Below are 60,948 nucleotides of genomic sequence, written 5' to 3'. Positions count from 1 at the left end.
ATCGGACGGGCGAAATTTTTTTGGCCGACGTGGCTGCCTGAGAGGGCGCGGAGGGTCGGCGCTTTCATATATAGAAATACCGTCCACCCCCTTAGTCCCTGCAGTCCATTGGATCGAGCATGTACGGTCCAGATCAACCAAAGTTTGCACAGGGAAAGGACTCAGTCGTCATCCCCACTTGCCTGCCAGCGCGCGGGAGCTGCGGTGGCGCTACACCGGAGGCCCGACGGCACGGCGGCGAGTGTCCACCGACCGAACGACGCCGGAGGCCTCGCCACTTCATCGAGAAGCGCGTCCCATTAGCTCTGGGCAAAGCGTCCGTGGCCCTGGGCATCTGGGAAGGACATGGCCAGCCGGTGGCCGGCCTCGGCGGACCGGAGATGCGCGCGGTCGCTGGTGAACCACATCGCCGCCTCCGCCTCCGCCGGCACCCGGCTGCCTCCTGCTCCAAGCCGCCTGTAACGCATGGTCACGGTGGACGATGGATCAAGAGCGTGATAGGCTGAGTGTTTCGAGCGCTCGTAGTTCAGAGTTCAGATAAGCTATGCATTGCAACGTCTGACACTCCTATTTTCACTAGAAAGTTGAAACCAACTAAAATGCGGTGTTCAGCCTTACATTGGGGCCGATGATGGATCTTCCTGAGACTGTCAACTCAACACTTGCTGCTGCGATTACAGAAACTAACTGGATAGGAAGCACATAAGAATTCCTAAGCATCCATATAATTTAAGTGACTAGAAAACAGAAGGAACTGATCGTAATAACAGAGAAGACATATAATTTAAGTGACTAGAAAACAGAAGGAACTGATCGTAATAACAGAGAAGACATCCACATAATTACAAGCATCTTACAGTCTACAGATTTGAACGTTGATGTCAATCCAATGTAATATTTTGTTTCCAATCAAAGTGTTGCTTCCAAGCATCCTGTAGATTTGAACATTGATCCCAATTGAAGCTCTGGCATTTAGGCTGTAATTTCACAATGGTAATATCATCATAATATAACGCGGAAATAGCAAAACTACTGTCAGCCATAACCAAACTTCTACATCAATCAACCCCCACAACCAATGCCCCACCTGCATCTCTGAATGACACAAAAACACACCACAACCAAGATCAGCTTATACAATACTGAATAAATCCAGGTTCTCAAACCTCATCATTATCCCATTGGAGAGGCAAAGTATTATCCTACCATTCAGATCTGAAACCACTGAATAAAAGTAATGGAACCAATATAACCAAAATGACCGTGCACCAGACTCTGACCTGCCCCCAATTTCAAGTGCCAGTTCTTAGATAGTTAGATACAGGAAGTTCCCAAAGCCAAACTAATCCTGCAGCCACCACATGAAGAAGCGAGCACAAAAATATAGATACAGCTTATCAAACCACAGAAAGAAATCCCAAACCGAACATTTTAGGACCAAATCAGAAGGATGGACTAGCAACTAGTTGGGCTAAATGATCTGCAAGCATAGAGAAGCAACACTCGAATTAAAGCTATGTTCAAAGCATAACATGATGAAACAGAAACAAGTTTAGAAATGAGTGTAGGTCAGTATGTTGTTAGCATAAAATTCCCCCATGTCGCTTGAATCCCCCAAATATGCTCAGAACCTTCTATCACTGCATGTTGATCATAGTATCCGAATTTTAAACTGAGAAATTATCATAATTCCAAAAGGAAAGCATGTTGTCTTCAAAATTAGAATAGGTCAGAGGCACTCCCAACCCAACACATTCCAATCGGCACCAACAACTCTTGCAAAAATATCAGCTGGTGACCTGCAATGATGACCATGCTACGAACATTATCTACTTTTGAGGTAGAATCTACTCAATAAATAAGATGAGAATCAGAGAAGGTGGAAGTTTTGAAAAGCTGCAGAGGTTTAGTGGGCTTCCTATGGCTAACCATCAATTTGACCCTCAAACAACAAAGCTATCATCAAAATGCAGGGATAGGGATAAAATCTGATCGAGCGTTGACTAATCCAGCTCTCAGTTTTATTTGTGTGGTAATGCCTCCCCAAACTGCAGAATTACTGACGGAGCATGCCGAACCGTAAGGCTTAGGATCTTTCAAAAAAAAAATGCTGCGATTACATCTGGCCAGGGCACACAGAACCTTCAGCTTGAGGTTAGCATATCATGGACTGGCAACACCAATCATATATAGTAACTGAAAATAGGTGCTGAAATAATGTGCTTAAGCTAAGTTTTCGTTTTCCTTCACTCTCCACAGTTCGGTTAAAGGGCTCCTGCAACTGTACATGTGCAGGCAACTGCATATGCAGAGGTAATGCAGTGTTAGTTGTGAGTGTCATTCAAGAAAAAATTAAGTACATCTGAAGCAGATGATTGTTGGATAATTATTTATTGAGGCCTTGATATTGTCCTCTTGATGATCGATCATCATCTGATTATCATCAAGATGGCTGCCGTACAAACTTCATAGGCAGGCTGCTGCTACTCTGTTTTATTAAGCACTACTCCATCCTGTTACGCGCCATACGACGGAGCGGCTGCCGGCAGCCACAGCACGTAGTTGAGCGGCACGAAGTGGCGAAATGCAGAAGAACCCATCGTCCCAGCCCGTCGTGTCGGCCTGCCACATCGCGATCGCCCTGCCCTCTCCCTGAGCTGCCTGCTGCCGTCGTCAGCAGCTAGACGCGGAGCGCCTCCGCGCCGGCCGGCCGGTGGCAGAAGTGGTCAGTGGACCATGAACGGGTACGCCGCCATCGGGTAGCACGGCATCACGGTGGCTTCGCCTCCCGTCTGCTTGCTGCAGCCGCGCGCCGATGCGCGCGACCCCGTTCCGCGCCACGGCGTACCTGGCCCCGGCGGCCTCCTCCTCCCCACCTCCCAGTGGACGACGGTGGCGACGACGCGCAGCTCGCCGGTCCCCAGCGCTCGGGCGGCGCTCCGGCGAGGCACGGCACGCAGCGGAGGCAGCGTCGCGGCGACGGCCAAGGGCGGACGGTGAACCAAATGCCGACCGGGGGTGGACGGTATTTGAAATACCGTCCACCCCTGGGTCCCTGCGGATCAAGATCGTGCGGTCCACATCACGCGGGGTCTGCCCAGTCAGGGATGCGATCGTCCTCACCGTCACCGGTCGCCACGCCTGGCAGCGCGCGGGAGCTAGGGGTGGTGCCACACCGGAGGCCGGACCCGGACGGCGCGGCGCCAGCGCTCAGCCTTGGTAGCAAATGACTGCCAATCGAAGACGCCGGAGGCCTCGCCGGTTCATCATTCAAGAGAAGGGAGAACCTCAGTGCGTGGATGTGCAAGTGAAAAATATTATGACTTTCAGTGGTAATTATTGTTGCTTGTAGCGAAGCACGGATTTAGCTAGTTCAAGAAAACATCGAATAACGATGGATTTAAAATATCAGTTCGCAAACAGATTGATTTTTTAGATAATGGGGAAAAATTCTGGCTTTTATATGCATAAAGCCCCGCAATTCATTATCAAAAGGGACACATATACTTTCACACAAAAAAATTGATGTAGTAATACTTTCACAGATTGATCGATCAAGGACGAACTTCTCGCGTCTACATTACAATCTCACATTAAGATGTAGAATCTCATAGTCTTCCCTATTCGTAACTACCATGTGGCCCTTCATTTTTTTTTTGGATAAAGTCTAAATTACTCCCCTGAATTATAGTCAAAGTTCGGATAACTCTATAAACTATCATTTGGTCCATTTTACCCCATAAACTATGCCCTTTGGTTTAAATTACCCCCTCATACAATTTGTCTTTTTCATTTCTCTATGCATCGGTGGAGTTTTATGTTGATGATAGTACACATCACACATGTTAGAAAAAATACATTATAATTTTTTATCACTATTTTGATATGTTACGATATTAATAATAAATTAATCTTTGGAGTTCAAAATAATATGAAAAATAACGATGAAAAATAATAATAATTTTTTTAATATGCATTGTGATGTCCATTACTGCCTTGCAAATTTTGAAATTAAAATTCAACTTGTATATTGAGAAACAAAAATGACAAATTGTAGTATAGAATAAAATGAACTAAATTGCATAGTTTATGGGGTAAATTGAACTAAGTTATAGTTTAGGGGATTATTCAAAATTTGACTATATAGATTGAAATTTTTCCATTTTTTTACCCAAAAGCTCGATAACAATACACTTCTTTTTTCAGGTCCTGGATGAGCCTGTCTGTTCCTTCTGATTCAGAGTGTCACCTTCGATATGGCTGTTGCTTACTTGCTTCAGTTCTCTGAACTTTCGAACCTTCTGGTGCAATAATGCAACTTGTGCGATATTCACGTGGATGTAAATGAACTGGTTTGACGGAACAATATACCAATGTTCGTGCAAATGCAACACTCACCACACAAATACATTTGGTCTTGTTCATTTGTTTCTGTACAAAAATCTGCAATGCCTAGGCCAGGATGTCTTTGTCTTGCGTGGCTTTGGGACCAGTTCATTAGTCAAAGAAACATGAACACACATGTTCTCATGTGCCTACCAAATAGAATCCTGAAAATTAGATGTACTGAAAACGCTGCCCTCCTTGTCCTTGTAATGGTCCTTTTGCAATGCATACGGACAGGGGTGGTTGCCCTAATGCCCTGGAACTCATTTTCACACGCGCGCGCTCCGAATAGAATCCAGAAGTTGCATGTAGGGATGAAAATGGATCGAATACGGATGGATATCACTGATATCGTATTTGTTTTTATATTTGTGTTCGAATACAGAGTCGGATATGGATAGTGTTAGTTTTTGTCGGATAAGATTGTAATGGATATCGACATCATAAAAATGTAATTTTTGAGCATTCGGATACGAATCAGTTACGGATATTGGATACTCGGAATCGGATACGGACGGATAAAAACCCTTCCAGATCGGATCGAATTCGAATACGGTCGGAAAATCTCCGTACCATTTATATCCCTAGTTGCATGTACTGACTGTTGTTACTGGTGAATGGGGAATTTTGCATTCATCTCACTTTTGGAAGTATCAGCAACTTCAGCATGTGTCTTATTCAGTCCAAATATTTTCTACTTTTCTTGGCTATTTCAAGTAAGAGAATGCACACTGAAAATGTGCGTCCACGACGAATGTGCGCCTCAATAATAGCATAATATAGTTAACAAAAAAATTATTCCTTTATATATGCCACCATCAAACAGCACCCTCATCTCCAAGGCTTCCATTTCCAACGATGGAGCTCGCAGCAACGTTGTCCATGGCCATGGCATTGGTGGCTGTCTTGGTAGTCTTCGTCCTCAGCTCCGTCGTCCTGCCACGCGGCCGGCGGAAGGCACTGAACCTTCCGCCGGGGCCGCGGGGTTGGCCGGTGCTCGGCAGCCTCGGCGTTCTGGCGGGCGCGGCCCCGCCGCATCGCGTGCTGGCCGCGCTCGCGGCGCGCCACGGCCCGCTCATGCACCTCCGTCTCAGCTCCTACCACACCGTGGTAGCCTCGTCGGCGGAGACCGCCCGCCTCGTCCTCAAGACCCACGACCTCGCCTTCGCCGACCGCCCGCCCACGGCCGCCGGCGAGATCACCTCCTACGGCTACCGGGGCATCGTGCACACGCCGTACGGGCCCTACTGGCGCATGGCGCGCAAGCTCTGCGCCACCGAGCTCTTCTCGGCGCGCCGCGTCGACTCGTTCGAGCGCGTCCGCGCGCAGGAGATGCGCGCGCTGGCGATCGGCCTGTTCCGGTGCGCCGGCCGCGCCGTCGCCGTCCGGGAGCACGTCGCCGGCGCCACGCTGCGGAACATCCTCCGCATGGCCGTCGGGAAGAAGTGGTCGGGCTGCTACGGCAGCGCCGAGGGCGAGGCGTTCCGGCGCACGCTGGACGAGGCGTTCGCGGCGACCGGGGCGGTGAGCAACGTCGGCGAGTGGGTGCCGCTGCTGGGCTGGCTCGACGTGCAGGGCTGCGCGCGGCAGATGAGGCGGCTGCGCGAGCTCTACGACCGGTTCTACGAGAAGATCGTGGACGAGCACGAGGAGCGGCGGCGGCGGGCCGATGCCGCCGCCGGCGAGTTCGTGGCGAGCGACCTCGTCGACGTGCTGTTGCAGCTCGCTGAGGAGGACAGGCCGGAGTCGGAGGCCAGGCTCACGCGCGTCGGCGTGAAGGCCTTCATCCAGGACATCATCGCCGGCGGCACGGAGAGCTCGGCGGTGACTACAGAGTGGGCCATGTCGGAGCTTCTCCGCCACCCGGAGGCCATGGCGGGCGCCACCGGCGAGCTCGACCGCGTGGTCGGCCGCGGGCGCTGGGTAACCGAGCGCGACCTGCCGGACCTCCCTTACATCGACGCCGTCGTGAAGGAGACGCTGCGGCTGCACCCGGTGGGCCCGCTCCTGGTCCCGCACCACGCCCGCGAGGACACGGTGGTCGCCGGCTACGACGTGCCCGCCGGCGCGCGCGTGCTGGTGAACGCGTGGGCCATCGCGCGCGACCCGGCGTCGTGGCCCGACGCGCCCGACGCGTTCCGGCCGGAGCGGTTCCTGGGCGGCGGTGCCGGCGCCGGCGTGGACGTCCGCGGGGCGCACTTCGAGCTGCTGCCGTTCGGGGCCGGGCGGCGGATCTGCCCGGCGTACGACCTCGCGATGAAGCTGGTGGCCGCCGGCGTGGCGATCATGGTGCAGGGGTTCGCGTGGCGGCTGCCGGACGGGGTGGCGCCGGAGGACGTGAGCATGGAGGAGCACGTCGGGCTGTCCACGAAGCGGAAGGTGCCGCTCGTCGCCGTCGCCGAACCCCGGCTGCCGGCGCACCTCTACGACGACGCCACCGACTGATCATCGGGCTTACGTATACAAGAAGCTAAGACTGGCGCACGTTTTTATCAAGTGAAAACATTGGCTGATGCATTGTTCCAATGTTCAATAAAGGATCTACTATGTCTACAGCGCTTGAATTTTCTGCTAGTCTATATCTATATCTATTACTAAAGCATGTAAAGTTTCCATCCAAATTTTTGGTTTGATCCGTCTTATCCCGCATCTGTGTCGAGCCCGTCCAATAACTCGGAGTTCCCCGGGTGATGAACCTCCGGGGAGCCGGGAAGCCGTGGCCGGCGAGCCTAGTGCCTTCCGGCAGGATCGCCCCCGGAAACAAGCTCTTCCGCAGGAAGAGCATCCCGGGCTCGACATGGATGCCACGTGCCGGCTCCCCCGCACCCGCCGAGGCAGGAGGGTCCCACTTCGCCTCCGGCTTGACGGAGCTCCCGCGGGGAGAAGGTGGCCTCAGGTACCACTTCACCCGGTACGCCTCTGGCTCGAAGGAGCCCTTGTGCGCTGTAGACGGGGATGGCAATCTGATCTCCTCTTTCGCCGCCGCCGGCGCACCGACGAAAAGGGAGACAAGAAGCAGTAGAGCACCACGAGCCATGGCTTCCGGTTCTGGATGAGGAAAGCTGATGATGTGGTGGCCAGAGCAACTATTATGTTCTGCTCATGGTTAGTGAAAATGAGGGCAATACACCAATTCAGCGAGAAGTTCCTTTTTTGCAGTTTTTCTTCAAAACTGAAGAAAGTTAATCCTTTACCATAAATTCAGCACAAAGTACCTTTTTGTCCACAATTTTAGCACCAAATTAACTCGCCAACACAAATGTTCACCGGTTACCACAAATTCAGATCGAAAGTAGTACCTTTTTGTCCACAGCTTCCTGGTTTCTGTCCGATCTTCGATCCGCGACTGCGAGGCAGCAAATTTGAGTGCAGTAAAGGTCAGTACACCATAACGGCTCACAAGTCACAACCATGTTCTATCTGTATTGTGGAACTGATCAAAGTAGAGGCCGGCAGGTATTGCCAATGCCATGCAGATTCCTGAGCATCGGTCCCTCGCAGGCAAAGCGGCGAACACATGTGGTGCGCAACCGCCGGCGACATGCCATGCTATTGCCTGGCCCTGGCAACCGCAGGCCAGGGCGTGGCGAGGACGAAGGCAAACGCACGCACGTGTTCCCGGGGTGCGCACACCTGCGGCACGTCCGCACGTGGCGCCACGTCGCACGCAGGTGAGCTGCGCGCGGGCCAAGGCCGGCAACAGCTGGGTAGAGGTGGACTCTGTCATAGCGCGTCGTGGAGGTAGCGCATGCATGCCGCGCATCAGCGGCGTATCCAAGTGCGGGTCATCGAAGCTGGACGGGGACGACGCGTCATGTTCCCATGGCTGGTGGCGGCCCACACCTCGCGGGCCTCTCGCACGAGCTAATCCTCCACGTCGGATCCGCCGTTGGAGAGCGGAGACCCTCCCAGAAGAACCAGGTCGGCGAGCGTCGCCGACGACGTCGTGTCGCACCCGGCGAGCAGGGAGCTGGTGACCAGTGACCACGTTCCCCCGGAGGCTCTCGTCGCTCGAGGTCGCGGCGAGGCGAGGAAGGACACGGGGAATCGTCCCAGGCTGTCAGGACGGCGCGGCGGCGCTCCGGTGAGCCACGTCATGCAGCGGAGGCGGTGCCGCGGGGACGACCAGGGGCGGACGGTGGAAACAATTGCCGACCGGGGGGGACGGTATTTCAAATACCGTCCGCCCCCCTTGGGTCGTGGCACCCGTTGGATGGAGCACGTGTGGTCCAGATCATGTGAGGTTTCAACAGCCAGGGACTCCATCCGTCGTTCTCGTCGGTCGTCTGCAGCGTCGCGAGGCCGGATGGCGTGGCCCGCGGCGGCGGTAGCGCTCAGCCTTGGTGGCGAGTGCACGCCGATCGACGACGCCGGACGGCAGGAGGCCTCGCCGCTTCACTCAAGAGAAGCTCGCCCGATGAGCTCTGGGCAACGCGTCCGTCTCCCTGCCGGCCGCCCCCGGGCAAGGATGACCGGCTTCGGCAGACCAGAAGCCTCGACATGCAAATATCCTCTTGCAACTCCGTCAATCGCGACCTCCAAGGAGCCTTGCATCAGCTGGAGAGATCGTCTCCTAGGAACGTGAAACTTTATCTTCTTCCTGCGCTCCCTCGATGAATCTGAAGTCTCCCTTGCTTCCAGCCTCAGCAGGGCGACGAGCTTCGGGAGGACGGCGCTCATCGCCCCCGGAGAACACGGGAACTCGTCCCCGAGTGGCAGGCCGGCGCGGCGGCTCTCCGGCGAGCCACGACACGCGGCGGAGGCAGCGCCGCTGCGCTGAGTCACCGACCAGGGGCGGACGGCGTGCCAAATGCGAACCGCGGGTGGACGGTATTTCAAATACCCTTGGGTCCTTCTGTCCGTTGAATCGAGCACTTGTACGGTCCAGATCATGCATGCTTTGCCTAGGTAGGGACTTGGTCGTCCTCGCCAGTCGTCTGGCAGCGCGCGGATGGCGCTGCATTGGACGTCTGGACTGCTTGAGGCCGGTGGCGCGGCGGCGAATGTCCGCCGATCAACGGCGTTGATAGCCACGAGTCATTATTCTAGAGAATTAAAGAAGCTCGCCGGATTAGCTCTGGGAATTGGGCAAAGCATCCATGGGCCCGAGCAAGGAAGTGGCCGGCCGCCCGGCTTCGCGCCGGAGATGCGCGCAAGCCGTCACCGGGGATGAAGCCCCCACTTCCTCGGTTCCTCGGCGCACGCCGGGAACAGTAGGATGGACTCCGCTATGGCGTCGTGGAGGTGGCGGATACCGCGTGTCGGCGTGTCCAGTGCACGCAGCACGTGTCATAGAGGAACGGGGACGACGCGTCTGTGTTCCCATGGCTGGCGGCGGCGCACACCCCGCGGCTCTCGCGCACGAGCTAATCCTCCAACGCCAGGGCAGGTGGAGAGCGTAGGCCCCACCTGCACCTCTGAATGACACAAAACACACCACAACCAAGATCAGCTTATACAATACTGAATAAATCCAGGTTCTCAAACCTCATCATTATCCCATTGGAGAGGCAAAGTATTATCCAACCATTCAGATCTGAAACCACTGAATAAAAGTAATGGAACCAATATAACCAAAATGACCGTGCACCAGACTCTGACCTGCCCCCAATTTCAAGTGCCAGTTCTTAGTTAGATACAGGAAGTTCCCAAAGCCAAACTAATCCTGCAGCCACCACATGAAGAAGCGAGCACAAAAATATAGATACAGCTTATCAAACCACAGAAAGAAATCCCAAACCGAACATTTTAGGACCAAATCAGAAGGATGGACTAGCAACTAGTTGCGCTAAATGATCTGCAAGCATAGAGAAGCAACACTCGAATTAAAGCTATGTTCAAAGCATAACATGATGAAACAGAAACAAGTTTAGAAATGAGTGTAGGTCAGTATGTTGTAGCATAAAATTCCCCCATGTCGCTTGAATCCCCCAAATATGCTCAGAACATTCTATCACTGCATGTTGATCATAGTATCCGAATTTTAAACTGAGAAATTATCATAATTCCAAAAGGAAAGCATGTTGTCTTCAAAATTAGAATAGGTCAGAGGCACTCCCAACCCAACACATTCCAATCGGCACCAACAACTCTTGCAAAAATATCAGCTGGTGACCTGCAATGATGACCATGCTACGATCATTATCTACTTTTGAGGTAGAATCTACTCAATAAACAAGATGAGAATCAGAGAAGGTGGAAGTTTTGAAAAGCTGCAGAGGTTCAGTGGGCTTCCTATGGCTAACCATCAATTTGATCCTAAAACAACAAAGCTATCATCAAAATGCAGGGATAGGGATAAAATCTGATCGATCGTTGACTAATCCAGCTCACAGTTTTATTTGTGTGGTAATGCCTCCCCAAACTGCAGAATTACTGACGGAGCATGCCGAACAGTAAGGCTTAGGATCTTTCAAAAAAAAAATGCTGCGATTACATCTGGCCAGGGCACACAGAACCTTCAGCTTGAGGTTAGCATATCATGGACTGGCAACACCAATCATATATAGTAACTGAAAATAGGTGGTGAAATAATGTGCTTAAGCTAAGTTTTCGTTTTCCTTCACTCTCCACAGTCGGTTAAAGGGCTCCTGCAACTGTACATGTGCAGGCAGGCAACTGCATATGCAGAGGTAATGCAGTGTTAGTTGTGAGTGTCATTCAAGAAAAAATTAAGTACATCTGAAGCAGATGATTGTTGGATAATTATTTATTGAGGCCTTGATATTGTCCTCTTGATGATCGATCATCATCTGATTATCATCAAGATGGCTGCCGTACGAACTTCATAGGCAGGCTGCTGCTACTCTGTTTTATTAAGCACTACTCCATCCTGTTACGCGCCATACGACGGAGCGGCTGCCGGCAGCCACAGCTCGTAGTTGAGCTGCACGAAGTGGCGAAATGCAGAAGAAGCCATCGTCCCAGCCCGTCGTGTCGGCCTGCCACATCGCGATCGCCCTGCCCTCTCCCTGAGCTGCCTGCTGCCGTCGTCAGCAGCTACACGCGGAGCGCCTCCGCGCCGGCCGGCCGGTGGCAGAAGTGGTCAGTGGACCATGAACGGGTACGCCGCCATCGGGTAGCACGGCATCACGGTGGCTTCGCCTCCCGTCTGCTTGCTGCAGCCGCGCGCCGATGCGCGCGACCCCGTTCCGCGCCACGGCGTACCTGGCCCCGGCGGCCTCCTCCTCCCCACCTCCCCGTGGACGACGGTGGCGACGACGCGCAGCTCGCCGGTCCCCAGCGCTCGGGCGGCGCTCCGGCGAGGCACGGCATGCAGCGGAGGCAGCGTCGCGGCGACGGCCAAGGGCGGACGGTGAACCAAATGCCGACCGGGGGTGGACGGTATTTGAAATACCGTCCACCCCTGGGTCCCTGCCAGCCGTGGGATCGAGATCGTGCGGTCCACATCATGCGGGGTCTGCCCAGTCAGGGATGCGATCGTCCTCACCGTCACTGGTCGCCTCGCCTGGCAGCGCGCGGGAGCTAGGGGTGGTGCCACACCGGAGGCCGGACCCGGACGGTGCGGCGCCAGCGCTCAGCCTTGGTAGCAAATGACTGCCAATCGAAGACGCCGGAGGCCTCGCCGGTTCATCATTGAAGAGGAGGGAGAAGCTCAGTGCGTGGATGTGCAAGTGAAAAATATTATGACTTTCAGTGGTAATTATTGTTGCTTGTAGCGAAGCACGGATTTAGCTAGTTCAAGAAAACATCGAATAACGATGGATTTAAAATATCAGTTCGCAAACAGATTGATTTTTTAGATAATGGGGAAAAGTTCTGGCTTTTATATGCATAAAGCCCCGCAATTCATTATCAAAAGGGACACATATACTTTCACACAAAAAAATTGATGTAGTAATACTTTCACAGATTGATCGATCAAGGACGAACTTCTCGCGTCTACATTACAATCTCACATTAAGATGTAGAATCTCATAGTCTTCCCTATTCGTAACTACCGTGTGGCCCTTCATATTTTTTTTTGGAAAAAATCTAAATTACTCCCCTGAATTATAGTCAAAGTTCGGATAACTCTATAAACTATCATTTGGTCCATTTTACCCCATAAACTATGCCCTTTGGTTTAAATTACCCCCTCATACAATTTGTCTTTTTCATTTCTCTATGCATCGGTGGAGTTTTATGTTGATGATAGTACACATCACACATGTTAGAAAAAATACATTATAATTTTTTATCATTATTTTGATATGTTACGATATTAATAATAAATTAATCTTTGGAGTTCAAAATTATATGAAAAATAACAATGAAAAATAATAATAATTTTTTTAATATGCATTGTGATGTCCACTACTGCCTTGCAAATTTTGAAATTAAAATTCAACTTGTGTATTGAGAAACAAAAATGACAAATTGTAGTATAGAATAAAATGAACTAAATTGCATAGTTTATGGGGTAAATTGAACTAAGTTATAGTTTAGGGGATTATTCAAAATTTGACTATATAGATTGAAATTTTTCCATTTTTTTACCCAAAAGCTCGATAACAATACACTTCTTTTTTCAGGTCCTGGATGAGCCTGTCTGTTCCTTCTGATTCAGAGTGTCACCTTCGATATGGCTGTTGCTTACTTGCTTCAGTTCTCTGAACTTTCGAACCTTCTGGTGCAATAATGCAACTTGTGCGATATTCACGTGGATGTAAATGAACTGGTTTGACGGAACAATATACCAATGTTCGTGCAAATGCAACACTCACCACACAAATACATTCGGTCTTGTTCATTTGTTTCTGTACAAAAATCTGCAATGCCTAGACCAGGATGTCTTTGTCTTGCGTGGCATTGGGACCAGTTCATTAGTCAAAGAAACATGAACACACATGTTCTCATGTGCCTACCAAATAGAATCCTGAAAATGAGATGTACTGAAAACGCTGCCCTCCTTGTCCTTGTAGTGGTCCTTTTGCAATGCATACGGACATGGGTGGTTGCCCTAATGCCCTGGAACTAATTTTCACACGCGCGCGCGCTCCGAATAGAATCCAGAAGTTGCATGTAGGGATGAAAATGGATCGAATACGGATGGATATCACTGATATCGTATTTGTTTTTATATTTGTGTTCGAATACGGAGTCGGATATGGATAGTGTTAGTTTTTGTCGGATAAGATTGTAATGGATATCGACATCATAAAAATGTAATTTTTGAGCATTCGGATACGAATCGTTTACGGATATTGGATACTCGGAATCGGATACGGACGGATAAAAACCCTTCCAGATCGGATCGAATTCGAATACGGTCGGAAAATATCCGTACCATTTATATCCCTAGTTGCATGTACTGACTGTTGTTACTGGTGAATGGGGAATTTTGCATTCATCTCACTTTTGGAAGTATCAGCAACTTCAGCATGTGTCTTATTCAGTCCAAATATTTTCTACTTTTCTTGGCTATTTCAAGTAAGAGAATGCACACTGAAAATGTGCGTCCACGACGAATGTGCGCCTCAATAATAGCATAATATAGTTAACAAAAAAATTATTCCTTTACATATGCCACCATCAAACAGCACCCTCATCTCCAAGGCTTCCATTTCCAACGATGGAGCTCGCAGCAACGTTGTCCATGGCCATGGCATTGGTGGCTGTCTTGGTAGTCTTCGTCCTCAGCTCCGTCGTCCTGCCACGCGGCCGGCGGAAGGCACTGAACCTTCCGCCGGGGCCGCGGGGTTGGCCGGTGCTCGGCAGCCTCGGCGTTCTGGCGGGCGCGGCCCCGCCGCACCGCGTGCTGGCCGCGCTCGCGGCGCGCCACGGCCCGCTCATGCACCTCCGTCTCGGCTCCTACCACACCGTGGTGGCCTCGTCGGCGGAGACCGCCCGCCTCGTCCTCAAGACCCACGACCTCGCCTTCGCCGACCGCCCGCCCACGGCCGCCGGCGAGATCACCTCCTACGGCTACCGGGGCATCGTGCACACGCCGTACGGGTCCTACTGGCGCATGGCGCGCAAGCTCTGCGCCACCGAGCTCTTCTCGGCGCGCCGCGTCGACTCGTTCGAGCGCGTCCGCGCGCAGGAGATGCGCGCGCTGGCGATCGGCCTGTTCCGGTGCGCCGGCCGCGCCGTCGCCGTCCGGGAGCACGTCGCCGGCGCCACGCTGCGGAACATCCTCCGCATGGCTGTCGGGGAGAAGTGGTCGGGCTGCTACGGCAGCGCCGAGGGCGAGGCGTTCCGGCGCACGCTGGACGAGGCGTTCGCGGCGACCGGGGCGGTGAGCAACGTCGGCGAGTGGGTGCCGCTGCTGGGCTGGCTCGACGTGCAGGGCTGCGCGCGGCAGATGAGGCGGCTGCGCGAGCTCTACGACCGGTTCTACGAGAAGATCGTGGACGAGCACGAGGAGCGGCGGCGGCGGGCCGATGCCGCCGACGGCGAGTTCGTGGCGAGCGACCTCGTCGACGTGCTGTTGCAGCTCGCTGAGGAGGACAGGCCGGAGTCAGAGGCCAGGCTCACGCGCGTCGGCGTGAAGGCCTTCATCCAGGACATCATCGCCGGCGGCACGGAGAGCTCGGCGGTGACTATAGAGTGGGCCATGTCGGAGCTTCTCCGCCACCCGGAGGCCATGGCGGGCGCCACCGGCGAGCTCGACCGCGTGGTCGGCCGCGGGCGCTGGGTAACCGAGCGCGACCTGCCGGACCTCCCTTACATCGACGCCGTCGTGAAGGAGACTCTGCGGCTGCACCCGGTGGGCCCGCTCCTGGTCCCGCACCACGCCCGCGAGGACACGGTGGTCGCCGGCTACGACGTGCCCGCCGGCGCGCGCGTGCTGGTGAACGCGTGGGCCATCGCGCGCGACCCGGCGTCGTGGCCCGACGCGGCCGACGCGTTCCGGCCGGAGCGGTTCCTGGGCGGCGGCGCCGGCGCCGGCGTGGACGTCCGCGGGGCACACTTCGAGCTGCTGCCGTTCGGGGCCGGGCGGCGGATCTGCCCGGCGTACGACCTCGCGATGAAGCTGGTGGCCGCCGGCGTGGCGATCATGGTGCAGGGGTTCGCGTGGCGGCTGCCGGACGGGGTGGCGCCGGAGGACGTGAGCATGGAGGAGCACGTCGGGCTGTCCACGAAGCGGAAGGTGCCGCTCGTCGCCGTCGCCGAACCCCGGCTGCCGGCGCACCTCTACGACGACGCCACCGACTGATCATCGGGCTTACGTATACAAGAAGCTAAGATTGGCGCACGTTTTTATCAAGTGAAAACATTGGCTGATGCATTGTTCCAATGTTCAATAAAGGATCTACTATGTCTACAGCGCTTGAATTTTCTGCTAGTCTATATCTATATCTATTACTAAAGCATGTAAAGTTTCCATCCAAATTTTTGGTTTGATCCGTCTTATCCCGCATCTGTGTCGAGCCCGTCCAATAACTCGGAGTTCATTCCTTCTTACTCTATCCTGATGTCACCCTTTTCCACGAGCCCGAAATCGAGCCACACGCGAGCACATTCCATTGCTGAAGCGGACTCAATCCTCTTCCGCTATCGAGAGCCGCGATCGCATGTAAAAATTCACGCACGTGTTCGTCGGAGGTTGCCAAGAACGGTGAGTGGAGGATAAGTACAACTCTTCCATGCGTCCGTTCGGGGGCGCCAGAGAGCCACGAGACGGTGCGTGTCGCTGCGCTGACACCTAGCTCTGTGCGAGCCAGCAGCATGTCCAGTACACACTCCCTTTTTACTCTTTTTTTTTACAGCCTACACATGCACAAATTAGGTCTGCACGACACTACCATGGCCAAGCGTACATTGTGGTCACATGCATGATGTACCAACAAAGTCCGGTCGGCCTCCCCTTGCTGTGTGGTCGTCGTATAGAACTTGCCACATTGCCCGTTCGTCAGGAATGCAAGTCAGCAATTGTCATTGATTTACATTTTTGTTGCTGATTCTGAAAAAAGGCTGGTATGCATGCACGTAATAACAATGATAAAAAAAGTCTCGGACGATATCTCAGCGTGCTATTATTATCTCATTCAAATGTTCTAATCTTCGTATTTTCAATTTAACACTCAAGCAGAGACAGGCAATACGTGATCGGCAGAGATTGCTATCTGCAAATATGACATCTGAGATGAAAAACCGTCAAAAGGCATGTTGTGTGAAAAGACGCAAGGCTCTGAGTAAAAAAATCTATCGCTATAAATCCTTTGTACAACTCATTGGATTCAGAATAAAAGATTTTTGTAGAATATATGTTAATTTTTATAACATTCTAAATCATGAAGATATGCACTTAAAAAATCACTCACGCTCATGTGTTGTTCTTCTGTCCAATGCTCATGAACCCGTTGTAACGCACAAGCATACTTACTAGTTCAATGAAAATCCAAGGATCCATAGATCATAGCCTTCTTCTATCTCTGTCAGTCACGGACGCACAGTTAGAGGTGGTAAAAGGGTTGTTAAATTTTGCCTATATAATGGCCGAACCTAAAGGGAACGTATCGGGTGGAAACCACGGCCTTCATGAAAACCCGTGCAAATCATGACAAAAAAAGTCATCTAAATTCACAAAAAATCACATATGTAGATGATATGATGATACACAACCTTGTAAAATATACTATCCAAACTCGACTTTGTTTGAGATATAAAAATAACAAATTTTATTTTTATATCTCACAAACGAAGTCGAGTTTAGACAAGATATTTTTTAAGATTGTGTATCATCATATCATCTACATGTGTGATTTTTTCGTGAATTTAGATGACTTTTTTATCATAGTTTGCATGGGTTTTCACGAAGATTTAGATTATATGTTTCCGAATCTAAAAGGGATGGACTCTAATTCTATATAATTTTGAGCTAAAAAATTAAAAGTCAAATTAAGCTGTCAAGTGACCACTAGACCATGCCCATTACTAAGATCTTGTCAAATTATGCACATGTCTGAAGCATCTCTGTGTCATTCATGTTGGACAATTATTTGTCACAAACATTTTACTTGAGATTGTCCTCTTGATGATCATCAGATGGAAGACATGCACAAACTTCACAAGCAAGCTGGTACTCAGCTCAGTTAATCCTCTCATCTTTTATTAATCACGAGTACTTCCTGGCTTCCTGCTATATGTGCCCTGGAGATTGGCAGCAGCAGGCAGCCAGAGCACGTAGTTGAGCGGCATCAAGTGGCAGATCTCCTCCCCGCGCGTCGCGTTCAGCATCCGGAAGTAGCCAGCGTCCCAGCTCGTCGTGTCGGCGTGGCACATCGCGACCGCGGTCGCGCCCGCGCCGGCCGCCGTCAGCTCGACGCGGAGCGCTTCCACGCCGGCCGGCCGGTGGCAGTAGTGGACGATGTACGGGTAGGGCATCGGGTGGCACGGCACCACGCCGGCTGCGCCGCCGCCGATGCGCGCGACCCCGTTCGGCGCCACGACGTACCTGGCGCCGGCGGCGGCCTCCTCCTCCCCGTGGACGACGGTGACGACGGCGCGCGGCTCGCCGGTCCCCAGCGCGCTGGCGGCGAAGGCGGCCGCGGCTTGCTGCGACGTGGCGCAGGCGTGAGGCTCCGGGGACGCCTCCTCGCAGGTCCGGAGCGTGGCGGCGACCTGATCGGCCTTGCTCGACCCACGCGGGATCCTGAACATCCTCAGGATGGTGTCGAGCTGGTCGGAGCTGAAGGGGACGGCGTCGGCGGCCGCCCGGGTGATGAACCTCCGGGGAGCCGGGAAGCCGTGGCCGGCGAGCCTAGTGCCTTCCGGCAGGATCGCCCCCGGAAACAAGCTCTTCCGCAGGAAGAGCATCCCGGGCTCGACATGGATGCCACGTGCCGGCTCCCCCGCACCCGCCGAGGCAGGAGGGTCCCACTTCGCCTCCGGCTTGACGGAGCTCCCGCGGGGAGAAGGTGGCCTCAGGTACCACTTCACCCGGTACGCCTCTGGCTCGAAGGAGCCCTTGTGCGCTGTAGACGGGGATGGCAATCTGATCTCCTCTTTCGCCGCCGCCGGCGCACCGACGAAAAGGTAGACAAGAAGCAGTAGAGCACCACGAGCCATGGCTTCCGGTTCTGGATGAGGAAAGCTGATGATGTGGTGGCCAGAGCAACTATTATGTTCTGCTCATGGTTAGTGAAAATGAGGGCAATACACCAATTCAGCGAGAAGTTCCTTTTTTGCAGTTTTTCTTCAAAACTGAAGAAAGTTAATCCTTTACCATAAATTCAGCACAAAGTACCTTTTTGTCCACAATTTTAGCACCAAATTAACTCGCCAACACAAATGTTCACCGGTTACCACAAATTCAGATCGAAAGTAGTACCTTTTTGTCCACAGCTTCCTGGTTTCTGTCCGATCTTCGATCCGCGACTGCGAGGCAGCAAATTTGAGTGCAGTAAAGGTCAGTACACCATAACGGCTCACAAGTCACAACCATGTTCTATCTGTATTGTGGAACTGATCAAAGTAGAGGCCGGCAGGTATTGCCAATGCCATGCAGATTCCTGAGCATCGGTCCCTCGCAGGCAAAGCGGCGAACACATGTGGTGCGCAACCGCCGGCGACATGCCATGCTATTGCCTGGCCCTGTCAACCGCAGGCCAGGGCGTGGCGAGGACGAAGGCAAACGCACGCGCGTGTTCCCGGGGTGCGCACACCTGCGGCACGTCCGCACGTGGCGCCACGGCGCACGCAGGTGAGCTGCGCGCGGGCCAAGGCCGGCAACAGCTGGGTAGAGGTGGACTTTGTCATAGCGCGTCGTGGAGGTAGCGCATGCATGCCGCGCATCAGCGGCGTATCCAAGTGCGGGTCATCGAAGCTGGACGGGGACGACGCGTCATGTTCCCATGGCTGGTGGCGGCCCACACCTCGCGGGCCTCGCGCACGAGCTAATCCTCCACGTCGGATCCGCCGTTGGAGAGCGGAGACCCTCCCAGAAGAACCAGGTCGGCGAGCGTCGCCGACGACGTCGTGTCGCACCCGGCGAGCAGGGAGCTGGTGACCAGTGACCACGTTCCCCCGGAGGCTCTCGTCGCTCGAGGTCGCGGCGAGGCGAGGAAGGACACGGGGAATCGTCCCAGGCTGGCAGGACGGCGCGGCGGCGCTCCGGTGAGCCACGTCATGCAGCGGAGGCGGTGCCGCGGGGACGACCAGGGGCGGACGGTGGAAACAATTGCCGACCGGGGGGGACGGTATTTCAAATACCGTCCGCCCCCTGGGGTCCTGACAGCCGTTGGATGGAGCACGTGTGGTCCAGATCATGTGAGGTTTCAACGGACTCCATCCGTCGTTCTCGTCGGTCGTCTGCAGCGCGCGGCGCGGCGCGACGCTGGAGGCCGGATGGCGTGGCCCGCGGTGGCGGTAGCGCTCAGCCTTGGTGGCGAGTGCATACCGATCGACGACGCCGGACGGCAGGAGGCCTCGCCGCTTCACTCCTCATGAGAAGCTCGCCCGATGAGCTCTGGGCAACGCGTCCGTCTTCCTGCCGGCCGCCCCCGGGCAAGGATGACCGGCTTCGGCAGACCAGAAGCCTCGACAGGCAAATATCCTCTTGCAACTCCATCAATCGCGACCTCCAAGGAGCCTTGCATCAGCTGGAGAGATCGTCTCCTAGGAACGTGATACTTTATCTTCTTCCTGCGCTCCCTCGATGAATCTGAAGTCTCCTTGCTTCCAGCCTCAGCAGGGCGACGAGCTTCGGGAGGACGGCGCTCATCGCCCCCGGAGAACACGGGAACTCGTCCCCGAGTGGCAGGCCGGCGCGGCAGCTCTCCAGCGAGCCACGACACGCGGCGGAGGCAGCGCCGCTGCGCTGAGTCACCGACCAGGGGCGGACGGCGTGGCAAATGCGAACCGCAGGTGGACGGTACCTTGGGTCCTTCTGTCCGTTGGATCGAGCACTTGTACGGTCCAGATCATGCAAGCTTTGCCTAGGTAGGGACTTGGTCGTCCTCGCCAGTCGTCTGGCAGCGCGCGGATGGCGCTGCATTGGACGTCTGGACTGCTTGAGGCCGGTGGCGCGGCGGCGAATGTCCGCCGATCAACGGCGTTGATAGCCACGAGTCATTATTCTAGAGAATTAAAGAAGCTCGCCGGATTAGCTCTGGGAATTGGGCAAAGCATCCATGGGCCCGAGCAAGGAAGTGGCCGGCCGCCCGGCTTCGCGCCGGAGATGCGCGCAAGCCGTCGCCCGGGATGAAGCCCCCACTTCCTCGGTTCCTCGGCGCACGCCGGGAACAGCAGGATGGACTCCGCTATGGCGTCGTGGAGGTGGCGGATACCGCGTGTCGGCGTGTCCAGTGCACGCAACACGCGTCAAAGAGGAACGGGGACGACGCGTCTGTGTTCCCATGGCTGGCGGCGGCGCACACCCCGCGGCTCTCGCGCACGAGCTAGCAGGTGGAGAGCGTAGGCCCTCCCAGAAGAACCAGGCCGGCCGGCATCGCCGACGACGTCTCGTGTCGCGCCCCCGGCGAGCAGGAGGCTGGTGACCAATGACCACGCCCCCGGAGGCTTCTCGTCGCTTTCGGTCGCCGTGAAGCGAGACAGAACACGGGAGGTCGTCCCAGATCGGCAGTCCGGCGCGGCGACGCTCCGGCAAGCCACGGCACGCAGTGGAGGCAGCGCCGCGGCGACGGCCAGGGCGGACGGTAAAACAAATGCCGACCAGGGGTGGACGGTGTTTCAAATACCGTCCACCCCCTTAGTCCCTGCAGTCCATTGGATCGAGCATGTACGGTCCAGATCAACCAAAGTTTGCACAGGGAAAGGACTCAGTCGTCATCCCCACTTGCCTGCCAGCGCGCGGGAGCTGCGGTGGCGCTACACCGGAGGCCCGACGGCACGGCGGCGAGTGTCCACCGACCGAACGACGCCGGAGGCCTCGCCACTTCATCGAGAAGCGCGTCCCATTAGCTCTGGGCAAAGCGTCCGTGGCCCTGGGCATCTGGGAAGGACATGGCCAGCCGGTGGCCGGCCTCGGCGGACCGGAGATGCGCGCGGTCGCTGGTGAACCACATCGCCGCCTCCGCCGGCACCCGGCTGCCTCCTGCTCCAAGCCGCCTGTAACGCATGGTCACGGTGGACGATGGATCAAGAGCGTGATAGGCTGAGTGTTTCGAGCGCTCGTAGTTCAGAGTTCAGATAAGCTATGCATTGCAACGTCTGACACTCCTATTTTCACTAGAAAGTTGAAACCAACTAAAATGCGGTGTTCAGCCTTACATTGGGGCCGATGATGGATCTTCCTGAGACTGTCAACTCAACACTTGCTGCTGCGATTACAGAAACTAACTGGATAGGAAGCACATAAGAATTCCTAAGCATCCATATAATTTAAGTGACTAGAAAACAGAAGGAACTGATCGTAATAACAGAGAAGACATATAATTTAAGTGACTAGAAAACAGAAGGAACTGATCGTAATAACAGAGAAGACATCCACATAATTACAAGCATCTTACAGTCTACAGATTTGAACGTTGATGTCAATCCAATGTAATATTTTGTTTCCAATCAAAGTGTTGCTTCCAAGCATCCTGTAGATTTGAACATTGATCCCAATTGAAGCTCTGGCATTTAGGCTGTAATTTCACAATGGTAATATCATCATAATATAACGCGGAAATAGCAAAACTACTGTCAGCCATAACCAAACTTCTACATCAATCAACCCCCACAACCAATGCCCCACCTGCATCTCTGAATGACACAAAAACACACCACAACCAAGATCAGCTTATACAATACTGAATAAATCCAGGTTCTCAAACCTCATCATTATCCCATTGGAGAGGCAAAGTATTATCCTACCATTCAGATCTGAAACCACTGAATAAAAGTAATGGAACCAATATAACCAAAATGACCGTGCACCAGACTCTGACCTGCCCCCAATTTCAAGTGCCAGTTCTTAGATAGTTAGATACAGGAAGTTCCCAAAGCCAAACTAATCCTGCAGCCACCACATGAAGAAGCGAGCACAAAAATATAGATACAGCTTATCAAACCACAGAAAGAAATCCCAAACCGAACATTTTAGGACCAAATCAGAAGGATGGACTAGCAACTAGTTGGGCTAAATGATCTGCAAGCATAGAGAAGCAACACTCGAATTAAAGCTATGTTCAAAGCATAACATGATGAAACAGAAACAAGTTTAGAAATGAGTGTAGGTCAGTATGTTGTTAGCATAAAATTCCCCCATGTCGCTTGAATCCCCCAAATATGCTCAGAACCTTCTATCACTGCATGTTGATCATAGTATCCGAATTTTAAACTGAGAAATTATCATAATTCCAAAAGGAAAGCATGTTGTCTTCAAAATTAGAATAGGTCAGAGGCACTCCCAACCCAACACATTCCAATCGGCACCAACAACTCTTGCAAAAATATCAGCTGGTGACCTGCAATGATGACCATGCTACGAACATTATCTACTTTTGAGGTAGAATCTACTCAATAAATAAGATGAGAATCAGAGAAGGTGGAAGTTTTGAAAAGCTGCAGAGGTTCAGTGGGCTTCCTATGGCTAACCATCAATTTGACCCTCAAACAACAAAGCTATCATCAAAATGCAGGGATAGGGATAAAATCTGATCGAGCGTTGACTAATCCAGCTCTCAGTTTTATTTGTGTGGTAATGCCTCCCCAAACTGCAGAATTACTGACGGAGCATGCCGAACCGTAAGGCTTAGGATCTTTCAAAAAAAAAATGCTGCGATTACATCTGGCCAGGGCACACAGAACCTTCAGCTTGAGGTTAGCATATCATGGACTGGCAACACCAATCATATATAGTAACTGAAAATAGGTGCTGAAATAATGTGCTTAAGCTAAGTTTTCGTTTTCCTTCACTCTCCACAGTTCGGTTAAAGGGCTCCTGCAACTGTACATGTGCAGGCAACTGCATATGCAGAGGTAATGCAGTGTTAGTTGTGAGTGTCATTCAAGAAAAAATTAAGTACATCTGAAGCAGATGATTGTTGGATAATTATTTATTGAGGCCTTGATATTGTCCTCTTGATGATCGATCATCATCTGATTATCATCAAGATGGCTGCCGTACAAACTTCATAGGCAGGCTGCTGCTACTCTGTTTTATTAAGCACTACTCCATCCTGTTACGCGCCATACGACGGAGCGGCTGCCGGCAGCCACAGCACGTAGTTGAGCGGCACGAAGTGGCGAAATGCAGAAGAACCCATCGTCCCAGCCCGTCGTGTCGGCCTGCCACATCGCGATCGCCCTGCCCTCTCCCTGAGCTGCCTGCTGCCGTCGTCAGCAGCTAGACGCGGAGCGCCTCCGCGCCGGCCGGCCGGTGGCAGAAGTGGTCAGTGGACCATGAACGGGTACGCCGCCATCGGGTAGCACGGCATCACGGTGGCTTCGCCTCCCGTCTGCTTGCTGCAGCCGCGCGCCGATGCGCGCGACCCCGTTCCGCGCCACGGCGTACCTGGCCCCGGCGGCCTCCTCCTCCCCACCTCCCAGTGGACGACGGTGGCGACGACGCGCAGCTCGCCGGTCCCCAGCGCTCGGGCGGCGCTCCGGCGAGGCACGGCACGCAGCGGAGGCAGCGTCGCGGCGACGGCCAAGGGCGGACGGTGAACCAAATGCCGACCGGGGGTGGACGGTATTTGAAATACCGTCCACCCCTGGGTCCCTGCGGATCGAGATCGTGCGGTCCACATCACGCGGGGTCTGCCCAGTCAGGGATGCGATCGTCCTCACCGTCACCGGTCGCCACGCCTGGCAGCGCGCGGGAGCTAGGGGTGGTGCCACACCGGAGGCCGGACCCGGACGGCGCGGCGCCAGCGCTCAGCCTTGGTAGCAAATGACTGCCAATCGAAGACGCCGGAGGCCTCGCCGGTTCATCATTCAAGAGAAGGGAGAACCTCAGTGCGTGGATGTGCAAGTGAAAAATATTATGACTTTCAGTGGTAATTATTGTTGCTTGTAGCGAAGCACGGATTTAGCTAGTTCAAGAAAACATCGAATAACGATGGATTTAAAATATCAGTTCGCAAACAGATTGATTTTTTAGATAATGGGGAAAAATTCTGGCTTTTATATGCATAAAGCCCCGCAATTCATTATCAAAAGGGACACATATACTTTCACACAAAAAAATTGATGTAGTAATACTTTCACAGATTGATCGATCAAGGACGAACTTCTCGCGTCTACATTACAATCTCACATTAAGATGTAGAATCTCATAGTCATCCCTATTCGTAACTACCATGTGGCCCTTCATTTTTTTTTTGGATAAAGTCTAAATTACTCCCCTGAATTATAGTCAAAGTTCGGATAACTCTATAAACTATCATTTGGTCCATTTTACCCCATAAACTATGCCCTTTGGTTTAAATTACCCCCTCATACAATTTGTCTTTTTCATTTCTCTATGCATCGGTGGAGTTTTATGTTGATGATAGTACACATCACACATGTTAGAAAAAATACATTATAATTTTTTATCACTATTTTGATATGTTACGATATTAATAATAAATTAATCTTTGGAGTTCAAAATTATATGAAAAATAACGATGAAAAATAATAATAATTTTTTTAATATGCATTGTGATGTCCATTACTGCCTTGCAAATTTTGAAATTAAAATTCAACTTGTATATTGAGAAACAAAAATGACAAATTGTAGTATAGAATAAAATGAACTAAATTGCATAGTTTATGGGGTAAATTGAACTAAGTTATAGTTTAGGGGATTATTCAAAATTTGACTATATAGATTGAAATTTTTCCATTTTTTTACCCAAAAGCTCGATAACAATACACTTCTTTTTTCAGGTCCTGGATGAGCCTGTCTGTTCCTTCTGATTCAGAGTGTCACCTTCGATATGGCTGTTGCTTACTTGCTTCAGTTCTCTGAACTTTCGAACCTTCTGGTGCAATAATGCAACTTGTGCGATATTCACGTGGATGTAAATGAACTGGTTTGACGGAACAATATACCAATGTTCGTGCAAATGCAACACTCACCACACAAATACATTTGGTCTTGTTCATTTGTTTCTGTACAAAAATCTGCAATGCCTAGGCCAGGATGTCTTTGTCTTGCGTGGCTTTGGGACCAGTTCATTAGTCAAAGAAACATGAACACACATGTTCTCATGTGCCTACCAAATAGAATCCTGAAAATTAGATGTACTGAAAACGCTGCCCTCCTTGTCCTTGTAATGGTCCTTTTGCAATGCATACGGACAGGGGTGGTTGCCCTAATGCCCTGGAACTCATTTTCACACGCGCGCGCTCCGAATAGAATCCAGAAGTTGCATGTAGGGATGAAAATGGATCGAATACGGATGGATATCACTGATATCGTATTTGTTTTTATATTTGTGTTCGAATACAGAGTCGGATATGGATAGTGTTAGTTTTTGTCGGATAAGATTGTAATGGATATCGACATCATAAAAATGTAATTTTTGAGCATTCGGATACGAATCAGTTACGGATATTGGATACTCGGAATCGGATACGGACGGATAAAAACCCTTCCAGATCGGATCGAATTCGAATACGGTCGGAAAATCTCCGTACCATTTATATCCCTAGTTGCATGTACTGACTGTTGTTACTGGTGAATGGGGAATTTTGCATTCATCTCACTTTTGGAAGTATCAGCAACTTCAGCATGTGTCTTATTCAGTCCAAATATTTTCTACTTTTCTTGGCTATTTCAAGTAAGAGAATGCACACTGAAAATGTGCGTCCACGACGAATGTGCGCCTCAATAATAGCATAATATAGTTAACAAAAAAATTATTCCTTTATATATGCCACCATCAAACAGCACCCTCATCTCCAAGGCTTCCATTTCCAACGATGGAGCTCGCAGCAACGTTGTCCATGGCCATGGCATTGGTGGCTGTCTTGGTAGTCTTCGTCCTCAGCTCCGTCGTCCTGCCACGCGGCCGGCGGAAGGCACTGAACCTTCCGCCGGGGCCGCGGGGTTGGCCGGTGCTCGGCAGCCTCGGCGTTCTGGCGGGCGCGGCCCCGCCGCATCGCGTGCTGGCCGCGCTCGCGGCGCGCCACGGCCCGCTCATGCACCTCCGTCTCAGCTCCTACCACACCGTGGTAGCCTCGTCGGCGGAGACCGCCCGCCTCGTCCTCAAGACCCACGACCTCGCCTTCGCCGACCGCCCGCCCACGGCCGCCGGCGAGATCACCTCCTACGGCTACCGGGGCATCGTGCACACGCCGTACGGGCCCTACTGGCGCATGGCGCGCAAGCTCTGCGCCACCGAGCTCTTCTCGGCGCGCCGCGTCGACTCGTTCGAGCGCGTCCGCGCGCAGGAGATGCGCGCGCTGGCGATCGGCCTGTTCCGGTGCGCCGGCCGCGCCGTCGCCGTCCGGGAGCACGTCGCCGGCGCCACGCTGCGGAACATCCTCCGCATGGCCGTCGGGAAGAAGTGGTCGGGCTGCTACGGCAGCGCCGAGGGCGAGGCGTTCCGGCGCACGCTGGACGAGGCGTTCGCGGCGACCGGGGCGGTGAGCAACGTCGGCGAGTGGGTGCCGCTGCTGGGCTGGCTCGACGTGCAGGGCTGCGCGCGGCAGATGAGGCGGCTGCGCGAGCTCTACGACCGGTTCTACGAGAAGATCGTGGACGAGCACGAGGAGCGGCGGCGGCGGGCCGATGCCGCCGCCGGCGAGTTCGTGGCGAGCGACCTCGTCGACGTGCTGTTGCAGCTCGCTGAGGAGGACAGGCCGGAGTCGGAGGCCAGGCTCACGCGCGTCGGCGTGAAGGCCTTCATCCAGGACATCATCGCCGGCGGCACGGAGAGCTCGGCGGTGACTACAGAGTGGGCCATGTCGGAGCTTCTCCGCCACCCGGAGGCCATGGCGGGCGCCACCGGCGAGCTCGACCGCGTGGTCGGCCGCGGGCGCTGGGTAACCGAGCGCGACCTGCCGGACCTCCCTTACATCGACGCCGTCGTGAAGGAGACGCTGCGGCTGCACCCGGTGGGCCCGCTCCTGGTCCCGCACCACGCCCGCGAGGACACGGTGGTCGCCGGCTACGACGTGCCCGCCGGCGCGCGCGTGCTGGTGAACGCGTGGGCCATCGCGCGCGACCCGGCGTCGTGGCCCGACGCGCCCGACGCGTTCCGGCCGGAGCGGTTCCTGGGCGGCGGTGCCGGCGCCGGCGTGGACGTCCGCGGGGCGCACTTCGAGCTGCTGCCGTTCGGGGCCGGGCGGCGGATCTGCCCGGCGTACGACCTCGCGATGAAGCTGGTGGCCGCCGGCGTGGCGATCATGGTGCAGGGGTTCGCGTGGCGGCTGCCGGACGGGGTGGCGCCGGAGGACGTGAGCATGGAGGAGCACGTCGGGCTGTCCACGAAGCGGAAGGTGCCGCTCGTCGCCGTCGCCGAACCCCGGCTGCCGGCGCACCTCTACGACGACGCCACCGACTGATCATCGGGCTTACGTATACAAGAAGCTAAGATTGGCGCACGTTTTTATCAAGTGAAAACATTGGCTGATGCATTGTTCCAATGTTCAATAAAGGATCTACTATGTCTACAGCGCTTGAATTTTCTGCTAGTCTATATCTATATCTATTACTAAAGCATGTAAAGTTTCCATCCAAATTTTTGGTTTGATCCGTCTTATCCCGCATCTGTGTCGAGCCCGTCCAATAACTCGGAGTTCATTCCTTCTTACTCTATCCTGATGTCACCCTTTTCCACGAGCCCGAAATCGAGCCACACGCGAGCACATTCCATTGCTGAAGCGGACTCAATCCTCTTCCGCTATCGAGAGCCGCGATCGCATGTAAAAATTCACGCACGTGTTCGTCGGAGGTTGCCAAGAACGGTGAGTGGAGGATAAGTACAACTCTTCCATGCGTCCGTTCGGGGGCGCCAGAGAGCCACGAGACGGTGCGTGTCGCTGCGCTGACACCTAGCTCTGTGCGAGCCAGCAACATGTCCAGTACACACTCCCTTTTTACTCTTTTTTTTACAGCCTACACATGCACAAATTAGGTCTGCACGACACTACCATGGCCATGCGTACATTGTGGTCACATGCATGATGTACCAACAAAGTCCGGTCGGCCTCCCCTTGCTGTGTGGTCGTCGTATAGAACTTGCCACATTGCCCGTTCGTCAGGAATGCAAGTCAGCAATTGTCATTGATTTACATTTTTGTTGCTGATTCTGAAAAAAGGCTGGTATGCATGCACGTAATAACAATGATAAAAAAGTCTCGGACGATATCTCAGCGTGCTATTATTATCTCATTCAAATGTTCTAATCTTCGTATTTTCAATTTAACACTCAAGCAGAGACAGGCAATACGTGATCGACAGAGATTGCTCTATGCAAATATGACATCTGAGATGAAAAACCGTCAAAAGGCATGTTGTGTGAAAAGACGCAAGGCTCTGAGTAAAAAATCTATCGCTATAAATCCTTTGTACAACTCATTGGATTCAGAATAAAAGATTTTTGTAGAATATATGTTAATTTTTATAACATTCTAAATCATGAAGATATGCACTTAAAAAATTACTCACGCTCATGTGTTGTTCTTCTGTCTAATGCTCATGAACCCGTTGTAACACACAGGCATACTTACTAGTTCAATGAAAATCCAAGGATCCATAGATCATAGCCTTCTTCTATCTCTGTCAGTCACGGAACCACAGTTAGAGGTGGTAAAAGGGTTGTTAAATTTTGCCTATATAATGGCCGAACCTAAAGGGAACGTATCGGGTGGAAACCACAGCCTTCATGAAAACTCGTGCAAATCATGACAAAAAAGTCATCTAAATTCACAAAAAAATCACATATGTAGATGATATGATGATACACAACCTTGTAAAATATACTGTCCAAACTCGACTTTGTTTGAGATATAAAAATAACAAATTTTATTTTTATATCTCACAAACGAAGTCGAGTTTAGACAAGATATTTTTTAAGATTGTGTATCATCATATCATCTACATGTGTGATTTTTTCGTGAATTTAGATGACTTTTTTGTCATAGTTTGCATGGGTTTTCACGAAAATTTAGTTTATATGTTTGCGAATCTAAAAGGGATGGACTCTAATTCTATATAATTTTGAGCTAAAAAATTAAAAGTCAAATTAAGCTGTCAAGTGACCACTAGACCATGCCCATTACTAAGATCTTGTCAAATTATGCACATGTCTGAAGCATCTCTGTGTCATTCATGTTGGACAATTATTTGTCACAAACATTTTACTTGAGATTGTCCTCTTGATGATCATCAGATGGAAGACATGCACAAACTTCACAAGCAAGCTGGTACTCAGCTCAGTTAATCCTCTCATCTTTTATTAATCACGAGTACTTCCTGGCTTCCTGCTATATGTGCCCTGGAGATTGGCAGCAGCAGGCAGCCAGAGCACGTAGTTGAGCGGCATCAAGTGGCAGATCTCCTCCCCGCGCGTCGCGTTCAGCATCCGGAAGTAGCCAGCGTCCCAGCTCGTCGTGTCGGCGTGGCACATCGCGACCGCGGTCGCGCCCGCGCCGGCCGCCGTCAGCTCGACGCGGAGCGCTTCCACGCCGGCCGGCCGGTGGCAGTAGTGGACGATGTACGGGTAGGGCATCGGGTGGCACGGCACCACGCCGGCTGCGCCGCCGCCGATGCGCGCGACCCCGTTCGGCGCCACGACGTACCCGGCGCCGGCGGCGGCCTCCTCCTCCCCGTGGACGACGGTGACGACGGCGCGCGGCTCGCCGGTCCCCAGCGCGCTGGCGGCGAAGGCGGCCGCGGCTTGCTGCGACGTGGCGCAGGCGTGAGGCTCCGGGGACGCCTCCTCGCAGGTCCGGAGCGTGGCGGCGACCTGATCGGCCTTGCTCGACCCACGCGGGATCCTCAACATCCTCAGGATGGTGTCGAGCTGGTCGGAGCTGAAGGGGACGGCGTCGGCGGCCGCCCGGGTGATGAACCTCCGGGGAGCCGGGAAGCCGTGGCCGGCGAGCCTGGTGCCTTCCGGCAGGATCGCCCCCGGAAACAAGCTCTTCCGCAGGAAGAGCATCCCGGGCTCGACATGGATGCCACGTGCCGGCTCCCCCGCACCCGCCGAGGCAGGAGGGTCCCACTTCGCCTCCGGCTTGACGGAGCTCCGGCGGGGAGAAGGTGGCCTCAGGTACCACTTCACCCGGTACGCCTCTGGCTCGAAGGAGCCCTTGTGCGCTGTAGACGGGGATGGCAATCTGATCTCCTCTTTCGCCGCCGCCGGCGCACCGACGAAAAGGGAGACAAGAAGCAGTAGAGCACCACGAGCCATGGCTTCCGGTCCTGGTTTCTTGTGGTTTACTTGAGAGGTGAGAAGGGAGACATTTGGTGAGGATGAGGAAAGCTGATGATGTGGTGGCCAGAGCAACTATTATGTTCTGCTCATGGTTAGTGAAAATGAGGGCAATACACCAATTCAGCGAGAAGTTCCTTTTTTGCAGTTTTTCTTCAAAACTGAAGAAAGTTAATCCTTTACCATAAATTCAGCACAAAGTACCTTTTTGTCCACAATTTTAGCACCAAATTAACTCGCCAACACAAATGTTCACCGGTTACCACAAATTCAGATCGAAAGTAGTACCTTTTTGTCCACAGCTTCCTGGTTTCTGTCCGATCTTCGATCCGCGATTGCGAGGCAGCAAATTTGAGTGCAGTAAAGGTCAGTACACCATAACGGCTCACAAGTCACAACCATGTTCTATCTGTATTGTGGAACTGATCAAAGTAGAGGCCGGCAGGTATTGCCAATGCCATGCAGATTCCTGAGCATCGGTCCCTCGCAGGCAAAGCGGCGAACACATGTGGTGCGCAACCGCCGGCGACATGCCATGCTATTGCCTGGCCCTGGCAACCGCAGGCCAGGGCGTGGCGAGGACGAAGGCAAACGCACGCACGTGTTCCCGGGGTGCGCACACCTGCGGCACGTCCGCACGTGGCGCCACGTCGCACGCAGGTGAGCTGCGCGCGGGCCAAGGCCGGCAACAGCTGGGTAGAGGTGGACTCTGTCATAGCGCGTCGTGGAGGTAGCGCATGCATGCCGCGCATCAGCGGCGTATCCAAGTGCGGGTCATCGAAGCTGGACGGGGACGACGCGTCATGTTCCCATGGCTGGTGGCGGCCCACACCTCGCGGGCCTCTCGCACGAGCTAATCCTCCACGTCGGATCCGCCGTTGGAGAGCGGAGACCCTCCCAGAAGAACCAGGTCGGCGAGCGTCGCCGACGACGTCGTGTCGCACCCGGCGAGCAGGGAGCTGGTGACCAGTGACCACGTTCCCCCGGAGGCTCTCGTCGCTCGAGGTCGCGGCGAGGCGAGGAAGGACACGGGGAATCGTCCCAGGCTGGCAGGACGGCGCGGCGGCGCTCCGGTGAGCCACGTCATGCAGCGGAGGCGGTGCCGCGGGGACGACCAGGGGCGGACGGTGGAAACAATTGCCGACCGGGGGGGACGGTATTTCAAATACCGTCCGCCCCCCTTGGGTCGTGGCACCCGTTGGATGGAGCACGTGTGGTCCAGATCATGTGAGGTTTCAACAGCCAGGGACTCCATCCGTCGTTCTCGTCGGTCGTCTGCAGCGTCGCGAGGCCGGATGGCGTGGCCCGCGGCGGCGGTAGCGCTCAGCCTTGGTGGCGAGTGCACGCCGATCGACGACGCCGGACGGCAGGAGGCCTCGCCGCTTCACTCAAGAGAAGCTCGCCCGATGAGCTCTGGGCAACGCGTCCGTCTCCCTGCCGGCCGCCCCCGGGCAAGGATGACCGGCTTCGGCAGACCAGAAGCCTCGACATGCAAATATCCTCTTGCAACTCCGTCAATCGCGACCTCCAAGGAGCCTTGCATCAGCTGGAGAGATCGTCTCCTAGGAACGTGAAACTTTATCTTCTTCCTGCGCTCCCTCGATGAATCTGAAGTCTCCCTTGCTTCCAGCCTCAGCAGGGCGACGAGCTTCGGGAGGACGGCGCTCATCGCCCCCGGAGAACACGGGAACTCGTCCCCGAGTGGCAGGCCGGCGCGGCGGCTCTCCGGCGAGCCACGACACGCGGCGGAGGCAGCGCCGCTGCGCTGAGTCACCGACCAGGGGCGGACGGCGTGCCAAATGCGAACCGCGGGTGGACGGTATTTCAAATACCCTTGGGTCCTTCTGTCCGTTGAATCGAGCACTTGTACGGTCCAGATCATGCATGCTTTGCCTAGGTAGGGACTTGGTCGTCCTCGCCAGTCGTCTGGCAGCGCGCGGATGGCGCTGCATTGGACGTCTGGACTGCTTGAGGCCGGTGGCGCGGCGGCGAATGTCCGCCGATCAACGGCGTTGATAGCCACGAGTCATTATTCTAGAGAATTAAAGAAGCTCGCCGGATTAGCTCTGGGAATTGGGCAAAGCATCCATGGGCCCGAGCAAGGAAGTGGCCGGCCGCCCGGCTTCGCGCCGGAGATGCGCGCAAGCCGTCACCGGGGATGAAGCCCCCACTTCCTCGGTTCCTCGGCGCACGCCGGGAACAGCAGGATGGACTCCGCTATGGCGTCGTGGAGGTGGCGGATACCGCGTGTCGGCGTGTCCAGTGCACGCAGCACGTGTCATAGAGGAACGGGGACGACGCGTCTGTGTTCCCATGGCTGGCGGCGGCGCACACCCCGCGGCTCTCGCGCACGAGCTAATCCTCCACGCCGGGGCAGGTGGAGAGCGTAGGCCCTCCCAGAAGAACCAGGCCGGCCGGCGTCGCCGACGACGTCTCGTGTCGCGCCCTCAGCGAGCAGGAGGCTGGTGACCAATGACCACGCCCCCGGAGGCTTCTCGTCGCTTTCGGTCGCCGTGAAGCGAGACAGAACACGGGAGGTCGTCCCAGATCGGCAGTCCGGCGCGGCGACGCTCCGGCGAGCCACGGCACGCAGTGGAGGTGGCGCCGTGGCGACGGCCAGGGCGGACGGTAAAACAAATGCCGACCGGGGGGTGGATGGTGTTTCAAATACCGTCCACCCCCTTAGTCCCTTCCGTCCGTTGGATCGACCACGTACGGTCCAGATCAACCAAAGTTTGCACAGGCAAAGGACTCAGTCGTCCTCCCCACTTGCCTGCCAGCGCGGGAGCTGCAGTGGCGCTACATCGGAGGCCCGACGGCACGGCGGCGGTGCTCAGCTGCGGCCTCGGCGGCGAGTGTCCACCGACCGAACGACGCCGGAGGCCTCGCCACTTCATCGAGAAGCGCGTTCCATTAGCTCTGGGCAAAGCGTCCGTGGCCCTGGGCAGCGGGGAAGGACATGGCCCGCCGGTGGCCGGCCTCGGCGGACCGGAGATGCGCGCGGTCGCCGGTGAACCACATCGCCGCCTCCGCCTCCGCCAGCACCCGGCTGCCTCCTGCTCCAAGCCGCCTGCAACGCAGGGTCACGGTGGACGGTGGATCGAGAGCGTGATAGGCTGAGTGTTTCGAGCGCTCGTAGTTCAGAGTTCAGATAAGCTATGCATTGCAGCGTCACACTCCTATTTTCACTAGAAAGTTGAAACCAACTAAAATGCGATGTTCAGCCTTACATTGGGGCCGATGATGGATCTTTCTGAGAATGTCAACTCAACACTTGCTGCTGCGATTACAGAAACTAGCTGGATAGGAAGCACATAAGAATTCCTAAGCATCCATATAATTTAAGTGACTAGAAAACAGAAGGAACTGATCGTAATAACAGAGAAGACATCCACATAATTACAAGCATCCTACAGTCTACAGATTTGAACATTGATGCCAATCCAATGTAATATTTTGTTTCCAATCAAAGTGTTGCTTCCAAGCATCCTGTAGATTTGAACATTGATCCCAATTGAAGCTCTGGCATTTAGGCTGTAATTTCACAATGGTAATATCATCATAATATAACGCGGAAATAGCAAAACTACTGTCAGCCATAACCAAACTTCTACATCAATCAACCCCCACAACCAATGCCCCACCTGCATCTCTGAATGACACAAAACACACCACAACCAAGATCAGCTTGTTGGATTGATCTCCACCAGTTGGCCCAACGGCCAACTGGGCCCTTGACTCGCGTCCTGATCGGAGACGCCCAGCCCAACACGGCTGGTGGGCCCCCATCGCGCAGTGCCATATAAAATAGAGAGGTGGGGTTGGTGGCTCGTGACACGAGGTTCGTCGCCGCCACTATTGCCACCGTCCTAACCCTAGACTGATCTGAGAGGGAGGCGCTGAAGCGACGGGAAGCTGCCACCAGTTCCGGCAATCGCACCACGACGAGCCGCCTCTGCTCCACGCCGCCACTGCACCTCTACTCCGACGGACTTCGACGTCTGCAGTGGCGCCATGGCAGGTGGCAACGGCGGGTACCAGCAAGGTTTTTCTCCACGGTTAAAGGTTTCAACCCTCTGATCTACTCCTAGGCGATCTATAGATTATAACATTGGCATCGGAGCCTACTCTAGCGAGTAGATCGAGATGGGGAAGTTGGATTCGACCTCGAATCGAAAGAAAACAGAGAGATTTCGATGCAAATCGAAGAATAGAAGTCAAACCCTAACCCTAGGAAAAGAAAAAGGTGCGGCGGGACTCACCTGGGTCACACCGCCGCCACCACCGCCGGTCGAGGTCGGGCGGAAGAGCACCAGAGGCGTCGGGCTCACCGGTGCATGACCGCTGTCGCGCGGTGAAGGAACCGAGCCGCCGCTTCACAAGCGCGAGAGCTCGAGCTTGGGCTCAAGCACCACCGCACGGCCGCTCAACCGCGGCGCGCTCACCCACGGGCGAACGCGCGCGCCGACGAGAGGCACCGCGGCGGCACCGATGCTTTCCTCTGGCCGCCACAAGCGGACACCGCTCCGTGCGCGCCTCTGTGCGCTGCGGACGGAAAGGGGGAGGAGAGAAGAAAAGTCGCCGGCCTACGCACGGCGGCGCCATGGCGCCGAGCCGAGCTCAGCGGCGCTCGACCGCGCCGGCGAGAGAGCCGCCGACGGCGGCACCGCCGGTCGGGCCCGAGAAAATGGGATTAGGTTTCCAACGAGAAGGAGCTGGCCGGCGGGGTTTGTTCCCGCGAGATCGGCGGACAGCCGTCCATCGTGATGGACGGCCAGCAGCGCCCGGTGCTACCGGGCTGCGTTCAGTCCCAGGCGGGTGCGGAAGTGGGCCGAGTAGCCTCACGGGCCACGCGCAAGAGGCTGCCGGGCCGAGCGCCGAGCGTAGCAGGCCTTGGGCCGAGCTGGGAAGCCGGGCCGAATACATAGTGAACGAAAATTTTGTATCTTCTTTTTTTCCAGAGGCATTTTGAATGATTTTTAGATGGTTTTGCTCCCAGTTTGTTCTCCATTCAACTTTGCACCAACGTGTATATTGATTAAGAGAATAAAAGAGCACAGTAATGCCTCTGGACATAGAATTTTACTTGTTTCTGCTGCAAAGTTTTAAAGTTGTTACTCTTAATTTTAATTCAAACCAACGGGAGAATTTTTTTTAAGAGCATGATCAAAGAGCCTACTTTGAGTAAGTTTTACCTCTATTCAATTTTGAACCAACGAGATAAATTGTTTAGAGAGAAACTGAGCACAAAATATTGTGACTATAAAGAAAATTTTTTCCGCTGCTGCAATGATGTTATCTTTCAATTAAGTCGGAACCAACGAGAAGATTTAATTGGAAGAATAGTTTAAAGGTCTTAAATGAGTTTTTCCCTGTGGGTCAAAGACACATTTAAAGATTAAAGTCTCAAAAAAGCTTCTGCTGTCTTAAGTTAAAGTTAAGTTTTGGCATCATTTCGCCAATTGAAGTCTCAAAGCTGAGCATTGGTTTGTCCTTACAAAAAGAATCATAAAGAAAATTCTCAAAGAAGAGAAATTTAAAGTTAATTATAGTATTGTTATTTTCTGACCAACGTTGATGATAACAATATTATAATTTTATGAGTCATAGCTTAAAGTTTAAAATCTTTTGCAAATGTTGCATCAAAGTGACGTTTTGGAGAGAATATATAAAGAACTACTGTTAAAGTAAAGAAATGTATTTTATTTTTTCCGCTGCAATAATGTTAATCATCCTCTAATTAAATTCGAACCATCTGAAGAATTTAATTTTGAGGAACAGATATATGGTTTCAAAGTTAATTGTGTTTTCCATACATTAATTCTGTTTCTGTCCAACGGTGATGCGATTTTAATGTTTTATTCTATTTCTGCCCAACGGTGATATAAAATAGAACTTAAAGTTTTGATTATTATCTTTTCAGACAAAGTTTTGCATGTAGTCCTTCTTGAAGGGACAAAAGAAAATGAACTGGATACTTGTGACTCAGAAAGAAAGAAAGAAAGTCATTGCATCAGAAAATGTATTCTCTGTAAAAGAATGGCTTAAAAGAAAAAAGTACTCATGGATATTGATCCAAGAAAAGAAGATAGAGTAATAAGAATTTAGTTTGAGAAATGTCTCTTATGTACTTTCTATCAAAAAGAATTTATTTTGAGTTCAGTCAAAGTTGTGATAATCATACATGTTTAATTTGACCAACGTCGGATTAAGCATGTGTGTCATGGAATATTCAGATTTATTTCTGAATTTGATATGAACCAAAAGTATGAAATAATACCCGCATGATGGGGTAAAGTTGGCATAGTACTAATCCTTCATGGCGGGAGAAAGTTGTGATGACTCATGTGCTGGTTTATCCCACACTGGGAGAAAAGTTTTGGAGTAGCTCTTAAACTATTTTAGAATTGGTCGGGCACTTCGATTGTGTCATAGTGATTAAGCACTCAATGAGTTTAAAAAGAATGAAATGTTACATACGAACCTCAAGATGAGAATGATATGCGAGCGTGGCTTGCAAAAGGTTTTAAATAAAGGACCATGTTGAGTCCTTAAAGTGAAATGAGGAAAAAGAACTGTCATATGAAATAAAGGACTCTGTTGAGTTCTTAAAGTGAAATGAGTAAAAAATACTCCCATACGAACTTAGAATTACTTTGTTCTGCATGACGTATTCATGTGGATAAAGTAAGTAATTAAAGTTTCCTCATTCACAAAAGTTGTGAATAGTTTTCGAAATTGTGGCAGAAAAGTTCAAGCCACATTTCAAGGGGGAGAAATATGAGACAGTTAAGATAGATACTCCCCCGTAATGTGCATTGAAATCAAGAGATGATCTATTAAAGAATGAATGTGACCGTCAGGGGGAGTACAACGGTCACTATATTGATACCCCTATGTAAAGAAATAGCTAAATTTCAGCATTCATGCAGGATGACACTCAAAAATAGTAAGATGGTGCTTACAGAGCACATATAAAATTTTTAAAAGATAGAACCCAAATAAAGAGATTTATTGATACGCTATTGTAACACCCCGGTGTTAGTTTTGATGTTAATATCGTGCTTAATTGCTAATCTGGGTTAATCACGGTCATTAGCATTAATTGAGTTCGCGTGGTAAAACATTGTTTAGCCGGCGATCCTCGCCCTTCGCACTGCGTCGCCCTTATCCGTTCACGAGCCTGGATACTTCTCGTTCCCATCCCCTTCTCCTTCCTCGCGCATGGGTCGAGCCGAGCTCGAGCAGAGCCATCGCCGGCCGCCGTGCCGACCACCCTCGCCGCTCCGCTTCGATTGCTCGCACCCCAAGCCGTTTAACCTCGCCTTCCACCTCCACCGCCCCTCTCTGAGTCCGATTTCGCCGTTCCTCGGCCGGAATCACGCCCGCAGACCGCCGGCCGCCATTGCCGTCGCCGGAGCTCCGCCCCTCCCGTCGAACTTCCTCTCTCGGCCCTCCTTAGCTCGATTCGAGTGCACGGTGAGGTTCCTTGCCTTCTCCTCCTCCTCCCCGACCTTTTCCCCCGCGGAAACCACTGCCACCGCCGCCGGCTCACCATCGCGCCGCCGCGCGCACCGCTGCGGGGCCGCCCTGCGCGGGGCCGCGGGCCGCAGCCGCGCGCCCCGGGGCCGGTAGGCCGCCCTGGCCGCGAGCCAGCGCTGCAGTGCCGCCGGCGGGAAACGCCGTGCGCCGCCCCGCCTCTACCATGGCGCCGCCGCGGACTTCCTTGCGTGCGTCCTTGCGCTGCCCCGCACGCGCCCTGCCCCGCACGCGCCCTGGCCGCGGCCTTGCCGCCGCGCAGTCGGGCCAGGCAGCCGCCGGCGAGCCGCGGGCGGGCGGCAGCGCCGCCGCCACCGCTGCGCCAGGCCGTGCGCGGCCGAAGCAGGGGAGGGGAGCGGGCCTGGGCTCCCTTACATGTGGGGCCCGGCTGTCAGCCCCCGTTTTCTTTTATTGTTTTATTTATTATCTTTTGCTGAAAACTTCAAGATTATGTAGAAAATTATAGAAAAATGAGAAAAATGCAAAATAATTTTTGTTAGGTTTCTAAAATCAATATCTTCAGAAGAAAAATACTTGTGCTTGGTAAATGTCACTTTTGCCCCTGCTAAAAAATTCAGTTTGTGTTTAACCTAGTTTATTTATTACCGGTTGTTCTATTGCTCTAAAAATTATGAAATTTATTCAGTAAATTACTTTTTGTATGTATAGTTCACTGAAAAATTTCCTTGGGTAAAAGATTTGCGTGTGTTGCAAATCCTTTTATGTTGTATTTATTGTTGCTAGTAGCAAAGTAAATGTTTTCTTTTCTCAATAATTGTTAATAAATTTTTCTTGCATGTGTTATCAATGTATTTTCATGCTAGTAAAGTTTTGTGATTTAGTCATGTCGGCAAGTTGAGTTCCTGCACGTGTTTTGCTCTTATCCGCAGTTTTTCCTTTTTGCGCCGCCAAATAAATTTTCTTTCGGTGTTATCATTTCATCGTGAACGCTTGTGTCATTTCATTGCACCATTTTAATTATTGCATGGCATCCTTTTTCATATGTGTAGACGTCACGAGCGAAGCCGTCTACGAGTTGGTCGTTGAGCCGATTCAGGAGCTGCAAGCAGGAGAACCGCAAACCGAAGCAGCCGTCAAGCCAGATCCAGAAGTCGCTAACCCCGCTGACCTGCAAGGCAAGCCCCGGTGCATAACCCTTAATTTCAGTATTCAATATTTGTTATATATTTACTGTGCATTTATGTTTCTAGGAGTTGATTGGAACCTTAGATGCATGATCCCTAGGTTTCCTCAGTCGCTCTACTAGTATACAGGTCGTTAGTACTGCAATGCTTAATTAGGATTCAGTAGAAGACGAGTGATTCCTGTCACTCGCGAGGTATAGGTCGTGTTACTTATGAAAAAGTTACTGGAGATTGAATCTTTGAGAAAAAGAAAGGAAAAATGGAGACCGGGCGGAGATGGATTGATTATGGATATGGAAGTTATGGAAAGTGAGCCTCCGCCTGTGTCGATTGAGGACTGTACCGTTGTTGGCACTACTGATCGAGGATTGAACAGTACTAACCACATGCCGGAAGTAGGAGGTAGTCGAAACCGGTAAGCTCAGTACCATATGTGCACCGGTAGCCGGACTTGATACTGTCTTCACCAGTGGAGCTAGTATACAAACTCATGGCTGACCCTTCGATGGTATCGGTGGGGCTAGCAGTCCCGGGTCGCAGGGCAGTTCGGTTATTCGGTGTGCATATGTGAAGGGTTGCCACGTAGGGTCCGATGGGGCCTATATGTGACGTGTGTGTTAGGTCCACCTTGCAAGGTTAAATCGAATCGATTCGCCATGACTCGCGGATATGAGAACCTTGATCTCTCTGTCACATTGTAGTAAAGAAGTGGAATGAGTTTGAACTGAAAATGTTGGCTGTGGTAATCTAAAAAGATAATGTGATCAACCATGCATGCTCTAGATGTTTAGGCAAATCTAGTTGGTACCTGATAAACTTAAATTGAGCTAAAATATTGCAAGTAAGGATCCAGTACTAGTAGCTTTTCAGCAAAACAAACTCTAGAGCCAAAAAGTTTTTCATGTCTAGTTATTGGGCTAAGTATACCCATGGACGGGTAAGTCTTGCTGAGTATTAGAATACTCAGGCTTGTTGTTGCCATATATTTTAGCAGGTTGCATTCCGGAGGACTCCAAGGAGATCTGCGCCTCGTGGATCGGTCAACCACTTCCTCCGGGTTGGTCGGTCGAGTGGGTCCCGTCTTCTCCATGAAGTTCGGACAGGTGAGCCTCACATCAGTGGGCAAGGTGTGAAGCTCGTCTTTGTCTGCGACGTTATCTATCGTATTGTTTTAAAGCCTGTTTTTAACTCTAAATTAGTTTCCGCTGCGGTTGAACTCTGAGGTTTGATTTGTAAAGCTGGCTTGTAAGCTCTTTTTGTAGTTTAAGTTGGTACTTTCGTTGTAACTCGGGTTGTAAATGTCTTTGAACGCGTTTGTTGCGGGTAATCATCTGTGCTCGTCTTTAGGCGAGAGTTCCTGTGTAATCGATCCTGGTTATAGCAGGCGGTCTGAGTGTTAATTCTGGTTTGAGTTTAAGTGTTAATTATTGCACTTGATTGGTATTATTTGGACTGTCCTGTGACAGCTGACATCAGAGCTAATTGCACTGGGGTGTGATTACTGGCGTACTTAACTACGTTAAGTAAACTTTGTTTTACAAAAATTTCGGGTTTTCGAAAAGTTGACGTTAGATGCGCTAAGGAATAGAGTAGATAGTTCGTATGCCCTAATTATGTTCTATAAGTTAGGTGGCATCTAAGTATCTATTTTATTCCAGTATTTCCAGCATTTACTTCTCGTTAAACCTTACTTTTATGCACAACTACTATTATGTAACGACGCACCTACGCTGAGGTAAGCAAGGTGAGTATTCTAATAGTCCTTAGAATAGCCCACGTGTTTCATACATGCTCGGGTCCCGTATGTTGAGCATACGAGGAGGTGATAAGGCTCAATTCAAACGAGCCTGTCGCTATCTGCCGCCTGATATGGAGTGTGGATTTCTTACCGTGTGATTGTGACATCTCGTAAGGCAATGTTACGAGGTGAAGACTCGTTATGCAGTTGGTCATAACCGTGTACCTTGGGACACGTGTACCCTTGGATGTTCCGTAAGGCGATTTGTACGGGAAGTGAATACGTTGCTTCGGTAACGTATGCAGCGCTGCCCATTCAGCGTTGAACGTTTGGGTGCCATCTCTATAGTGGATGATAATGTATGTGTGAATATGTAGGAAACTGCATATGCGTTACCCGTGTGGCGTAGGACACATGGGGGCCGTTCGTGTGTACTGGCACGAAGGGTCCAGAAATGGATATTTATATCTATCTCTTGTTGTCTTGGTTTGTTTGCAGGAACACTAACTACGTAAGCACGTTATGAATCCTTGATCGTAGGAACGACTAGTATATATAGGGAGAGTACGTAATTGTGCCACTAGTCGTCTTCGTATACCATAATTGGTAATTGTTTGGGTGAGAACGATAGAACGTGCATGCATCTTGCATATTCGAGTTGGTTGGTCGCTTCGTAGTTAATATTTGTGCAACCTTAAGACTGCAACGTTACAGCTAGACGAGTTACCAACCTGCTGTTCAACCCATTTAGATGTGGTTTCAATTGAAGCAAACCATTTTGTTCTCTTGGTGAACTATAGCGCGAAGGGAACGATTCATGCTGTGTGTTCATATTAATTATGCACATTCTTATTGCATGGATTAGTCCCGATAGCGGAATGGCTAACCAAGGGATGGTGCTTTTGCAGATGGGCAATAACAACACTGCTAACCGTGGAAATGAGGGTCAAGGAGCACAGCCACCACCGTCTTCATCCTTGACTCAGGCTATTGCGACTCTTATCGCTGACCGCAATGAGCAGACCGAATTATTGAGGCAACTAGTGCAAAGCAATGCTGGCAGAGGTCGACAAGCACCACCAGTAGAAACTAACTACGTCGGTTTTCTTGCCACCCAACCACCTCTGTTCCACAAGGTCGAAGATCCCCTTGAGGCAGATGCTTGGATTCGCACCATGGAGGACAAGTTTGGTATTCTTAATTGCACGGAAGTGGACAAGGCTGCCTTTGCCGCGCAATAGCTGAGAGGCCCGACAAAGATATGGTGGGCCAATCATTTAGCTATGCAACCAACAGAGAGACAGATTCCCTTGTCAGAGTTTAGAGAGATTTTTAGGGCACATTATATTCCAGAAGGTTTCATAAAAGTGAAAGTGGAGGAGTTTCTAAATTTGAAACAAGAGAACAGATCAGTGATGGAATATGCCAACATTTTCAAACATCTTGCACAATATGCTGCACATCACGTAGATACCGATGAAAAGAAGCAATATTGTTTCCAGAAAGGGTTAAATACTGAGTTACTCATGCGTTTAGCAGTGAGAACATTTACCAGCTATAGTGACTTGGTCAGTAAAGCTATCCTCCAAGAAGATGCGATGCTGAAGCATGAAAAGGCGAAAAAGAGGAAGAAATCACCTATTGGGACTTCTGGGAATGTTGTGCAACGCCTACGCCTGGTGCCCACTAGCTTTTCTCAAACTCAATATCAACTACAACAGGGGGTGTCTGAACTTGTGGCTCCTCCACAGTTGGAGCAAAAGGAACCCGTATTGCAACATGTTTTTCGCTCCCACCCTGATCCATGCAAGCATCACCTAGTCGAGGGTTGCCATCACTCGGAGGATATCTGTTACACTCCACCCAAGCCGAGAAAAGGCTCTAGCAAAACCAATAAGAAAAAGAAGGTGCCTGATATTAAAGATGGTTGTGTGAGTTACACCACTTGTGAGGACGTGCCAGAAGGGGAACACGTGATGGCGGATATATTTTCCCTCAATGATCATCCAATTAGGGTTCTATTCGACTCTGGTGCTTCGCATACATTTCTTAGTAAGGCTTGTGCAGATAGGCACGGATTGAAAATTGATTGCATGACCACTTCATATAAAATTCAATCCCCAGGTGGTCAAATAATCACAAATCAAATGGCAAGAAAGGTACCAATCAACTTGGCTGGGAGAATCTTTCCGACCAATTTTATCATTCTCCCACATCAAGGGATTGATATCATATTGGGTATGAATTGGATGAAGGCGCATGGAGTTGTATTGGATACTCAGGCGCATGCTGTTCATATCAATTCACGTGCACATGGTTCTACGGTGTTACCTTTGACCAAGTACAAGGCACACAATACAACCATAAATAAATTGGAGGGTAAAAGCTTAGAGGAGATACCTGTAGTGTGCGATTATTCAGATGTCTTTCCAGAGGATTTACCTGGATTGCCACCTGATCGGGATGTTGAGTTTTTATTGAACTCCAACCGGGTACAACACCTATCTCTAGAAGGCCATATCGGATGCCGCCAAATGAATTGGCAGAACTGAAGGTACAATTGCAGGACCTACTGAATAAGGGTTTCATCCGTCCGAGTTCATCACCATGGGGATGCCCAGCTTTATTTGTGAAAAAGAAAGACCAAAGTTTGAGGTTATGTGTTGATTACCGGCCTCTAAATGCAGTTACCATCAAGAATAAATACCCATTGCCTCGCATTGACATTCTCTTTGATCAGTTAGCCGAAGCTAAGGTATTTTCTAAGATAGATCTTCGATCCGGTTATCATCAAATAAAGATCAGACCTCAGGACATTCCAAAGACTGCTTTCTCTACTCGCTATGGTTTATTTGAGTACCTAGTCATGTCTTTTGGATTGACTAATGCTCCAGCTTACTTCATGTATCTTATGAATTCCGTCTTCATGCCTGAGTTGGACAAATTTATTGTGGTATTCATTGATGACATCCTGATATACTCCAAGAATGAAGAAGAGCATGCCAAGTACCTTCATATTGTTCTTCAACGTTTACGAGAGCACAAGTTGTATGCAAAATTCAGCAAATGTGAATTTTGGCTTAAAGAAGTTCCTTTCTTAGGCCATGTCATATCTGCAGAGGGTATTTCAGTTGATCCAGAAAAAGTTCAAGATGTGTTGGATTGGGAGACTCCAACATCAGTTAAGGAAATTCGCAGCTTTCTAGGATTAGCTGGGTATTATCGTCGATTTATCCCAGATTTTTCAAAAATTGCTAAGCCTATGACCGAGCTACTCAAGAAAGGTGTCAAGTTTCATTGGAATGACAAATGTGAAGAGGCTTTTCAAACTCTGAAAAAGTTTTTAACTTCTGCACCTATCCTGGCTCAACCCGATACATCAAAACCATTTGACATATACTGTGATGCATCTGGTACTGGTATTGGTTGTGTCTTCATCCAGGAGAACCGAGTGATTGCATATGCATCTAGGTCACTCAAACGGGACGAGGAAAACTACCCAACTCATGATTTGGAATTAGCTGCTATAGCTCATGCTCTGAAGATATGGCGGCATTATCTCTTGGGTAGTCCTTGTCGTATCTACACTGACCACAAGAGTCTTAAGTATCTTTTTACTCAACCTAATTTGAACATGCGCCAAAGGCGATGGTTGGAACTGATCAAGGATTATGAACTTGAAGTGCATTATCATCCGGGTAAAGCAAATGTAGTTGCAGATGCGCTAAGTCGCAAAGCTCACTGTCATTGCATCTCAGCTATACCATTAAGGGAGTCTCTTTGCTTTGAAATGGAAAAGCTGAACTTGAGCATTGTACCCTATGGCACACTGGCCCATCTAGAACTCACTCCTGCTCTTCGTGATCTAATCATCACAGCACAAAAGAAAGATAAAGGAATAAAGGAAATTCAGAGGAGATTATCAGAAGGAGATCCGAAAGTAAGTTGTTTCCACCAAGATAGTGAGAATGTGTTATGGTTTAAGAACCGATTAGTGGTGCCTAAAGATTTTGAGCTCAGAAAGGAAATTCTTGATGAAGCTCATACCTCTCGACTATCAATTCATCCTGGTAGCAACAAGATGTATCAAGACCTGAAACAACAGTTTTGGTGGACTCGGATGAAAAGAGAGATTGCCAAGTATGTGTCAGAGTGTGACATCTGTCGTAGGATCAAAGCTAGTCATCTTAGGCCAGCTGGAATGCTGCAACCCATGAGTATTCCTGAATGGAAATGGGAAGACATCAGCATGGATTTCATTGTTGGTTTACCTCGAACTCAAAAGGGTTATGATTCGATCTGGGTCATTGTAGACCGCCTGACCAAATCCGCACATTTTCTTCCAGTTAAAACAATCTATCGAGCAAAGAAGTATGCCGAGTTGTATATGGATCGCATCCTATGTTTACATGGAGTGCCAAAGACTATCATATCAGATCGAGGGACCCAGTTTGTTGCTCGCTTCTGGGAACAATTGCATACTTGTTTAGGAACTCGATTGATCCGCAGCTCAGCTTATCACCCTCAAACAGATGGCCAAACAGAGAGAATTAATCAGATTTTAGAAGATATGCTCCGCGCATGTGTTTTAGCCTACCCGCAGAAATGGGATGAATGCTTGCCATTAGCTGAATTTTCTTATAACAATAGCTATCAAGGAAGCATAAAAATGGCACCATTCGAAGCTTTATACGGTCGTCGATGCCGTACTCCTCTGAATTGGTCCGAAGTTGGAGAGAGGACTATTTTTGGACCTGACATGGTTAAAGAAGCCGAAGAACAAGTTCATCTTATTCAAGAGAACTTGAAGATTGCACAGTCCCGTTACAAGAGTTATGCGGATAAACGGCGTGATCCACTTGTTTTTGAAGTTGGTGACCATGTCTATTTAAAAGTATCACCTTGGAAAGGCGTGCAAAGATTTGGAGTAAAAGGAAAACTAGCTCCCCGCTACATTGGTCCATACCCAATTGTGGAGAGGTGTGGTCCTGTAGCTTATTGGTTGAATCTTCCAACAAAGTTTTCGGCAATTCATAGCATCTTCCATGTATCGCAACTCAAGAAGTGTCTAAGAGTTCCAACTGAAGCTATTGATAGTGACACCATTCAATTAGAATCTGATCTCACTTATCCTGAGCATCCAATCAAGATACTTGATCGCAAGGATCGAGTTACTCGTCGCACAACCAATCGATTCTACAAAGTTCAATGGAGTAATCACTCTGAAGATGAAGCTACTTGGGAGCAAGAGGAATTTCTTAAAGCCAAGTATCTTGATTTCCTAAGCTCTCATCAAGGTACTTCACACTTGAACCTTCTTGTCTTGTATTTTCCGTTATGCTTGAATCTCGGGACGAGATTCCTTTAAGGGGGGAAGGCTGTAACACCCCGGTGTTAGTTTTGACGTTAATATCGTGCTTAATCGCTAATCTGGGTTAATCACGGTCATTAGCGTTAATCGAGTTCGCGTGGTAAAACATTGTTTAGCCGCGTTCGATCACGTTTTTCTCCTTAATCCGAGCTTCGAATCAATTTTTGCCAAAAAGCAAAGTTGTAGCTCATCTTGTCCTCTACAACTTTTATTTTGACTAAATTTCGAGTGCCAATGTGAAAATTTGAGCTTTAGCTGGTCAAAGTTGGGTCAAAATTTGTTGAAACTCCACTGTTGATTCCCTGTTTGCCACTGTGTTCGGCGCCCATACCGCGACGACCGCTGGCGACTCCACGCGTCGCACGCGCCGGCGATCCTCGCCCTTCTCACTGCGTCGTCCTTATCCGTTCACGAGCCTGGATACTTCTCGTTCCCGTCCCCTTCTCATTCCTCGCGCATGGGTCGAGCCGAGCTCGAGCAGAGCCATCGCCGGCCGCCGTGCCGACCACCCTCGCCGCTCCGCTTCGATTGCTCGCACCCCAAGCCGTTTAACCTCACCTTCCACCTCCACCACCCCTCTCTGAGTCTGATTTCGCCGTTCCTCGGCCGGAATCACGCCCGCAGACTGCCGGCCGCCATTGCCATCGCCGGAGCTCCGCCCCTCCCGTCGAACTTCCTCTCTCGGCCCTCCTTAGCTCGATTCGAGTGCACGGTGAGGTTCCTTGCCTTCTCCTCCTCCTCCCCGACCTTTTCCCCCGCGGAAACCGCCGCCGCCGCCGCTGGCTCACCGTCGCGCCGCCGCGGGCGCTCTGGCCGCCACCGCGCGCCCCGGGGCCGCCCTGCGCGGGGCCGCTGGCCGCCGCCGCGCGCCTTGGGGCCGGTAGGCCGCCCTGGCCCTGGCCGTCCCACTTTTAGCTCACGGGATGCTTACCGTGCCATCCAAGGCGAGGCCTTGGAGCAAGACGCAATGCGGATTTGGGCGACCAGGCTTCCCACCAAGGTTAAGTTCTTTTCGTGGCTCCTCGTGCGTGGGCGTCTAAACACCAGGGCCTACCTCCACCACCGGAACATCAGGACACTTGAGGACTCATGGTGCGTCCACTGCGAAAAGAGATCCAGAAACTAAGCTCTAATTTACTCTTCAATGGAAGAGGGCGGAGGGCGGAGGGCGGAGGCGTTACGCATGACCGCAACGACTGTCCGTGCGTTTGAAATGCAACTCCAGTTACAATGCGCCGTGCCCGTGGCCCCGTGGTAGAAAGTTCGCCGGAGACCGGAATGCAGCCGTCGCCCGCCGGCGGGGAACGCCGTGCGCTGCCCCGCCTCTGCCATGGCGCCGCCGCGGACTTCCCTGCGTGCGCCCTTGCGCTGCCCCGCACGCGCCCTGCCCCGCACGTGCCCTGGCCGCGGCCTTGCCGCCACGCAGTTGGGCCAGGCCGTGCACGGCCGAAGCAGGGGAGGGGAGTGGGCCTAGGCTCCCATACATGTGGGGCCCGGCTGTCAGCCGCCCCCCTTTTTCTTTTAATGTTTTATTTATTATCTTTTGGCTGAAAACTTCAAGATTATGTAGAAAATTATAGAAAAATGAGAAAAATGCAAAATAATTTTTGTTAGGTTTCTAAAATAAATATCTTCAGAAGAAAAATACTTGTGCTTGGTAAATGTCACTTTTGCCCTTGCTAAAAAAATTCAGTTTGTGTTTAACCTTGTTTATTTATTACCAGTTGTTCTATTGCTCTAAAAATTATGAAATTTATTCATTAAATTACTTTTTGTACGTATAGTTCACTGAAAAATTTCCTTGGGTAAAAGCTTTGCGTGTGTTGCAAATCCTTTTATGTTCGATTTATTGTAGCTAGTAGCAAAGTAAATGTTTTCTTTTCTCAATAATTGTTAATAAATTTTTCTTGCATGTGTTATCAATGTATTTTCATGCTAGTAAAGTTTTGTGATTTAGTCATGTCGGCAAGTTGAGTTCCTGCACGTGTTTTGCTCTTAGCCGCAGTTTTTCCTTTTTGCGCTGCCAAATAAATTTTCTTTCGGTGTTATCATTTCAGTTATCATTTCATCGTGAACGCTTGTGTCATTTCATTGCACCATTTTAATTATTGCATGGCATCCTTTTTCATATGTGTAGACATCACGAGCGAAGCCGTCTACGAGTTGGTCGTTGAGCCGATCCAGGAGCCGCAAGCAGGAGAACCGCAAACCGAAGCAGCCGTGGTCGATAACCCTGCTGACCTGCAAGGCAAGCCCCGGTGTATAACCCTTAATTTCAGTATTCAATATTTGTTATATATTTACTGTGCATTTATGTTTCTAGGAGTTGATTGGAACCTTAGATGCATGATCCCTAGGTTTCCTCAGTCGCTCTACTAGTATACAGGTCGAATCTTTGAGAAAAAGAAAGGAAAAATGGAGACCGAGCGGAGATGGATTGGTTATGGATATGGAAGTTATGGAAAGTGAGCCTCCGCCTGTGTCGATTGAGGACCGTACCGTTGTTGGCACTACTGATCGAGGATTGAACAGTACTAACCACATGCCGGAAGTAGGAGGTAGTCGAAACCGGTAAGCTCAGTACCATATGTGCACCGGTAGCCGGACTTGATACTGTATTCACCAGTGGAGCTAGTATTCAAACTCATGGCTGACCCTTCGATGGTATTGGTGGGGCTAGCAGTCCCGGGTCGCAGGGCAGTTCGGTTATTCGGTGTGCATATGTGAAGGGTTGCCACGTAGGGTCCGACGGGGCCTATATGTGACGTGTGTGTTAGGTCCACCTTGCAAGGTTAAATCGAATCGATTCGCCGTGACTCGCGGATATGAGAACCTTGGTCTCTCTGTCACATCATAGTAAAGAAGTGGAATGAGTTTGAACTGAGAATGTTGGCTGTGGTAATCTGAAAAGATAATGTGATCAACCATACGTCCTATGGCTAACCATCAATTTGACCCTTAAACAACAAAGCTATCATCAAAATGCAGGGATAGGGATAAAATCTGATCGATCGTTGACTAATCCAGCTGACAGTTTTATTTGTGTGGTAATGCCTCCCCAAACTGCAGAATTACTGACGGAGCATGCCGAACCGTAAGGCTTAGGATCTTTCAAAAAAAAAAAAAATGCTGCGATTACATCTGGCCAGGGCACACAGAACCTTCAGCTTGAGGTTAGCATATCATGGACTGGCAACACCAATCATATATAGTAACTGAAAATAGGTGGTGAAATAATGTGCTTAAGCTAAGTTTTCGTTTTTCTTCACTCTCCACAGTTCGGTTAAAGGGCTCCAGCAACTGTACATGTGCAGGCAACTGCATATGCAGAGGTAATGCAGTGTTAGTTGTGAGTGTCATTCAAGAAAAAATTAAGTACATCTGAAGCAGATGAATGTTGGATAATTATTTATTGAGGACTTGATATTGTCCTCTTGATGATCGATCATCATCTGATTATCATCAAGATGGCTGCCGTACAAACTTCATAGGCAGGCTGCTGCTACTCTGTTTTATTAAGCACTACTCCATCCTGTTACGCGCCATACGACGGAGCGGCTGCCGGCAGCCACAGCACGTAGTTGAGCGGCACGAAGTGGCGAAATGCAGAAGAACCCATCGTCCCAGTCCGTCGTGTCGGCCTGCCACATCGCGATCGCCCTGCCCTCTCCCTGAGCTGCCTGCTGCCGTCGTCAGCAGCTAGACGCGGAGCGCCTCCGCGCCGGCCGGCCGGCCGGTGGCAGAAGTGGTCAGTGGGCCATGAACGGGTACGCCGCCATCGGGTAGCAAAAGACATGGCATCTAATATTTCTATATCAAGCACCAATACAATTGTATAAGTAAAGTGATTATGTAATTATGAGCTCAATCTTACATAAGCCCTTCACGAAACTCTATGTTAAAGTCAAAGTACAATAGCGTGCTCAATGTCCGAGAGCGCGGCTATTACAATAAATTATAAACCCTGCAGGGGTGTACAACTTTTCCCACACGACACGAGACCATAGGCCATACGACCCGTCGATCCGTAAGCAATGATTCACGTGTCAACCGTTCGCATACCCATCCCCAACGCTGAGACGAATGGATGGGATGGACAGGTGCAACGGAACCGCCGACTACATCCCATCACAAACCGCGCCGAATCCGCTCAGTGAAGGGTGCGCGTATGGTACTTAGCTTACCATCCCATTATAAAGTATGTGGCTTGTACGGAAAAGTGCTCAAGTATCAAAGCGATGACGCATCGGTCCTTAACCAACTCAAGCAAGTCTAAACCATTTGGATTCCACTTCCAACATGGCCCTACCACACTTGCTCAAGTCTCGATCCATCATTCATATCTTGCTCATGTTTTAATCTTTCTCATCTACTCAAGTATATTTAAGCAAACACTCTATAGCTCGTGAGTGATGGTGATCTTTCCATCTCTCGACTTCTACCGTAAGCTAAGCATGGCTAGGCAAATTAATTCGAGAAGTCTAAGCATACATACTTTACCTAGTATAGTTGTTCTAGAGCTATAAGGGAAACATGCCGAGCGGTGTGACACCCCGGCCCAGGGCTTAATAGGATTAATAGGATATTCATACCAACAAGTTGCAACTTCTTTTCCGGAAACCGGTCTCCAAAAAACTCCGAGGTTAAGCGTGCTTGGCCCGGAGCAATTTGGGGATGGGTGACCGACCCGGAAGTTATTCCCGGGTGCGCACGAGTGAGGACAAAGTGTGCAGAAAAGACATGTGTTGGTCTGTGAGGGCAGTCTATGTCCTAGAAAGCTGTCAGATGTAAGCGGGCCCGGCCTCGGGGAGGCGGGACGTTACAAGCGGGTTCTACACAAATCACATGGCTAGATAGGATTAAGCCCATGCACAAGCAATACTTTATAATAGCAAATTAAGGATTCAAAAGTAAGGTTTGAGATACATAGGTGCCTGCCTTGTTACTCCGCAACCGCGACTCTCCGAAACGTCATCCTCTAGGAAAGGAGATAAATGCATGAATTAGAAAGAATGCCAGTGCATATGCTTATGATGAATTAGAAAAGATGTCATGAATGCATATACTTATGAGATGCAATGATTTATGAGAGGTAAAAGCTAACATGATTCAAGATCATAAAGGAATCAATTCAAAGAGTTAAATAAGGCCACACAAACATTACATAGGGTGGAGATACAAAACAATTACTCACACATTTGCACACATACTTTACAAGACAAGTTGTAACATGACGATACTATAAAACTAGTTATGGTATTACTAGTCATCATATAAATTAACAGTAAGTAACTCATTTCAACATCAAGCATCAACCATAAGAGTAGTTAATGATTGCTATCAACATGGAGTGCAAGAGACTAGAGTATGCTCATACAAGTTAGGAATATTGTTATAGCTAAATTTAGACAATTCAAAAATTAATGGGTAACTCTAGCAACATCACATTTTAGTTAAGGAAAGATCATCATTATAAAGAAGGGAAGCTAGCAAATCATGTTCTATTTAATTAAGGTGACATCATTACTATAAGTTATTTCATGGAGGTTACTAACCACAAAAGCATATCCTATTTATTTTTAATTATCGGAGAACGGTTGATAGCTCACATGAGCACAAGTGATTCACTAGGCATTTTGCAAGTAGATTAATCCTAGAACAACATATTCAAATTTGTATCCTCCTACAAACATCTAATGAAAGCTAGTATTTACAACAACATATCATGGCCATAGGTAATTAACAAGAGTGGTTTATGATTTTAGAAAGAGCATCATAAACTAATTAACCATGCATTCAACTAGAGAACAAGCTCTTAATTAATAAATTAGAAACTACAAGAGCATATAATTATTTCATAGGTGTTATTAATTTTAGACAGTAGATAAAAGTTGAGTAAAGTAAACAAAACTGGATTTACAATTTTAGAGGCACATATGTATTTATTGTACATCATACTATTTAACTAGTGTTAAGCAAACATAGATTAAACTGTACCAATCTATAAGCAATTAATGCAAAACAACATATCTAATGGATAGCACACATCATAAGGAAGCTAGCAAAATTGGTTTCATAATTTTTGGACTAGCAGAGAATTAATTATGCAATTTATATGATAAATACATATTAAATAAACTGAGAAAATAATATAATTACTTTGTGTGTAAACGTATTTTTAACAGGTAGAGTAGATCAAGACAAAACCAACAAAATTTGTTTCACATCAATCGGAGCTATATTCAATTTTATACAAATTATACAAGATGATGCATGCTTATGCACTTAAACAAACAAGTCTGCTATCATGCTGCTACAATACCCGCAGACCGTCCGGTTCGGAAGGGCGGACCGTCTGCAGTACAAGCTCGGGATGAGTTCCAAAAATGCATCGGTTCTGTGTAAAATTTGGAATTGAACGGCGGACCGTCCGGTGGTGAATCGCGGACTGTCCGCCGTAGAAAATTCTGGGGACGCGTTTTGTGCAGAGGCTCGGTCTAGGAGGTCATGACTCGCGGACTGTCCGGCCGTAGGTCGCGGACCGTCCGCTCGTCGGCCGAGGCTCACCGGCGAGGTCGCCGACGGAGGCTCCGACAACGGTTTCGAGTGTGATTTGTTTCTATGAGTTCCTCAGGACATGGGAAACTTATTTTGGCTATTACATTTGACATGCATGGAGTCTACGAAGCTCTAGGTTATCAATGGTGAGATGCCATGGATGGGATATGGACCTTGAATGAGGGCACAAGAAGGAAGGGGAACAGCGAGGGGGGGGGCTCACCGGCGATATGTAGAGCACGAGTAAATGGCCACTTGTTGGAGTAGAGCGGCGTCGGTGTAGATCGGCTCGAGTTCATCCTTGTTTTCTTGGGGAAGATGAAGAAGAAGCTTGGGGATGGCCTTCTCCTAGGTCTCCGGCGAGGAATGGATGGTCGAGGTGGTGGAGAAGCTCGTCGGCGTCGTCCTCCGCTGGTCCTCCATCGAACCTCGGTGAGAATGTGGTGGATTTAGTCAGGAGAGATGGGTTCTTCCTCCATGGCTTAGTGGAGAAGAGGGCAAGAGGGAGGGAGGAGCTTCTGTGTGAAAAGAAAGACTATAGGAAGGGGAGAGGGCGCTGGTTGTGGTGGGAGTCGGATGGGGCATAGACACGCACGGGTATACGTGGCTCAACTTCTCTGCAGAGACGACACGCACACAGGTGGTTCTCGCGGACCGTCCGCGAGGGAGAAGCGGACACTCCAAAAAACAGTCAACTGACATCCTGGTTCTGTACAAAACTTGTCTCTTTACTCCGTTCTTCAAAACTGATCTTCCAAGCCTTCAAAAATCATGCCAATTTTTGTGTTGATACTAGAAATTAAGAGCAACCCATTTTGCTTGGAATTGGTAGAAAAACTATTGTAGATTTGAAATGAAAATTCTTCTCGGAATGTTATTTTTGGCCTTTTCGACTGAGTTGTTTGGCTTCATGGATTCCTAAAATCCGGTAAAAATCACCTTAATTCTAGATTTTGAAAATAATAATTTATAAAAATAACTCCCAACATAAGTCAAATAATAAAAATGCAAGTTGCTTCACAAAGCATGAGTTTCAAAGGTATCAACAATTCAAAATTAAATTCAAATGCATTCAAATCAAGCACAAATTTTTCTCAAAGCTAAACAAAGATGCTCATTATGCTATGCTTAACATGATAATTAGTCTTGTCGCACATGCTAATCACGCACAGACGCACTAGTCTTGTTTCAAAAAAAAAATCATGCAGTAGCTTGATGAATACTCCATCCGTCCCAAAAAAAATATAATAGTTCTCGTTTTCCAAGAAATCAAATAATTTAAAGTTGAACCAAATTTATATAAAATTAGAAATATTTATATCTAAAAATAGATTTAATATAAAAATATATTACATAATTAATCTAATAATATCTATTTTGTAATATAAATGTTAATACTACTTCCTCCGTCCATAAAAGAATGCGATTATAGGATTCTCCGCGGTCAAACTAGTTCAAATTTGACCAAATTTTTAGTAAAAAGTATTAGCGCTTATGTCTCCAAATAAATTTATTATGAAAATATGTTCTAATTTAATGAAACTTATTTTATATCATGAATTCTATTACTTTTTTATATAACTTTAATCAAAGTTCAACCTATTTTAGTTATCAAAAAGCGAGAATTGCATTCTTTTATGGATGGAGGGAGTATTTTATATAAGTTTGATTGAAATTTAAATTGTTTGGCTTCTCGGAAGCGAAAGTTGTATTCCTTTTGAGACGGAAGGAGTACTGATCGGTGTAACAAACAGAGATCACTGACAAAACAACAAAGTGAGCAGCTCATTACGAAAGTAATGACACATCCTCGGCGGCTAGGCATGGCTACTTGACTATAAAAGAAGCATGTAATCTGATCCTTTAACACAGCAAGATATCTGCTCACATGGATACAGTGCGATTTCAGCTTTTTGTTGACTGAAGAATTGCAGGGCTGAAAACTGTAAAATCAGGAAACTAGTAGTAACCAAACTTTGCAGAGACATATCTGAAATTATGCACATGTCTGAAGCATCTCTGTGTCATTCATGTTGGACAATTATTTGTCACAAACATTTTACTTGAGATTGTCCTCTTGATGATCATCAGATGGAAGACATGCACAAATTTCACAAGCAAGCTGGTACTCAGCTCAGTTAATCCTCTCATCTTTTATTAATCACGAGTACTTCCTGGCTTCCTGCTATATGTGCCCTGGAGATTGGCAGCAGCAGGCAGCCAGAGCACGTAGTTGAGCGGCATCAAGTGGCAGATCTCCTCCCCGCGCGTCGCGTTCAGCATCCGGAAGTAGCCAGCGTCCCAGCTCGTCGTGTCGGCGTGGCACATCGCGACCGCGGTCGCGCCCGCGCCGGCCGCCGTCAGCTCGACGCGGAGCGCTTCCACGCCGGCCGGCCGGTGGCAGTAGTGGACGATGTACGGGTAGGGCATCGGGTGGCACGGCACCACGCCGGCTGCGCCGCCGCCGATGCGCGCGACCCCGTTCGGCGCCACGACGTACCTGGCGCCGGCGGCGGCCTCCTCCTCCCCGTGGACGACGGTGACGACGGCGCGCGGCTCGCCGGTCCCCAGCGCGCTGGCGGCGAAGGCGGCCGCGGCTTGCTGCGACGTGGCGCAGGCGTGAGGCTCCGGGGACGCCTCCTCGCAGGTCCGGAGCGTGGCGGCGACCTGCTCGGCCTTGCTCGACCCACGCGGGATCCTGAACATCCTCAGGATGGTGTCGAGCTGGTCGGAGCTGAAGGGGACGGCGTCGGCGGCCGCCCGGGAGATGAACCTCCGGGGAGCCGGGAAGCCGTGGCCGGCGAGCCTGGTGCCTTCCGGCAGGATCGCCCCCGGAAACAAGCTCTTCCGCAGGAAGAGCATCCCGGGCTCGACATGGATGCCACGTGCCGGCTCCCCCGCACCCGCCGAGGCAGGAGGGTCCCACTTCGCCTCCGGCTTGACGGAGCTCCCGCGGGGAGAAGGTGGCCTCAGGTACCACTTCACCCGGTACGCCTCTGGCTCGAAGGAGCCCTTGTGCGCTGTAGACGGGGATGGCAATCTGATCTCCTCTTTCGCCACCGCCGGCGCACCGACGAAAAGGAAGACAAGAAGCAGTAGAGCACCACGAGCCATGGCTTCCGGTCCTGGTTTCTTGTGGTTTACTTGAGAGGAGAGAAGGGAGACATTTGGTGAGGATGAGGAAAGCTGATGATGTGGTGGCCAGAGCAACTATTATGTTCTGCTCATGGTTAGTGAAAATGAGGGCAATACACCAATTCAGCGAGAAGTTCCTTTTTTGCAGTTTTTCTTCAAAACTGAAGAAAGTTAATCCTTTACCATAAATTCAGGACAAAGTACCTTTTTGTCCACAATTTTAGCACCAAATTAACTCGCCAACACAAATGTTCACCGGTTATCACAAATTCAGATCGAAAGTAGTACCTTTTTGTCCACAGCTTCCTGGTTTCTGTCCGATCTTCGATCCGCGACTGCGAGGCAGCAAATTTGAGTGCAGTAAAGGTCAGTACACCATAACGGCTCACAAGTCACAACCATGTTCTATCTGTATTGTGGAACTGATCAAAGTAGAGGCCGGCAGGTATTGCCAATGCCATGCAGATTCCTGAGCATCGGTCCCTCGCAGGCAAAGCGGCGAACACATGTGGTGCGCAACCGCCGGCGACATGCCATGCTATTGCCTGGCCCTGGCGAACGATCGGAGACGATGGCATCGGTGTCAGGCGCGTGTGCACCTTGCGAAGCAGGCGAAAGTACGGAGCCCAGGGCGTGGCGAGGACGAAGGCAAACGCACGCACGTGTTCCCGGGGTGCGCACACCTGCGGCACGTCCGCACGTGGCGCCACGGCGCACGCAGGTGAGCTGCGCGTGTCGACGGCCAAGGCCGGCAACAGCTGGGTAGAGGTGGACTCTGTCATGGCGCGTCGTGGAGGTAGCGCATGCATGCCGCGCATCAGCGGTGTATCCAAGTGCGGGTCATCGAAGCTGGACGGGGACGACGCGTCATGTTCCCATGGCTGGTGGCGGCCCACACCTCGCGGGCCTCGCGCACGAGCTAATCCCCCACGTCGGATCCGCCGTTGGAGAGCGGAGACCCTCCCAGAAGAACCAGGTCGGCGAGCGTCGCCGACGACGTCATGTCGCACCCGGCGAGCAGGGAGCTGGTGACCAGTGACCACGTTCCCCCCGAGGCTCTCGTCGCTCAAGGTCGCGGCGAGGCGAGGAAGGACACGGGGAATCGTCCCAGGCTGGCAGGACGGCGCGGCGGTGCTCCGGTGAGCCACGTCATGCACCGGAGGCGGTGCCGCTGGGACGACCAGGGGCGGACGGTGGAAACAATTGCCGACCAGGGGGGACGGTATTTCAAATACCGTCCGCCCCCTGGGGTCCTGACAGCCGTTGGATGGAGCACGTGTGGTCCAGATCATGTGAGGTTTCAACGGACTCCATCCGTCGTTCTCGTCGGTCGTCTGCAGCGCGCGGCGCGGCGCGACGCTGGAGGCCGGATGGCGTGGCCCGCGGTGGCGGTAGCGCTCAGCCTTGGTGGCGAGTGCATACCGATCGACGACGCCGGACGGCAGGAGGCCTCGCCGCTTCACTCCTCATGAGAAGCTCGCCCGATGAGCTCTGGGCAACGCGTCCGTCTTCCTGCCGGCCGCCCCCGGGCAAGGATGACCGGCTTCGGCAGACCAGAAGCCTCGACAGGCAAATATCCTCTTGCAACTCCATCAATCGCGACCTCCAAGGAGCCTTGCATCAGCTGGAGAGATCGTCTCCTAGGAACGTGATACTTTATCTTCTTCCTGCGCTCCCTCGATGAATCTGAAGTCTCCTTGCTTCCAGCCTCAGCAGGGCGACGAGCTTCGGGAGGACGGCGCTCATCGCCCCCGGAGAACACGGGAACTCGTCCCCGAGTGGCAGGCCGGCGCGGCAGCTCTCCAGCGAGCCCCGACACGCGGCGGAGGCAGCGCCGCTGCGCTGAGTCACCGACCAGGGGCGGACGGCGTGGCAAATGCGAACCGCAGGTGGACGGTACCTTGGGTCCTTCTGTCCGTTGGATCGAGCACTTGTACGGTCCAGATCATGCAAGCTTTGCCTAGGTAGGGACTTGGTCGTCCTCGCCAGTCGTCTGGCAGCGCGCGGATGGCGCTGCATTGGACGTCTGGACTGCTTGAGGCCGGTGGCGCGGCGGCGAATGTCCGCCGATCAACGGCGTTGATAGCCACGAGTCATTATTCTAGAGAATTAAAGAAGCTCGCCGGATTAGCTCTGGGAATTGGGCAAAGCATCCATGGGCCCGAGCAAGGAAGTGGCCGGCCGCCCGGCTTCGCGCCGGAGATGCGCGCAAGCCGTCGCCCGGGATGAAGCCCCCACTTCCTCGGTTCCTCGGCGCACGCCGGGAACAGCAGGATGGACTCCGCTATGGCGTCGTGGAGGTGGCGGATACCGCGTGTCGGCGTGTCCAGTGCACGCAGCACGCGTCAAAGAGGAACGGGGACGACGCGTCTGTGTTCCCATGGCTGGCGGCGGCGCACACCCCGCGGCTCTCGCGCACGAGCTAGCAGGTGGAGAGCGTAGGCCCTCCCAGAAGAACCAGGCCGGCCGGCATCGCCGACGACGTCTCGTGTCGCGCCCCCGGCGAGCAGGAGGCTGGTGACCAATGACCACGCCCCCGGAGGCTTCTCGTCGCTTTCGGTCGCCGTGAAGCGAGACAGAACACGGCAGGTCGTCCCAGATCGGCAGTCCGGCGCGGCGACGCTCCGGCGAGCCACGGCACGCAGTGGAGGCAGCGCCGCGGCGACGGCCAGGGCGGACGGTAAAACAAATGCCGACCAGGGGTGGACGGTGTTTCAAATACCGTCCACCCCCTTAGTCCCTGCAGTCCACTGGATCGAGCATGTACGGTCCAGATCAACCAAAGTTTGCACAGGGAAAGGACTCAGTCGTCATCCCCACTTGCCTGCCAGCGCGCGGGAGCTGCGGTGGCGCTACACCGGAGGCCCGACGGCACGGCGGCGAGTGTCCACCGACCGAACGACGCCGGAGGCCTCGCCACTTCATCGAGAAGCGCGTCCCATTAGCTCTGGGCAAAGCGTCCGTGGCCCTGGGCATCTGGGAAGGACATGGCCAGCCGGTGGCCGGCCTCGGCGGACCGGAGATGCGCGCGGTCGCCGGTGAACCACATCGCCGCCTCCGCCTCCGCCGGCACCCGGCTGCCTCCTGCTCCAAGCCGCCTGCAACGCAGGGTCACGGTGGACGATGGATCAAGAGCGTGATAGGCTGAGTGTTTCGAGCGCTCGTAGTTCAGAGTTCAGATAAGCTATGCATTGCAGCGTCTGACACTCCTATTTTCACTAGAAAGTTGAAACCAACTAAAATGCGGTGTTCAGCCTTACATTGGGGCCGATGATGGATCTTCCTGAGACTGTCAACTCAACACTTGCTGCTGCGATTACAGAAACTAACTGGATAGGAAGCACATAAGAATTCCTAAGCATCCATATAATTTAAGTGACTAGAAAACAGAAGGAACTGATCGTAATAACAGAGAAGACATATAATTTAAGTGACTAGAAAACAGAAGGAACTGATCGTAATAACAGAGAAGACATCCACATAATTACAAGCATCTTACAGTCTACAGATTTGAACGTTGATGTCAATCCAATGTAATATTTTGTTTCCAATCAAAGTGTTGCTTCCAAGCATCCTGTAGATTTGAACATTGATCCCAATTGAAGCTCTGGCATTTAGGCTGTAATTTCACAATGGTAATATCATCATAATATAACGCGGAAATAGCAAAACTACTGTCAGCCATAACCAAACTTCTACATCAATCAACCCCCACAACCAATGCCCCACCTGCATCTCTGAATGACACAAAAACACACAACAACCAAGATCAGCTTATACAATACTGAATAAATCCAGGTTCTCAAACCTCATCATTATCCCATTGGAGAGGCAAAGTATTATCCTACCATTCAGATCTGAAACCACTGAATAAAAGTAATGGAACCAATATAACCAAAATGACCGTGCACCAGACTCTGACCTGCCCCTCAAACAACAAAGCTATCATCAAAATGCAGGGATAGGGATAAAATCTGATCGAGCGTTGACTAATCCAGCTCTCAGTTTTATTTGTGTGGTAATGCCTCCCCAAACTGCAGAATTACTGACGGAGCATGCCGAACCGTAAGGCTTAGGATCTTTCAAAAAAAAAAATGCTGCGATTACATCTGGCCAGGGCACACAGAACCTTCAGCTTGAGGTTAGCATATCATGGACTGGCAACACCAATCATATATAGTAACTGAAAATAGGTGCTGAAATAATGTGCTTAAGCTAAGTTTTCGTTTTCCTTCACTCTCCACAGTTCGGTTAAAGGGCTCCTGCAACTGTACATGTGCAGGCAACTGCATATGCAGAGGTAATGCAGTGTTAGTTGTGAGTGTCATTCAAGAAAAAATTAAGTACATATGAAGCAGATGATTGTTGGATAATTATTTATTGAGGACTTGATATTGTCCTCTTGATGATCGATCATCATCTGATTATCATCAAGATGGATGCCGTACAAACTTCATAGGCAGGCTGCTGCTACTCTGTTTTATTAAGCACTACTCCATCCTGTTACGCGCCATACGACGGAGCGGCTGCCGGCAGCCACAGCACGTAGTTGAGCGGCACGAAGTGGCGAAATGCAGAAGAACCCATCGTCCCAGCCCGTCGTGTCGGCCTGCCACATCGCGATCGCCCTGCCCTCTCCCTGAGCTGCCTGCTGCCGTCGTCAGCAGCTAGACGCGGAGCGCCTCCGCGCCGGCCGGCCGGTGGCAGAAGTGGTCAGTGGACCATGAACGGGTACGCCGCCATCGGGTAGCACGGCATCACGGTGGCTTCGCCTCCCGTCTGCTTGCTGCAGCCGCGCGCCGATGCGCGCGA

General features: G+C 51.1%; 6 protein-coding genes across 6 annotated transcripts; 3 read left to right on the top strand and 3 right to left on the bottom strand.

Annotated features, from left to right (window-relative positions):
* Window positions 1–5,215: 5,215 nt before the first annotated feature.
* On the top strand, window positions 5,216–7,028 carry LOC120662390 (dimethylnonatriene synthase-like). Its single transcript, XM_039941548.1, has one exon. It carries the CDS (start codon window positions 5,245–5,247, stop codon window positions 6,829–6,831), a length of 1,587 nt encoding a protein of 528 aa, XP_039797482.1. The 5' UTR covers window positions 5,216–5,244; the 3' UTR covers window positions 6,832–7,028.
* Window positions 7,029–13,923: 6,895 nt separating this feature from the next.
* Window positions 13,924–15,744, top strand: LOC120662372 (dimethylnonatriene synthase-like). Its single transcript, XM_039941536.1, has one exon. It carries the CDS (start codon window positions 13,961–13,963, stop codon window positions 15,545–15,547), a length of 1,587 nt encoding a protein of 528 aa, XP_039797470.1. The 5' UTR covers window positions 13,924–13,960; the 3' UTR covers window positions 15,548–15,744.
* A 1,540-nt stretch (window positions 15,745–17,284) lies between these two features.
* Window positions 17,285–18,393, bottom strand: LOC120695865 (BURP domain-containing protein 4-like). The gene has a single exon (XM_039979081.1). It carries the CDS (start codon window positions 18,148–18,150, stop codon window positions 17,446–17,448), a length of 705 nt encoding a protein of 234 aa, XP_039835015.1. The 5' UTR covers window positions 18,151–18,393; the 3' UTR covers window positions 17,285–17,445.
* Window positions 18,394–26,161: 7,768 nt separating this feature from the next.
* LOC120662362 (dimethylnonatriene synthase-like) lies at window positions 26,162–27,974 on the top strand. The gene has a single exon (XM_039941528.1). It carries the CDS (start codon window positions 26,191–26,193, stop codon window positions 27,775–27,777), a length of 1,587 nt encoding a protein of 528 aa, XP_039797462.1. The 5' UTR covers window positions 26,162–26,190; the 3' UTR covers window positions 27,778–27,974.
* Window positions 27,975–29,511: 1,537 nt separating this feature from the next.
* LOC120695864 (BURP domain-containing protein 4-like) lies at window positions 29,512–30,837 on the bottom strand. The gene has a single exon (XM_039979080.1). It carries the CDS (start codon window positions 30,627–30,629, stop codon window positions 29,673–29,675), a length of 957 nt encoding a protein of 318 aa, XP_039835014.1. The 5' UTR covers window positions 30,630–30,837; the 3' UTR covers window positions 29,512–29,672.
* A 24,169-nt stretch (window positions 30,838–55,006) lies between these two features.
* On the bottom strand, window positions 55,007–56,979 carry LOC120695863 (BURP domain-containing protein 4-like). Its single transcript, XM_039979079.1, has one exon. The coding sequence runs from the start codon at window positions 56,113–56,115 to the stop codon at window positions 55,159–55,161; it is 957 nt and encodes a 318-aa protein (XP_039835013.1). The 5' UTR covers window positions 56,116–56,979; the 3' UTR covers window positions 55,007–55,158.
* Between the last annotated feature and the right edge of the window lie 3,969 nt (window positions 56,980–60,948).

Source organism: Panicum virgatum, chromosome 2K (genome assembly GCF_016808335.1).
Source record: "Panicum virgatum strain AP13 chromosome 2K, P.virgatum_v5, whole genome shotgun sequence".
NCBI lineage: Eukaryota > Viridiplantae > Streptophyta > Magnoliopsida > Poales > Poaceae > Panicum > Panicum virgatum.
Note: the sequence above shows the minus strand (reverse complement) of the source record. Positions and strands in the feature narration are given on the sequence as shown.

Coding starts and splice junctions, on each gene's coding strand:
- LOC120662372 (XM_039941536.1), top strand. CDS start 13,961: ATGGAGCTCGCAGCAACGTTGTCCATGGCCATGGCATTGGTGGCTGTC.
- LOC120695863 (XM_039979079.1), bottom strand. CDS start 56,115: ATGGCTCGTGGTGCTCTACTGCTTCTTGTCTTCCTTTTCGTCGGTGCG.
- LOC120695865 (XM_039979081.1), bottom strand. CDS start 18,150: ATGCTCTTCCTGCGGAAGAGCTTGTTTCCGGGGGCGATCCTGCCGGAA.
- LOC120695864 (XM_039979080.1), bottom strand. CDS start 30,629: ATGGCTCGTGGTGCTCTACTGCTTCTTGTCTCCCTTTTCGTCGGTGCG.
- LOC120662362 (XM_039941528.1), top strand. CDS start 26,191: ATGGAGCTCGCAGCAACGTTGTCCATGGCCATGGCATTGGTGGCTGTC.
- LOC120662390 (XM_039941548.1), top strand. CDS start 5,245: ATGGAGCTCGCAGCAACGTTGTCCATGGCCATGGCATTGGTGGCTGTC.